General features: G+C 44.0%; 1 protein-coding gene across 1 annotated transcript; it reads left to right on the top strand.

The window, feature by feature from the left end:
• Positions 1-53,191: 53,191 nt before the first annotated feature.
• LOC140208753 (immunoglobulin lambda-1 light chain-like) lies at positions 53,192-63,041 on the top strand. Its single transcript, XM_072277599.1, has 3 exons — positions 53,192-53,295; positions 53,430-53,759; positions 62,487-63,041. Exons 1-3 carry the CDS (start codon positions 53,247-53,249, stop codon positions 62,807-62,809), a joined length of 702 nt encoding a protein of 233 aa, XP_072133700.1. The 5' UTR covers positions 53,192-53,246; the 3' UTR covers positions 62,810-63,041.
• Positions 63,042-72,089: the final 9,048 nt, after the last annotated feature.

Genomic DNA, 72,089 nt, shown 5'->3' with positions numbered 1-72,089 from the left:
AATGAATGATCTAGGCGTTGCAGCATTGGGGCAGTGGTAAAGCGTCGCTTTAGCTCCGAGAATGCTCAGTCTACTTCGTTTGTCCAATGAAGTCCTGCAGAGGTCTTCCAGGTGAGTGCAATTATCGGTGCTGCGATAGAGCTAAAATTTTGCATGAAGCCATGATAAAAGCTCACAAACCCCATAAAGCGTCACAGTTGTTTGACTGTAGATGGTCTGGATCACTCCGTGACCACCTGAACTTCATCCCTTTGAACACTAGACGTGGTAAGTATATACCCCAAAAATGGCACCTGGTCTTTATAGAACTCACACTTCTCTGGCTTGGCGTACAGGTTATTCTCGAGGAGCAGTTTGAGAACGCTCCGGACATGCTGGACGTGTTACCGGTGGGAGCGGGAAAAGATCAGAATGTCGTCCAAATTTACCAAAACGCACCGATTCAACATATCCCTGAGCACATCGTACATGGGCCCGAAAAGCAACGGCGGCGCTGGCCAGTCCAAAGGGCATCACAAGGTAGTCACAGCTGTCAGTGGAGGTGCTGATATCTGCCTTCCACTCAACTCTTTCTCTGATACGAACAAGGTAACAAGCATTGCGCATGCCTATCTTGGAAAAATTGACTCCTCCCGGAGATGTCTGAACGCAGAGGCAAGCAGGGGAAGAGGGTAGGAGTTCTTCATAGTGATATGTTTGGGGGGCATATCAATGCAGGGACGGAGTCTGCCATCTTTCCTGCTCACAAAAAAATTAGCCCAATCCTGCTGGCGAGCTTGACTGACAGATAAACCCCAAGATCAATGCCTCCTTGATGTACTCCTCCATGGACACCGTTTCTGGGAGAGAGAGAAAGAGAAAAGAGCCAGCTCCTCGGAGGACTAGTACCGAGTAAGATTTCAAAGGTTCAGTCACATGACCGGTGTGGAGGCAGGAAGGTGGCCTTCTTTTCATTGAAGAACTCAACAAGGTCAGCGTATTCAGCCTGAAGGCCGGATAGATCCACATCAGTGTTTGACACAAGAGAGGATCCGCGGGCTGGAGCTTGAACTCGACCCATACAGGTACAGAGTCAAGTCAGTCCCCACTCGTGGAGTGCTTTAAGGGACCAATCAATCCGTGGGTTATGTCGGGATAACCAGAGGAGGCCAAGCACCAGCAGCAATTCACGTGAATCTGAGCTGAGGGCAGAGCTTAGGCTGATGACGCCTACCGGCGACTCTTTTGTTTGTATCTTCGGAAACAGCTCCATTTCTATCTTTAATATTTTTTTTCCCTTTTCAGGGTTCTTCGAAGACCTGGAGTTACACACTGTCATTGGTTCTTTGCGGGAATGGGACCCGCTCTCAGGGCCTCACGTCTGGCCGCTTTTAGATCTGCCAAGGACGTGGCCTAGAAGACTAGTGCACCTTAAGGGTGCAGGATTTTCGTGGCTCTGGAGCTACACTCCGGTTGATGCTGTCATCACATAAATGTTGAACCACTCTTACGAGGCACTGAGACACAAGGACACAATGTATACAGTAGTAGAACTGTTAATTAAAGCTGATCTGTCTGATGGAGGTGTAAATAGAGAAGGATAATGATAGCACACAGAGAGTGAAAATCACATAAAAACTGTGAAATATGAGATGCACCAGGTTGGGAAATATTTATGGAAATAGAAAAAAATAGTATCAGTCGATGGCGTCATTCTTGTTATCTGAAATTGTGGAGTTCATTGTTGAGCCTTGGCTGCTGCATCGTGCTCAGCTGCAAGCTGAGATGTTGCTCCTCAAGTTCAGCTAGGTCCTCATTGAAATAGTATAATATGCCAAAGCAGTGAAGTTTGAGTGGGTGTTGGATTGGCAATTAACGGGATAAGAAATTGAAAGTGCAAAGTAACCACTGAGGACTGAATGGAGATGTTCTATAATGCAGACACCCAATTTAATTTTGGTTCTTCTAATATACAGGAGACCACATCATGAACTTCGAATGCAACGTAAAAGTGAATCGATGTTCCAGTGGAAGGGAGTGTTGGGTTCAAAGGTTCTAGTGCATTCCAGTTAACAAAAGGGAAGATTGTTCTTACCGTTAAAGGACAATAATCTTATCCCTAAAATATTGCTGCAGAAGGTACTCAATGGAAATCCGGAATCGAATTATCGTCGGGTACATCATCAACAAAACTTCCTTCACCCACGCATGCAAACTGATAGGCATCTGTGTGCGCGGGTAAGCGAGCCCGGGCTAGGCTGTCTCCTTTGCATTTACACGGGCAGATTTTAGAGGGGATAATCAATATTAATTCTATATTAAGCGGTTTCATTGCTTTCGAAAGTTACAGGCAGGTCAAGAAGGACAAGAGTTGTGATAGGTAGAATATCCCTGTCACTAAACAAGAAGTTGACTTGGATACAATCTCTTCCAGAAGGACAAGAGTTGTGACAGGTAGATTATCCCTGTCACTAAACAAGAAGCTGACTTAGATACAATGTCTTCCCTGGTGAAATCCTGATTTATGTGCGTTGAAACAAAGGATAAGATGGCAAAACGTTTGGAAACTACAGCATATTCAAGAAAGGGGGAAAGGGAAGGGGTAGTTTCCAAGGACAGAATGCCCAGGAGGAGGATTCCATTGAGACAGGTACGACTTGGGGAGAGAATTCAAAGTTCTGAGATGCAACGGGACTTAGGAGTCCTCGTACAGGATACCCTTAAGGTTAACCTTCAGGTTGAGTCGGTGGTGAAGAAGGCGAATGCAATGTTGGCATTTATTTCTAGAGGAATAGCGTATAGTGGAAGGGATATGATGTTGAGGCTCTATAAGGCACTGGTAAGACCTCACTTGGAGTACTGTGGGCAATTTTGGGCTCCTTATTTAAGAAAGGATGTGCTGAATTTGGAGAGGGTACAGAGAAGATTCACTAGAATGATTCCGGGAATGAGAGGGTTAACATATGAGGAACGTTTGTCCGCTCTTGAACTGTATTCCTTCGAGTTTAGAAGAATGAGGGGAGACCTCATAGAAGCATTTCGAAAGTTGAAAGGCATGGACAGAGTTGATGTGGCAAAGTTCTTTCCCATGATGGGGGAGTCTAGTACAAGAGGGCATGACTTAAGGATTGAAGGGCGCCCATTCAGAACAGAGATGCGAAGACATTTTTTTAGCCAGAGTGTGGTGAATCTATGGAATTTGTGGCCACGGGCAGCCGTGGAGGCCAAGTCATTGGGTGTATTTAAGGCAGAGATTGATAGGTATCTGAGTAGCCAGGGCATCAAAGGTTATGGTGAGAAGGCGGGAGAGTGGGACTAAATGGGAGAATGGATCAGGTCATGATAAAATGGCGGAGCAGACTCGATGGGCCGAATGGCCGACCTCTGCTCCTTTGTCTTATGGTCTTATGGATTTCAAAATGCCATGTTACCCTTAGTGTTAATGTTTAATGTCTCGCACCGATCCCGGAGGCGACTATTTTGTACTTAACTGCTGATAAAACACATGCGTTAGCGATCGAGTAAGGTTATAGTTACCAAGTCGAGAGCGGACGGCGGACGGGTGCTCGGCACAGTCTGCTTGCGTTTGACCGGTCTTTATCTCCCCTTCACTAGCTGCTGTCGGGAGAAGGTGCAAGAGTCTTGTGCTCCACGGTGCGAGGATTGAACTGCGAGTCTCGTTGCTGTGGACTCGTTTTAGCAGACTTTGAGAGTAATTTTGCATGTGCTTTTGAATTCTCGTAAATCTTGGGTTAGCAGTTTTTGAGTGAGATCGGGGCGCGTAGCTGCGGACTGGGGTGGACACGGGATCTGCGGCTTGCAGTCGGCTAGCAGGGCGGTGTTGAACTGGGCTCAGCTGAATGCTCCTGGACTCCTGGTGTCATGCTTGATTCTGATTCCGATTCTGATATTCTATGTGTTGTTCGCACGCTTTTTGCCGTTTGCTCAATTTGTTTTTTCCCCCTCCACACGTTGGTTGTTTGCGTACAATCTGAACGGGTTCCACGGTGTTTCTTTGTTTCGTGGCACCTGCGGAAGCACGAATCTCAGACTGTATTCTGTGTACATACTTAGCTAATAAATATACTTTGAATTTTTGATGATGTTCTTCAATTCGAAAATGTTCCAAGTGGTTTAGTAATTTACATGAGATAAGGCGATCACTTGCTCATTTAGATATGTTGAGCGGTACATGGCTCTTTAGCAGTCGTTAGAATGTGCCAGGCCGGGTTATGTCAGTCAGTTGTAACGATATCAGGCAACAGTTTAGGAATGATCTAGGATCATTGATTACATTTAAAATTTGTGCATTCTCCAGCGGGGTATTAAGTATGCTTAAAATAGTTAAGCAGGTATTGGCATTTTAATTTATGTCGACGGGATTTTCAATCGCAAGTTGTCTTTTCCCTGTCGAGAGTAGTAATCGGTCTGCATTGTGGTATTGGAGTCATGGAGTCAAAGAATTATACAGCGCAGAAACAGACCGTTTGGCACAACTCGTACCTTTCTGAGCTAATCCTATTTGCTTGCGTTTGACCCATCTCCTGCCAAACATTTCCCAGCTGTGTAGCTGTCTAAATGTATTTAAAAGCTCTTTATGCGCCCGCCTCTGGGGCTTCCTTTAGCAGCCCGTTCCATAAACTCACCACCTACTATAGCTTGCTGCTCTTTTTCCTCTGATCTGAGACTACAACATCAGCTTTAGACTCTTCTACCCCGAGGAAATGACTGTGACCCTTCACTTTATCTAAACCGCTATGATTATACAGTATATACCTCTGTAAATAATCCGACTGCCTCCTGCTCCACAGAAAACACCCGTTGCTTCTCCAGTTTCTCCTTCTAACTCAAGCATGAAGTCCCTGTAACATCTTTGCGAATCTTTTCTGGGCATGAAACTGAACTCTGGAACTTCTAATAGTCCTTGGAAACCTGGAGGGCCATGGGAGGCCTGGGAAACCTTGATGACCTTGAACGTAAACGAGAGATGCTGGGAGCGTGGACTTCCAACATGTACTCGAGAAGCTCGGAAGATAGCCTTGGGATGAACACAGAGAATAGAAGGCATCCTCGCCTTCTGCTGGCAGATGTCTGAAGTGCTGTCGAACCTCCTCTGGGTCCATTTATGGCGGGGTCCGACTGTCACAATGTGCACAGTCACATGACTGAACCCAGGTGTGGACACTCCCATGTAGAGACAGAAACAAGAGTTTATTCATGCTAATTCAATCACAATATCAGTGGTTTTACTAAGGGACACCACAAGACGAATCATTCTCAACACACAAGCGGCCACAGTAAGCGCTAATTGGGAGCCTGCCTTAAATAATCAGAGTATGTGGAAAACCCATGCCAGTCAAAATAAACTTGACAAGTTTAAACAGAAAGTCCAATGGCTTCGTGACTCCAGACAAGGCAACAATTAATGAATACAACTGCACAGACCCGCAGGGCTCATGACAGACATAGACAATATCTACCCTTCTGCACTCACCGACATTCTTGGTTACCTCTTCAAAAATCTCAATTCAATTCGTGAAATATGATCTCCCACGAACAAAGCAATGCTGCCTTTCCAAAAGCACGTACATATAACTTATCCATTAGAATTTCCTCCAGTAACTTCACTACCACTGATGCAGGTTTACTGCGCTATGGAATTGGCGTAATCTACAGTTTTTTCTCCACAGCCTTTGTTAAATAAAGGCACAAAATTAGCCACCCTCCAGTCTTCCAGTGTCATAAGGGGGCGGCTGGTAGCGGACCCAAATGCAAAACACAGACACAGAAGCATTAGGAACAGGACTAGGCGTGACAAGGAAGCAAGGGAAGTGGGGAAGAAAGGACGCCAGACATGACACAGACCCTGGAGGAGGTAAGTATACAGAACCTGGTCTATGACTTGACTAGGAGAGCGGAACCAGGACACAGAACTTGGGACTAGGAGCCTGGACTTGGACTACGAACCAGAGACTGGACAAGGACCCGAAACCTGGGTCTTGACTTGGTCTCGGACCCGGGATCTAGGCAAAGACATGACGCAGCTTCGGTTCTTCGACGCTTGGGTATGGACTCCGAGCCAGAGACTGGGCAAGGACCCTGAACCTGGGACTTGACTCGGGCTCAGACTCCAGAACTAGGCGAGAACAAGGCATGGCTACAGGACGAGGAGAGGCAACAGGACTGGACGTGAGACTCCTGGACAGGACTAGGGAATCTCAGTACAGGACGAGGGAACCCCAGCACCGGGCTGGGCAAGGTACTCCTGGGCTGGGGAAAACACATGGACAAGACAAGAAAACAAAGCCATGGCTTGGACAGGCCAAGGTTCTTGGATCATGGCTAGGACTGGACAAGACCCGGAAGCCTTGACTAGGTCGAGGGAGAGACAAGAACGCAGAGCCTTGGTCGAGGGAGAGACAGCAACGTGGAACACAGAGCCAGGATCCCTTCTTGGAAACAGGACGTAGGGCCGGGACTCAATATGCGGAATGCAAAATACGAGACAGTTCCCAACACAAGGCAGCGGCAGACGGCCGGCCCTACCTAGTGAAGGCGTGGACACAGACGGTTCCCAACACTAGGTACTGGCAAACGGCTGGACCTAACTAGTGAAGGTGTGGACACAGAGACAGTTCAAAACGACGATAGACAGTTCCTTATCTTGCTCCGGTGATTGAACTAGACAGCGATGCAGGCGAGGGTTAGAGGCGAGGCAAGGCTTCAGACGCGGCAAGGCGAGGCAAGGCTTTAGACGAGGCAAGGCAAGGGAAGTCTTCAGATGAAGCAAGGCTTCATACACAGGTTGCAGGGGCATAGCAATACTTCAGGAGTAAGAGGCAGAGAAGGGATTCAGACAGGGGGTATGGACAGAAACAATCCAGCAACCAGAGACTGAATCCTGAAGCTATTTATGAAGCCAGCACAAGCGAGAATCAGTTGCCTCAACAGAAACTGAGGAAAACCGGAAAACCTGGAATAAGGAGCCTGGACCGGACCATGAACCGGAATGCAGATTTCATGGACCGGACCATGATAACACCCCCCGCTCTATAGGAGCCTTCTGGCGACCCAAAAGGCTTCCCCAGACTATGGACGACACAGGCGGGTGGGGGATGGGGGACATTCAACAGGAGAGGACCCAGGATAGTGAGAGTTAAACGACAGTGTCTGTGCGCTAGGTCCAAGTCTGGCTGGATTGTTCTGTCATAAGGGGGCAGCTGGGAACGGACCCAACTGCAAGACACAGACACTGTAGCACTAGGAACAGGACTAGGCATGTCAAGGAAGCAAGGGAAGTGGGGAAGAAAGGACGCTGGACATGACACAGACCCTGGACACGACAAGGATACAGGGCCTGAGCTAGGACTTGACTAGGATAGCGGAACCAGGACATGGAACTTGGAACTAGGAGCCTGGAGTTGGACTCCGAGCCATAGACTGGACAAGGACCCAAACCTGAGACTTGACTCGGGCTCGGACTCCAGAAATAGGCGAGGGCAAGACGTGGCTACAGGATAAGAAGACTCAACAGGACTGGACGTGAGACTCCTGGACTGGACAAGGGAACCCCAACACAGGCCGATGGAACCCCAGCAACCGGCTGGGCAAGGTACTTCTGGGCTGGACGAGACACATGGAAAAGACAAAAACGAGGGAGAGACAGGAACATGGAACACAGAGACGGAACCCCTCCTTGGAAACAGGACGTAGGGCCAGAACTCATACACAGAACACAGAGCGGGACCCCTTCTTGGGTACAGGACTTAGGGCCGGGACTCATTACATAGAATGCAGAATACGACGAGACGGTTCGCAACACAAGGCAGCGGCAGATGGCTGGACCTACCTAGCGAAGGCGTGGACACAGAGGCAGTTCAAAACAACGATAGACAGTTCCTTATCTTGCTGCGGCGATTGAAGTAGACAGCAGTGCAGCTGAGGGTTACAGGCGAGGCAAGGCGAGGCAAGGCTTCAGATGAGGCAAGGCGAAGCCAGGCTTCAGACGAGGCAAGGCTTCAGACACAGGTTGCAGGGGCATGGCAAGACTTCAGGAAGAAGGGGCAGAGAAGGAATTCAGACAGGGGGTATGGAGAGGAACAATCCAGCAGCCAGAGGCTGAATCCTGAAGCTACTTATGAAGCCAGCACAAGCGAGAATCAGCTGCCTCAACAGAAACTGGGGGAAACCGGAAAATCTGGAATAAGGAACCTGGGCCGGACCGTGAACCAGAATGCGGATTTCACGGACCGGACCATGACATCCAGTTCTTCAGCCGACACTAACGACGATGAAAATACCTCAGCCACGGCTCTCACAATTTCTGCTCTAGCTTCCACAATATTCTTGGATATACAGATACCTGATCAGGAGCCCGGAGGTTTATTTACCTGCACTCATTTTAAGACGTCCAACACCTCTTCTACTGTGATGCGAGCTTTCCACAAGACTTCCCCACTAACTATTTCAATTTGTGAAACCTTCACGTCTTTCTCCACTGTAACTAAAAATAGAAGTATGTTCTTCAACGTTTCCCAATAGTGTTTTTTTTTCCTCCGTCATCTCAATAAGCAGGTGAATATAGTGTACATGAAAGTGCTGTTAGCTAGGTTTAAGAAAGAATATAGATTTTGCGTTTCTTTGAAAAATCGCAGGGATCTTGCAAATACTAACAATGAATTAGTCCCAATCCCCCGGGGCCCAAGGGCGCAAGACACCTCTGTCCCTTCTCAAGACTCTCGCTGGAAATCAGTGGCTCAGTGATTGGAAAGAAGTTGCCAATATGCCAACTTTCTTTCAGGGAGCAATAAATTGCCGGTGTATGGGTCGGATGATATGGCACATTGAAACACTACTTCAATATGTCAGAGAAGATAACGGCGTTAAATATAACCAGGCGTAAAATGAAGCCAAATTATAAGCTGTGCAATGATATAACTCCTTCTCGCAGCCGATAGTTTATTTTGCGGGAAAAGTGTGAGAAAGCATAGGTGCTCTTTACCCCAACCACCTCAACAACCCAAATCAGCTTTCAGCGCTATTGCTTAATGGCAGTGCCTAAACACGCAGGCGAGGTTTACAGCGGTATTCATGGCGGTTTAGGAGTTTGGATGTGGCAGAAAATGCGTTAGGAATTGCTCTCCAGAATTACAGATGTGCTTAATAATATACATAATGAAAGATGGGAAAATCACCAAACACTCAACTAAACTAATGATTCGGCTGCCACTGTTTTGTCAAAGAGCTCGAAGTAGCAAATGTTTAACAGCAGAATTAAACAGATTTAAGGCAAAGCTGTGGTTAACTAATTGGCCGATGCAACGCTATGATGACCTTCATTTACGTTTGCAAATTTCACACATCTTAGCCACTTTAAAAGCATGCTCGCAGGTAGACAGAACATATTGCACTCCGCGGCGAGAACATGCGCCGTCAGAGGATAGTGTTTATATATAGCCGGGCTATTGTGACCTTTATGTCTTTATTGTGTCTTGCTATGACTAATATCCGTTTGATGTTGAAACAACAAAGCAACACCTTACGTGAGAACTACAATAAGTAGACGTATTGTAGCAGAGCTGTTGAAATTTCACCAGCTTTGCTAGACTTGTTATATTCACACCTTTGTAAAGATAGCATCGGTTTTCGTAAATGAGATAACAACTATTCTGCCGATAGGCTGCAAAGAAAATTTTGAGATACATTCTCTGCATTAATCTCCCATCATTTTAAACTACATTCTCTGCCCGTTTAGCATTTCGCCTAAACCTTAAATTGCACTCTATCTTTTCCAGGCTTTCCCTTACCAGCGATCAGATTTAATTGCTAACCTGATGCTTACATTGGACGAGCAGCTCTGCCACCAGCCGATCGGAAGACAGTCGCGGCGGTGGGATCGCTGGCTAGTCGCCGACTCTCTGACCGTCCAGCGGTAGCAGCAAACATAAATTCCTATTTGTACCTTTGGGAACTTAAATCTCCGGTTATATGTTCGGTGTCATTTCTAACATCCAGTTTTATTTATCCGATAAAATCACCGATGCCGAGCTAAAACAGGGAAAGCATACTTGAAATACAAACCTCCAGTATACGATGTATCAAGACGCTAATTGGGAATAAAGTGGGAAAAACTGCTAAATAGGAGGAGGTGGGAAGATTGGGGGCTGGACAAGGAATTGTCGGGTGGTTGAGGCACATAAGGGTGACAGCGGACATTCATTCCCTGAGTAGGGAATGTTTGGGGGGCAGGTTGGAAAGTTGGAAGATGGCTGGGGATTCAAGGGAAGGATGACAACAGCTGGCAATGGAAGGGAAGATTTGGGGACGGGTCAGTAGAGTTGGCATATCGGATTTTGGGGAAGGATTGGTAGATCTGAATACGGAAGATGTCACTCTGGGCAATGGTTCTGGTGACCGTAAATAGGAAGTTTAGTGAGATGAGAGGATGCTGTTAATGAGCGGGAAAGGTGAGAGAAGACAATCCAGGGTTCCTAAAACATACAATAGGAAACGGAACACAAATGCCTCATCCTGAAATATAAAAAGGAGGAAAAGTAAATTTCCCATGATTTTCTTAAACGTTCCTCTTGCATGCATAGCCGAATAATTCCCGGAATAAGGGAAGAATTAACATACTGCTGTCAGTGTACCACGGAGTTACTTTTACCCAGAAGATTAAAATAGTTCGCAAAAGAAAACGCGGTATTTGTCTAATTGTAGTATTTCGTTAAGAGTGAAACTAAACAGGCAGAAAATAAATCTCTGCTAGGATTAATTTCAAATAGATTCAATTCGCTGCCTTTTCAGTAGATGCTGCAGATCTAGGACAGACACCGATGATCTCAGACAGAATTAAACTGGTGGATATTTAAGGAAGAAATGAGTGGAAGAGTAATTTTGAGTTGTATCAAAATAACGCCGACGATAACCCAGCAGCTGAAAGGTTTTATAAGCAGAAAAATGCTTTATTCCCTGCAGAACAGACGTAGAACGCGGAAAGAGTATTGTGGAAGGGAAAGAGATAAGTAGTTTAGCAGGAAGTGTTTCTGTCTCAGCAGCTACCTATTTTCACTAATCCTATCACAATCCCATTTTTATTGTCCTCGCATTCCTATTATCTTTCCACCTCCCCCCCCCCCCGCCCTTTACCTTGGGGAAAATTATAGTGGATATAAAGATCACAAGCCGCTCGTCTTTTGTGTGCGGGAACAAGAGGTTCCCACAGGAACGTCTCGCAAACTCCCCAGAGTCAGATTCAGCGGTCGCGATTGAACCCATTTCTCGGGGGTTTGGAGGAAGTGTCCCTACTTGCTGCGCCTTGGTGCCGCCTATAAAGAAAATAAATAATTAGCTTTGTCAGCGTATCATACAAGTCTTGCTATGACTGTGTAGCGAGAAGCTAATTGGAGGCGTTAGGTCACAGGTATTGTTCTCTATGTAATGTCTGTAATATCCGGTTAGCGCTGTCTGCACGCGAATATCGAGACTGCATCTGAACTTTAATGATTGCTCTCGAATATTACCATTTCCCGGAGCGCCAGTGTGTGACCACCGTGTTGATGTGAAAGTGTAGGTCGAGTATCAGTATCGGGAAAGGAAGGAGTCAGAAAGGGGTGGCGGAGACTTGAATAGGTCTAAAATATCAACAGGGGTGAGCACTGCAACAGTTTCAAAGCGAAGGAGGGGCCACTGCAGGCTGGCTTCATCTGAACCAGGAAGTGCCGGGACATTTCTGTATCGTACTATTGGTTTCAGGAAATAAAGCTAATGTTGATTATAAGTTTGTAAGTGTAGATTTATACGTGTCTGGTGATTGCGGAGAGCATGATAGTGGGACGCTGCCATGTCGATTCCCCGTTTATAAACTTGGTCGGCGGAATCAGAGCAAAATTCGGACTAGCGAACAGAAGGACTCCCTCACAGTTCTGAGGAAGGGTCGCAGGACCGAATCATTGACCGTTTCTCTTGCGGAAGGCATAGTCAGACTTATTGCCACCCACCCCCCACCGCAGACCATTTTCTGCTTTCTTTTAAACTTAGATTTCAGCATTTGGTTCAAGAGTCTGATGGCTGAGGGGTAGTAACTGTCCCTGAACCTGGTGGTATGAGTCTGAGGCTCCTGTATCTTCTTCTGGGTAGCAGCAGCGAGAGGAGAGCATGTCCTGGGTGGTGGGTCGCCCTGATATTGATGGGGATTAACGTTGTGCTATTTGACGCGGATTCCAAGTTAGCGTGAAACTACAAAATACGAATGCCTTCCTGAAACGGGACAGCCGGTAGTCAATAGCGAACTCTTTCCGCATTGATTAGTCTCCGCCTCTCAGGTTTCACAGATGTTTGGTTCAAGACTGAGCGCCATTCGTGTCAGAAACAATTGATCGTTCAATGGCGTAATCACACAGTGGACTGGAAATTCTCCATGCCTGTTCAGTCATGTTACGGCGTTTGCAGTAAAATCTGAAAAATTGGGCATATTCCTTTAATCAAACAGTAGTTTCAGAGTGAGCAACAAAACAGACACCGAGGCTCATCACCTTTCACCAGAACCAAAATTCAGATAAAAGGTGTTACAAGCAAAAGGAGGTGAGAACAGTAAATGGTTCGCAGAGATTTGCTGAGAGCGAACTAATTAAAAAAATGCAAAATGATATGACGATGCACGGCAAGGGAAACAACAACCAAGCTCCGTTTGTAACACAATCTAGCTAACGCGCTACGCGACTTCCACGATTTCTGATTTCATTGCAGATTCCCAGCATTTATTTTGCTTCGGTGCTGAATCACTTGTCGGAAAGCAGTGATCGTGAGTTGCAGTTGCTGGAAGGAGGGCGTCGGAACATCAGCGTGGCGTTCCTCTTTAAGCAGCAACTGGGAGTAAACTACAGACATTTCATCCCCGTGGGCTCTTATTATAGAAATACACTGCGATAGCGGTAGCTCACCAGGAAATATTGAATTAACTTCTGGAATGGCAGGACACGTGGCTACGGATGCAGTTTTCTGATTAAAGGAGTTGTGCTGCCTTTTATAGTACCAGCTGTTGGCCATCTTCTCAGCACAGCGATTCAATTATTGCAAGGTTTAGAGAATGTAGAAAAGGCTGCGCGTAGCCATTGACAGAACTTAGATAAACAAACGGCGAGTGGGGGGTCCCGCATATCCCGTAAAGAAATGTTTTCAGTGTTGTTTTAAGCTGGGGTTCCTATCCCCACCATCAATGCAATGTGGACGAAGTTCTGTACGAAACAGCAAAGAAGGTAGACGTAAACACGAGGAATTCTGCAGATGCTGGAAATTCAAGCAACACACATCAATGTTGCTGGTGAACGCAGCAGGCCAGGTAGCATCTCTAGGAAGAGGTACAGTCGAGGTTTCGGGCCGAGACCCTTCGTCAGGACTAACTCTTCCTTCAGTTAGTCCTGACGAATGGTCTCGACCCGAAACGTCAACTGTACCACTTCCTAGAGATGCTGCCTGGCCTGCTGCGTTCACCAGCAACTTTGAAGAAGGGAGACTGTTGAGGGGGAAGGACCATTTTCCAGTCCTCTGCAGAAAATGATTCCTTTTGTCCTCTGCCAGATTCCTCGCATTCCATTCAGGGCTCCATGCAAAGGATATCGGTTCGCCAGCAGTGGGAATCGGGGGTTACGGTATATACTTTCCTGATCCATTGCTGTAAAGAGGAAGTCATTCGACCCGTACCCGCTTCCCTGTAAGTAGTGTGTGAATGATTCGAATGACGAGAAATGTGAGGTGTGGCCACACGCACCAGTTTCCTGTCCTGTGTGTGTGCGCGTGTATTTCTCAGTTTTTACCTATAGTTTTTTTTTCTCACAAATTCTGCTGTGTTTCACTATTTTCCTGTAATTGTCTCTAAGAAAATGAATTTCAATGTAAAATATAGTGATATATAGCACCTTGATAATATATTTCCGTAGAAATTAACCTATGATCCCTCTTTTTTTACAGATGCATGCACCAACGATTGCTCTGAGCAGGAAATTTTTACACGGTCTGAAAAGTGCCGAGCACTTCTAATGTTTTTTTTTGTAATATATACACTGTGATATTTAGAACAAAACTAGAAACACCACATGCATTTGATTTTATTCATTAATTGGAGGGTATAATGAAATAGAGTACAACAAAAATATCTTTTACATTTCATATACTTTTTCTGGACTGCCTTTAAAACAGCTGTACAGGAACAAAGGCTACATGGGTGGGAACATTTTAGTTATTGTGCAGCCGCGCCCCAAGCAGCTTAGAGGAAACAGTGACATTGCCTGCTAATTTTTCTGATTAGTTATCAATATTTAGGTCAAATTAGTGAGGCTAATTTAACCTAGATCTACCACACACACCAATTCAAATGCTTACATACAGTGCAGATGAAGCCAAATATCTTTAGATTCTCTACCTAGATTCTCTAAAACCAGTTTTAAGGGGAACACATGTATATTTTGTCCAGTTCCCTTCTGTCTCCTCAGGAGCCTCTTTAGTTTTGCTGGATGGCAATTCATTTTGAAATGCTGCCCATGCTTTAATGTTGCAGAAGGACACTGTACCTCACACTCTCTATGATCCTTGCTGTTTGGCATAGCCAGCTCCTGCCTTCACCTCCCTACAAACTGGCACACCTGAACAACCATTACAGTAATGATCAAGGCGAGCAATCCAGCTGACATCCCTTCTCAAAAGTCCTCCTCCCCAAATCCCAATGAGGTCTTGTTGATCAGTGGCATCATAAAACTTTTTTTATTATTGGCATCATAAACTAAGTCCGAATTTCGACTGACTTTTTACAATGCTGATAAACATGTAATCATGAATGCAAGCCGAATTTCACTAAAATCCCCAAAACTGTATATTTCCACATGTATGAACTTAATCATAAATCTTACCTGTCACCATCAATCAGCTTCCGTTACCCATGAGCGGGTGGCAGATGAAGAGTCATCAATTCATGGTAATATGTGCCACTGTCTCCTTGTTGGATATTATTTAATGTTAACTTGCTTCTGAATATGTTTTGCAGCTTGGTAATTTCCACCCAATGGGAAGGCTCCCTTTGGACACGTACATATAAAATATGTAGAAGAAGAGACCAGAGTTTCAAATTCCCAGCATTAGTACAAGAACTGGGTTGCTTCTTGTGCAGAACCCTACACTGAAAAATACTGTAAAACTCCGATGTTCGACACCAACTGTATGAAACGCCTATAGATCAGCATCTAGTTGTTCACCTCCGCCGGACTCACTGTGGTCCCCGTCTTTGTGCTCTTTTTGACTCACTGATTCCCACCTCTCATTCCAGCTGTCCGTTTAAATCCATCTGACACTTTCCCCTACACTCTTTTTAAACTTTCCGTGATATTTTTTCAAATATTGTGGGTCTAAATCTATTCATTCTAACAAATGCCTTCTTCATTTACATTGGATCGTCTCACCCCGGCACTTCAGACCTTGGCCAACCTAAATCAACTTTAAGTAGCCTTCACTATTATGGCTGCACTTAAACAAGACACCTAAATCCCTTTCTTAGCCTAAGACTTTCGTGTATTTAAATAATGTTAATATTTCGATATTCTATCTTTCCATCAGGTAAAGAACAACTCATATTTGTCCACATTATACTCCAATTGCCTCATTTTTGCCTACCAACTTAATACATCAATCTCCTTCCACACCTTGTTTGCATCCTCTCAAATTAGTTTCACAGTTACTTTTGTGTTGACTGACTCGGTCCTCAGCCTTTTTTATATCACGGGCCCCGAACATTAACCAAGGGATTTGTGGACCCCAGGTTGGGAAGCCCTGCTCTAAATGCACAATATCAATCCCTGAGCCAGCACTGATCCCTGCGACATCACATTGGGCATAGGGTGCCAACCTGAAATTACCTTCATTTTCAATCATTACTGCTTATTCCTAGAAGAAACTGGTACATTTTTAGAACAAAGTGTGGCCCGGAGAGGCTGCATCAGATTAGGTACATCTAGAGAATAACGGAAAGTGTACAGGTATTTTTTTTTTTGCATTTTGGAATTAAATTTTAACGCTTGAACAAAACATATTGTTTTCTTTTAATATATGAGGGGTGATTGATAAGTTCATTGCCTAAGGTAGAAAGTCAATTTTGGAAAACCTGGCACAATTATTTTTCCTATACTTAGTCCATACGGATCCCATAAGTTCGTGGACTAAAGTAGAAGGAGATGAGTTACTAACTTCAAACTTTCTGCATTTTCACTCAAAGAGTTGATCTGCATGTGCATGTAACGAGAACTGTAGAACTCATTTCCTTCTACCTTAGGGCCACTAACTTATCAATCGCCCCTGCTATGGACCACTTCTACAAAGAAGGGATCCGTATGCTCCGCGACCACTGGACTAAGTGTGTACATGTAGGAGGGGACTATGGTGAAAAATAAATGTGCTAGGTTATCTAAAAATTGACTCCTTCTACTTTAGACCACAAACTTATCAACCACCCCTCATATGTCGTGTGGTCAGCTGAGAAAATAAGAACAGGAGAAATAATAGCACTCATTCAGCTCCCCATTTTCTCACTGTTATTCAATAAGTTGATGGCTGATACTTTACCACATTGCAATTTGCTGCAGGGACCACATTTCCCTTGATTCACTTAATATGTCACATGGTGTGAGCAGAATTATTTGCAGCTTAATGTGAAAAAGACTGAGGAGCCGGTGGTAGACCTGAGGAGAGCTGAGGTACCCGTAAACCCTGTTTCCATCCAGGGGGTCAGTGTGGACATGGTGGAGGATTACAAATACCTGGGAATACGAATTGACAATAAACTGGACTGGTCAAAGAACACTGAGGCTGTCTACAAGAAGGGTCAGAGCTGTCTCTATTTGCTGAGGAGACTGAGGTCCTTTAACATTTGCCGGATGATGCTGAGGATGTTCTACGAGTCTGTGGTGGCCAGTGCTATCATGTTTGCTGTGTTGTGCTAGGGCAGCAGGCTGAGGGTAACAGACGCCAACAGAATCAACAAACTCATCCGTAAGGCCAGTGATGTTGTGGGGATGGAACTGGATTCTCTCCCAGTGGTGTCTGAAAAGAGGATGCTGTCTAAGTTGCATGCCATCTTGATCAATGTCTCCCATCCACTACATAATTTACTGGGTGGGCACAGGAGTACATTCAGCCAGAGACTCATTCCACCGAGTGTCATAGGAAGTCATTCCTGCCTGTTGCCATCAAACTTTACAACTCCTCCCTTGGAGGGTCAGACACCCTGAGCCAATAGGCTGGTCCTGGACTTATTTCATAATTTACTGGCATAATTTACATAATACTATTTAACTATTATGGTCCTATTACTATTTATTATTTATGGTGCAACTGTAACGAAAACCAATTTCCCCCAGGATCAATAAGGTATGACTATGACTATGACTATATCCCTGATATATAAAAATAACAGCTAATCACCAGCTTGAATGTGCTCAGTAACTGCACCTCCACCACACCTTTAAGCAGGAAATTCTAAAGAGTTTTCATGTGATATTGTGTTCTCATCAAAATTAGATTAGATATCTAACCCCTTGCACATTTATTTTTAAACTTCATATTGGAGAATTAAAGCTAGTGTGGCTTGTCTAATCATATTGTTTACTAATAAGATTTTACCACTTAATAACTCTCTGTACTGCCTGTGGAGCTTTGAAGGTTGACATCCAGTGTAGCCACCATTTTCAACATTTTTAACTAATTCTAACTTCCTTCACCTCCTTGTTCACTCCAAACATAGAACATAGAACAGTACAGAATGGGAACAAGGTCTTCAGACCAAAATGTTGTGCCAAACCAATTATATCAAATGGCCAAATAAACAAGCCCCTTCTGCCGAGGCAATGTCCACAGCTTTCCATTCTCTTCACATTTGTGTTCCTATCTAAAAGGCTCTTAAAAGTCCCAAATGTATTTGCCTGGACCATCGCCGCAGGCAGTGCATTTCAGAAACCCACCACTCTCAGTGTAAATTTTTTGTTCCTCATTTCTCCCTTGATCTTACCCTCTCTCACCTCAAATGCATGCTGTCTGGTGTTAGACTTTTCAACCCTGGAGTAAGAAAGTGCCTGTCTACTCTACCTATACCCCTTATAATCTCAACCTTTGATCAGATCTTCCCTTAGCTTCCACCACTCCAGAGAAATCAACACGATTTTGTGCAGCCTCTCGTTATATTACGTGTCCTTCAATCTAGGCAGCTCCTTGATAAACCTCTTCTGCACCTTCTCCAAGCCGCGACTTTCTTCCTTTAATGGGGCAACAGAACTGTTTGCAATACTCTAGATGCAGTCTAACGAGAGTTTAATAAAGCTGCAAAATAACTTCCTGACTTTTGAACTAACTGCCTCTAATAATGAAGGCAATCATGCCAAATGCCTTCCTAACCATCCAACCAAACTGTATAGCCACTTTCAGGCAACAATTAACTTGGACATCAAGATCCCTCTGATGACCAACACTCTTCAGTGTAATAAATTCTTCGGGCCTGTGCGGAGAGTCGGACAGTGTTGGACTCTGAGATTTCTAGAGCACCTGAATTGGTTAATTCAGCCTTTTCCAACATTTTGTAGCCCAGCACCCCTCTGAGGTTCTTTCATACTTGCCAATGTCCCCCTAAAGTATCTTCATACTTGCCAAAGCCCCTCTTATACACTATATACTTTACAGCACCCCCACAGAGTAAAACCATGTCTACCATATGCTACCATGCGAAAAGCATGAAAGAGAGTTTCATACTTCCCATGCAGGGAAACTGTGAGAACATTCTTCTCCCAATGTTTTGCTTATATATTTTCAATTTGCCATAAAAATGGATATTGCACATTTTGCCTCGATTAATTTGAAATTCTCACCCTCCATTTTCAAATTTAGAACATCCATTTTGTCATATAGATCAACCAGGTATGCCACATCTCCATGTAAAAGTTCAAACTTGTTTCCTATTCTCTTGTCGACTTTGAGCAAAAATTCAACTGCAGTGTCAAAAAGATCAAAGAAATTGTTTGAGCAGCAGCCTTTTGACAGCCAATGCAGGTCAGCGTGAAGAAGCAAGTGTTCAAATTCTTCATTGTTATCTTGGCATACCTGGCAAAATATTCTGCTATTTAATGGCTGAGCATTAAATTTGTTGAGAACAGATAATACTAAGTCACTGGCTGAGGTTTTTAGCTGTGAGATGTTGATGATGAATTACACATTGGATTGCAAACAGACTTGGAATTTCTTTTTTTCATAAAAACCACTGAACCAGCATGCTGACCTGTGGTGCTCCATCTGTAGCACAGGAAATTATGCTCCTAATCAGAATTCATTTTTGAGTTCATCATAGATTATTTTCCATTGATATTTGCTTTTAACTTTTAACAAAAGTGAAACTCTTCATAAACTTTTTCCATACTTGATAAACTGTACAGAGGCCATAAGCATGCCTCATTGTCTCACACAGTTTTATCCCAAATTCTGCATTTTGCAGCGCTGTGCATAGCTGATACTCAATTTCTTCACTCATTTTGTCAACACATCTAACTAGAGAGTTATTACTCAGTGTAATTGACTTTAAAATACTGGCAACCATTTTGGAACGGTGGTGAATGCTTCTGGAACAGCTGCTATTATTAATCTTTCACCAGTTGCATGAGATTTGTAACTCTTTGCTATCATTCTGGAAATGATATAAGAAACAATGAGACCACTATCAAGGTCATTTTTAGCTTTCCTGACAAACAACTTGAGGGTTCAACGCTTTTCAAGTCCTCTCATCTTCTGGAATTGTGTATTTCCATAAGTAGCCTTTTCAAGGTTTCTTTTGCAGAAGTGTTCCTGCAATATTGATGGTTTCATGGATGCATCAGACAGTACAGCTTTACAAATAAGACAACATGGGGAGTTGCTGAACTGACGGGAATGGAATAAAACCATGCTCCTGGTATGTAACACTGTATTGATGCACTGTCTATAGTTTCTGTTTCTTAGCAGGATTAGACTTCTAGGCTTCAGCACCTTCAGACTCATGGAGATCACATGGTATGTATCAATCCATCATTAACTGGGCTAAATTAAAATAAAAAAAATAATGCACACTGGTAATGCCTATCGGATGTTGATGACAGCAGCACGTCACGACAGTAATATACAGTAATATAATCAACGTATCAATTATAGTTGGATATTGATATTGGGCACCTCGAGATTTGTCTGTTTTTACATCCTGCTGTTTGTAGTCATGCCATTGCACAGTCAAGTTTAAGACCACAAGACCATAATACATAGGAGCAGAATTAGGCCATCTGCTCCGCCATTCAGTCATGGCCGATACTTTTTTTCCCTCCTCAACCCCACGCCACGGCCTTCACCCGTAACCTTTGATGCTGTGTCCAATCAAGAACCTATGTAGCTCTTCCTTATTACACCCAACAGCTGCCTGTGGTAATAAATTCCACAAATTTATCATCTTCTGGCTCAAGAAGTGTTTCGGCTTCTCTGTTGTAAATGTACGACACTGTATCCTGATGCTGTGCCCTCTTGCACTGGACTTCCCCAGCATGGGACACATCCTTTCTACATTTACTCTGTCTAAGCCTTTCAACAATCGAGAGGTTTCAATGAAATCCCCGCTCATCCTTCTAAATTCCAGCAAGTACAGACCCAGTGGTATCAACCCTCCCTCCTATGATAACCCTTTCTTTCCCGGAATCATCCTTGTGAATCTGCTCTGAGACTTCTCCAATGCCAGTACATCTCTTATTAGATGAGGGGTCCAAAACTGTTCACCGTACTCAAGGAGAGGCCTCACCAGTGCCTTATAAAGGCTCAACATCACATCCCTGCTCTTGTATTCCAGACAGCTTGAAATGAATGTTAATGCTGCATTTGGCTTCATTACCATTGACTCAACCTGCAAGTTAAACCTTAGGGTGTTCTGCACAAGGATTCCCAAGTACAGTTCCATCTGAAATTTTTCAATTTTCTCCCCTTTTAGGAAATAGTCTGCACATTTACTTCTACTACCAAAGTTCATGACCATGCATTTTCCAACATTGCATTCTATTTGCCACTTCCTTGCCCATTCTCCTAATCTGCCTAAGGTTTTCTGGACCCTACCTGTTTCCTCAGCACTAAATACCCCTCCACCAATCTTCGTATCATCTGCAAACATAGCACCAAAGCCATCTATTCCATCATCTAAATCACTGAAATGCAGCATAAAAAAGTAGCGGTCAGAATACCAACCACTGCCGAACTGGCAGCCAACCAGTAAAGGATCCATTTATTCTCACTCACTGCCTCCATTGCTCTAACCATGCCAGTAACCTGCCTGTAATACCATGGGCTCCTAACTTGGTAAGCAGCCTCATGTGTGGCACCTGTCAAAGGCCTTCTGAAAATCCAAATATACAACTTCAACTATACCCCCTTTATATCTCCTACTTGTAATCTCTCAAGGAATTCCAACAGATTTGTCAGACAAGATTTTCCCTTAAGGAAACCATGCTAACTTTGTCCTATCTTGTCCTGTGTCACCAGGTACTCCAAAACCTCATTCTGAAGACGCATTCACATCTGTCACTCTGCCCAGCATCTTGGGTTGGATGTCTTTTTTAATTGCAATTCTAGGATACATTAGGGAAAGTATCTTTTTCTGCGTGGAGAGGTTTGCAAATGCTGCTGAATATGGCAGTGTAGTCATTCATTTTCCTATATTACCATGAGTCTGGTGTGCTGAAGGACATCCAGAGAAATGGACAGACATAGACACAGAACACTACTGCACAGGAACGGGCCATTCGATCCACAAAGTTGTGCCGATCCAACTAAACACCAAATCAAAAACACCCAATCACTGATCCCTCCTAGCAACACAATGTCCATATCCCTGTAGCTTCGTTACATCCATGTGCCTACATCCACTGCCCTAACCTCAATAATCTTTCTTGTTACCTTGTCATAAAACTCACTCTAGTCGATAATACATGACGTGCTCCACAAAAGGCCAGGCTGACCATCCCTAATTAGGCCATGGGTTTCCAAATGCTCATATATCCTATCCCTAAGAATGTTCTCCAGCCATTTCCCTACACCTTACTTAAGGCTCACCAGTGTATCGTTCCCAAGATTTTCCCATGTTCCCTTCTGAAATCGGGTACAGCACTGGCTATTCGCCAGTCATTTTGCTTGGTAAATACTGAAGCAAAATACTCATTGAGTACCTCATTCACATTCTCAGCATCCAAGCAAATGTTTGGTCTTTATTTGTTTGTGATCACACCTATTTATCCTCTTGCTCTTGATGTATGTATAGAATGCCCTGGGATTCACCTTAATCCCGCTAGCCAAGAACTTCTGATGGCCCCTCCTGGCTTTTTTATTTTCCTTCTTTAGTTCATTTCTGGCTTCCTTAATCTACTCATATGCTTCGTTTGATTTTAACTTTTGAAGCCTTACATACTTTCCCCTTTTCTTCTTGAATAAAATCCTCAACCTTCTGGACATCCAATGTTCCATTATCCTACCCCTATACTCTTCCACAAGGACCATATTTATCCCTATTTATAGTTACCCTGAAAGGTAAGGATTTGTGGTCACTGTTCCCTAACTGCTCTCCCACTGAAAAGTCAGTCACCTGGCCAGGATCGTCAGCCAACTCCAGGCTCAATACGGCCCTCCTCTCTTTGAACCATCCACACATTGGTTCAATAAACCTTCCTCGATACACTTAAAAATTTGTACCCCAAATAAACCCCTTACACTAACAGGGTCCTACTTTATACTTGGGAAGTTGTAATACCCCCTTGCAACAACCCTTTCATATTTACACATTCCCATAATCTGATTACACATCTGTCCTCCATGCCCCGGTTGCTACAGCCTCGGAATACAGGTGTGAATAGGCCAGTGAGTTAAACCAGTTCTTCAGTATGTTTGAGAATTGCACTCTCATTCACACAGCATACCAGTCTATGTGCTAAAGTACCCAATGCTTCCTCAGAACTAACACCTCCAGCCTTCCTCCTCTCCCTCCAGTTCAATATCTGGACGAACAACACAGGTTACCACCGTTTACTTCCCCTCCTTGAGTTGCACCTACAGTCCACACTTCCGCATATCAACTGCTGTCATCCGATCTTCAAATCCCCCAGCCTCCAACTTCCACCAATTTCCCAGTCAGCATAGACTCCACTTCACTACTGCACAGGTCAGAAGGCCTCTGGGGAAACTCAGACACGGCAAAGCATTGCGACCCGAAGGTCCTGGAGGAGGGTGCTGAGGAGATGTTGGGAGTTCTCCAGTGCATTGTCAATCTCAGCCTGGAAATGGTCCCGACTGTATGGAAAAAACCATATCTGATCCCAGTACCCAAGAAGGACCAACTGAATGTCTTGAATGACTACTATTCAGTGGTCCTGACCTCACACATCATGAAGACCCTAGACAGGCTGGTCCTGGCTCACCTCCGACCCCTAGTCAGATCAGCCCTTGATCCCCCGCAGTTTGCATTCCAGGTGCACATTGGGGTCGATGATACTGTCATATACCTGCTAAGCAGAGCCTACTCCCATTTGGATAAGGAGGGCTGCACAGTGAGGATCATGTTTATTTTTTAAATTCCCTAATGCCTTCACCATATAGCCCTCATTGCTGGGGGAGAGAGCTCTGTTCTATGCAGTTTCATTGCACCCTGGATAATGGACTACCTGACTGGCAGACCACAGTATATGCGGCTTCAGAGCTATGTGTCAGACATGGCTATAAGCAGCCCTGAGGCCCCACAGGGGATTGTGTTAGCTCCCTTCCTGTTTACCCTGAATACTTCAGAGTTTATATACAACACTGAGTCATGTCATCTGCAGAAATTCTCTGATGACTCAGAAATAGTTGGGTGTATAAAGGGAGGACGGGAGGATGGATACAGGGCTCTGGTGAATAAGTTTTTCAAATGGTGCAGGCTGAACCATCTGCAGCTCAAATTCAGGGAGACAAAGGAGATTTTAATGGACCTTAGGAAGACTAATCCTGCACTATTCCCTGTACGATTAATGGTGAGAATGTGCATGTGGTGAGGATCTACAAATATCTGGGGGTGAAGCTATCTGTCAGGCTTGAGTGGAGCACCAACACAGAGGCAGTGTACAAGAAGGGCCAGAGTGGCCTCAACTTCCTGGGGAGCCTGAGGTCCTTTGGGGTATGCAGGCCTCTCCTTCACATGTTCTAGCAGTCTGCTGTCACCAGTACAATCGTCTATGTGGTGGTGGGTTGGGAGAATGGAATCAACATAGGTAATGCCAACAGGCTCAATAGACTGATTAGAAAGGCTGGCTCTGTTATAGGAGTTAAACTAGACACACTGGAGGCTGTGGTAGAACAAAGGACTGAACGGAAAATCCTGGCAATTCTGGACAATGTTTCTCATCCTCTGCATGCCACCTTGGGTGAGCAGAGGACCACTTTTGGTAACAAACTAAGACAACTCTGCTGCTCCAAAGAGCACTATGTGAGGTCATTCTTACCTTCGGCCATAAGTCTCTAAAATGGGTCAACCTATAGCCAGGGAAGCGATATCCCACTCATGCTACTCTTTTTGAAATAACAGTATTTCTTATTCTTTCTTACTTTTCTTTTAATAATTGCATATCTGTGCATATGCAATGTTACTCTGACACTGTAATTTCCTTTGCGATGTATCTATCTTTTTTGGAGGGGGTGGCCCCTGTAGTACAATCCCATCAGTATGATTGCACACTTCCTATCTTTGAGTTTTACCTAAAATACACACACACCAAAAGATCCGACGCACCATAGTTGTTATTTCATTTTTGCCTTTCAATACTTTACCTGACATTTACCTTCTAGTCCGATCCTTTCCTTACTGACCCGATGTTTCTGTTCCCAGACCCCTGTAAAACTAGTTTAAACTCTCCTGCATAGCAATAGCAAACGTTCCCGACAGGATATTGGTTTCTGTCCATTTCAGGGGCAACCTGTCCCTCCTGTACAGGTCACCGTTTCCCCAGAAAAGGTTCCAATGATCTAAGAACTTGAAACCATTATCCCCTGCACCATCTCCTCAGCCACTCATTCATCCATGATATCACCCCATTCCTATTTGCCCTAGCCCTTAGCACCAGAGATTACTGCCTTGGAGATCCTTCTCTTCAGCTTTTTTCCTAACTGTCAATACTCATTGCGTAGGACTTCTGTCCCCTTTCTGTCATTGTCATTGGGGCCAATATGCACCACGACATCTGGCTGTTCACCCAACCTCTTGAGAATATCTTGCAGCCGATCTGATACATGCTGGACCCTGGCACACGAAGGGCAACCCGCCACCCTGGTGTCTCATTTCGGCCATGAAATCTCCTTTCTGCCACCCTAACCATCGAGTCCCCTAAAACCACCGCACTGCTTGACTTTACCCTTCGCTGTCGAGCTTCAGAACCAGCCATAGTGCCACCAGCCTGGCTGCTGCTGCCGTGCCCTGATGGGTCATCTCCCCAGCAGTATCCAAAGAGGTATACTTGTTGCTGAGGGGACTGGCCACAGGGGAACCCTGCAATGACTTGCTAATCCCCTTACCTGTGCTGGTGGTCACACACCTACCATTGGAATCCTGTATCTGCATCTGACCATCTCTTCATCTCTTCATCTCATCTATAATACATTTAGCACCCTAAATGATACTGAGTACATTCAACTCCTCGACCCGGTCAACCAACCGCTGAAGTTTAGTGTACTTTCCGCAGATGTAGTCATCAGGGAAATGGTCGGTATCCTCAGAGTCGGACTCCTTTGTACTAAGAAAAAAGCTTATCTCTTCTTAACTATGTCTCTGCCTGTTCATGCTGCAGCCTGTTAAGCCAAAGCTTTTGCATTCTTGTCACTGGGACACTCCAGCAATTGCTGCTCTGCTTGACCCTACCTTCCTTTTATTTGCATCTGAACTTCGGTTTCTGACGCTGACACTTATTGAGCTTGCACAGCCGTAAAAGGCCAGCCTTACCCGAATGTGCTCCTTTGCCACTCTCTCTCTCCCACCTTCAGTAGGGATCTGAGACCAACACTCACACATGAAGTGCTGACAAAAAAAAAACAGATTTATCCCAATCTGCTCTTTTTATATTCGCAGTCAGCCTTTGGCCAGGGTCCATGGCATCTTCAATCGAGTGCTCAGCATTCTTAAGTGAGGGGACATACAGCCAGAGGTCGTGGACAACGTAGGTTACAATTTCACAGGTAGAAAGAGAGATGAGGTTCTGGAAAGGGAGGCCAGGGAGTTACGTGCTAAATTAAATGGTAGGATCCGTGTTGTGATCGCAGGATTCCCACCCATGCCACGTGTCAGTCAGGCCAGAAATAGAAGGATTCTGCAGTTTAACACGTGGCTAAGGAGCTGTTGTTGGATGGAGGGATTCGGATTCATGGATCACTAGGCCGTCTTCCAGGGAACGTGTGACCTGTACAGAAGAGAATGTTTAAATCTGAAGGGGAAGGGGACTAATATCCTGGAGGGAAGGTTTGCTAGTGCTGCACAGTGACATTTAAACTAGAGTTGCAGTGCGATGGGAACCAGTGTTCCACGACAGTTAAGGGAGATTTTGAGGAGACAGATGTTGGTAAGACCTCAGCCAAAGTCAGGAAGGACAAGGTTGAGCATGTTGCGACTAGAGTCCTGAGCTGTGAATATTTCAGTGTAAGAAGTATCGTAGGAATGGCGCACGAGTTCAGGGCATGGATCAACAACTGAAGTTATGATTTTGTAGCCATTAGTGAGATATGGTTGCAGGAGGGGCAGGACTGGCTGCTCAATATTTCCAGGCTCCATTGTTTTAGACGTGACAGAGTGGGAGGGAGTAAAGGATAAGGTGTGGTGTTACCAGTCAGGGAAAATGTCTCGGCGGTGCTCAGGCACAGCTCGTCTAGTTGGTCGTTATGGGTGGAAGCATTGGTAATCATTTTCCAATGTTATATAGATTCAGGATCAGTTCCTGGGGATTGGAGGGTAGCTAATGTAATCCCACTGTTTAAGAAAGGAGGGAGAGAGAAAGCAGGGAATTATGGACCAGTTAGCCTGACATCAGTGGTGGGGAATATGCTGGAGTCAATTATAAAAGATGAAATCATGGCACATTTGGATAGCAGTAACAGGATCGGTCCAAGTCAGCATGGATTGACGAAGGGGAAATCATGCTTGATCAATCTTCTGAAATTTTTTGAAGATGTAACTATGAAAATGGACAATGGAGAGCCAGTTGACGTAGTGTACCTGGACTTTCAGAAAGCCTTTGATAAGGTTCCACATAGGAGATTAGTGGGCAAAATTAGAGCACATAGTATTGGGGGTAGGGTACTGACATGGATAGAAAATTGGTTGGCAGACAGGAAACAAAGAGTAGGGATTAACGGGTCCCTTTCAGAATGGCAGGCGGTGACTAGTGGGGTACTGCAAGTCTCGGTGCTGGCACCGCAGCTATTTCCAATATACGTTAATGATTTCGATGAAGGGATTAAAAGTAACATTAGCAAACTTGCAGATGACACAAAGCTGGCTGGCAGTGTGAAATGTGAGGAGGATGTTATGAGAATGCAGGGTGACTTGGACAGGTTGGGTGAGTGGGCATGGCACATCAGCTTAATGTGGATAAATGTGAGGTTATCCACTTTGCTGGCAAGAACAGGAAGGCAGATTACTATCTGAATGGTGTCAAGTTAGGAAAAAGGAAAGTACAACGAGATCTAGGTGTCCTTGTTCATCAGTCACTGAAAGTTAGCATGCAGGTACAGCAGGCAGTGAAGAAAGCTAATGGCATGCTGGCCTTCATAACAAGGGGAATTGAGTATAGGAGCAAAGAGATCCTTCTGCAGTTGTACAGGGCCCTGGTGAGACCACACCTGGAGAATTGTGTGGGGTTTTGGTCTCCAAATTTGAGGAAGGACATTCTTGTCATTCAGGGAGTGCAGCGTAGGTTCACGAGGTTAATTCCCGGGATGGCAGAGCTGTCATATGTTGAAAGATTGGAGTGACTGGGCTTGTATACACTGGAATTTAGAAGGATGAGAGGGGATCTGATTGAAATATATAAGATTATTAAGGGATTGGACACGCTAGAGGCAGGAAACATGTTCCCAATTTTGGGGGAGTCCAGAACCAGAGGCCACAGTTTAAGAATAAGGGGTAGGCCATTTAGAACCGAGTTGAGGAAAAACATTTTCGCACAGAGAGTTGTGGAGCTACAGAATGCTGTGCCTCACAGGGCAGTGGAGGCCAATTCTCTGGATGCTTTCAAGAAAGAGTTAGATAGAGCTCTTAAAGATAGTGGATTCAAGGGATATGGGGAGAAGACAGGAACGGGGTGCTGATTGTGGATGATCAGCCATGATCACAGTAATTGGTGGTGCTGGCTCGAAGGGCCGAATGACCTACTCCTGCATCTATTGTCTATTGTCTATTGAAGTGAGAAATAAGAAAGGTATGCCCATGTAAATGGGGCGATATTAGGGACTATGAGGAACATATTTGTTGAGAGAACACAGACTTTGCAAGAGCCTGGCCCTGTGGCTCAGAAATGTCGGGAAAGGAAGAGGATGGCAGCAGTGATAGGGGACTCCATAGTTAGGTGGTTAGACAGGTGATTCTGTGGTCACAGAAAAAATCACAGATGGTAGTTTGCCTCCCAGGTGCCAGGGTCCAGGATGTTTCTGATCGCATCTACTACATCCACTATTTCTGATGGGAAGGAGAAAAGCCCCAGGTTGTGGTACCAACGACATAGGCAGGAAAAGGGAAGAGATCCTGAAAGAAGACTACAGGGAGTTAAGAGGGAAGCTGAGAAGTAGGACTACAAAGGTAGTCATCTTGGGATTACTGCCTATGCCATATGACAGTGAGTATAGGAATAGTGTGAGATGGAGGATAAATGAGTGGCTGAGGGATTAGAGCACGGGGCAGGGATTCAGATTTCTGGATCATTGGGACCTCTTTGGGGGCAGGAGTGACCTGTACAAAAAGGACGAGTTGCACTTGAATCTCAGTGGGACCAATATCCTGGCGGGAGGTGTGCTAAGGCTATTGGGGACAGTTTAACCGAGGATTTCTGGTGGGTGGGAACCAAATTGAAGGGACGGAGGAGGAGGCGATTGGCTCACAAATAGGGAAACCTTGGAGACAGTGCGAAAGGGAGGATAGGCAGGTGACAGAGAAGGGACGCACTCAGACGGACGGTTTGAGATGTGTCTATTTTAATGCAAGGAGTATTGTGAACAAAGCGGATGAGCTTAGAGCGTGAATCAGTACTTGGAGCTATATGCTGTGGCTATTACAGAGACTTCGATGCTACAGGGGCTGGAATGGCTACTTCGAGTGCCAGGCTTTAGCTGTTTCAGAAAGGACAGGGAGGGAGGAAAAAGAGGTGGGGGCATAGCATTGTTGATCAGAGATAGCGTCACGGCTGCAGAAAAGGAGGAAGACATGGAGCGATTGTCTACGGCAGAGGTCCCGAACCTCTTTTGCACCGCGGACCGGTTTAATATTGACAATATTCTTGCGGACCGGCCGACCGGGTTGCGGGGGGGTGGCAAGTAGGGTTAAACTCACCTCAACATGTCTTTTACAGTCAGGGTTGCCAGCTTTCTCACTCCAAATAAGGGACAAAAGTGCAGTCAAATCCTGACGAAGGGTCCCGGCCCGAAACGTCGACTGTACCTCTTCCTGTAGATGTTGCCTGGCCTGCTGCATTCACCAGCATTCTTTGTGTGTGTTGACAAGACACTTGTGTTTACCCCGAGTAAGACTACCATGACCATGAAGCCTTGAGCGGACACATGCGTGCGCATGCGTGTCGTGCGCATATGTGACGCGTGCATGCGCGTACGTGCCGATTTCCCCCCCTCAAATCGGGTTTGCCTTAATCTTACCGACTACACTGCACATACATTATTTCTACTTTGTATAGGTTGTGTATTTATCATATCATTCCTGCTTTTATTATATGTTAGAGTTATTTTAGGTTGTATGTGTTATTTGGTATGATTTGGTAGGTTATTTTTTGGGTCTGGGAGCGCACAAAATTTTTCCCATTTAAATTAATGGTAATTGCTTCCTCGCTTTATGCCATTTCGGCACGAAAGGTTTCATAGGAATGTTGTACCTTAGCGGGGGAAATACGGGACAAGAGCAATACCGTATGGGACAAACCAACTTAGCCCAATATACGGGATGTCCCGGCAAATACGGGACAGTTGGCAACCCTATGTTCAAGTTCAACAGTGCGTGAAAGGGAATTAGGAAAAGTGCAGCTGACTCATATGTTTCCTCGCGGCCCGGTAGCACATGCTGCGGACTGGTACCAATCTGGTACCGGTATTCTTCTGAGTAGAGTTAAGACACTGCGAGGACATAACTACCCTGATGGAAGTTACATGCAGACCTCCGAACAGTAGCCGGAATGCAAGGTTCAAATTAGAACCGGAGGTAGCAAAGGCATGTAAAATGAGCAATGTTGCGATAGTCATGGGAAATTTGAATATTCAGGTAGATCGCGAAAATTAATTTGGGGCCAGATCCCAAGGGAAGGAATTTTTAGAATGCGTACGAGATACCAGTAGCAAAACGCAATTCTGGATTGGCTACTGTGTAATGAAGCATATTTGTTTCGGGAGCTTTACCTATATTAACATTTAGGAGGCAGTGATCGTTGGAAATAGACTTCACCATTCGGGAGAGGCAAAATTCGGATCAACGCAACAAAAATTACTAAGACATAGAGGAAGGAAGGTTTTTATAAACTACCAGAAGGCAACCAAAACAGCCGTAAGAAGAGAAAAGATGAAAAGGTGACCGGTTCACGTCACAGATCTCTCAGTGGGTGCGCATCTGGGGGCAGTGACCACCGCTCCCTGGCCTTTAGCATTATCATGGAAAAGGATAGAATCACAGCGGACAGGAAATTTTTTAATTGGGGAAGGGCAAATTATGAGGCTATAAGGCTAGACCTTGGGGGTGTGAATTGGGATGATGTTTTTGCAGGGAATTGTACTATGGACATGTGGTCGATGTTTAGAGATCTCTTGCAGGATTTTATGGATAAATTTGTCCCGGTCAGGAAGATAAAGAATGGTCGGGTGAAGGAACCATGGGTGACAAGTGAGGTGGTAAATCTAGTCAGGTGGAAGAAGGCAGCATACATGAGGTTTCGGAAGCAAGGATCAGATGTGCCTATTGAGGAATAGAGGGTAGCAAGAAAGGAGCTTAAGAAGGGGCTGAGAAGAGCAAGAAGAGGGCATGAGAAGGCCTTGGCGAGTAGGGTAAAGGAAAGCCCCAAGGCATTCTTCAATTACGTGAAGAACAAAAGGATGACAGGAGTGAAGGTAGGACCGATTAGAGATAAAGGTGGGAAGATGGGCCTGGAGGCTGTGGAAGTGAGTGAGGTCCTCAATGAATACTTTTCTTCGGTATTCACCAATGAGAGGGAACTTGGTGACGGTGAGGACAACATGAGTAAGGTTGATGTTCTGGAGCATGTTGATATTAAGGGAGAGGAGGTGTTGGAGTTATTAAAATATATTAGGACGGTTAAGTCCCCGGGGCCTGATGGAATATTCCCAGGCTGCTCTATGAGGCAAGAGAAGAGATTGCTGAGCCTCTGGCTAGGATCTTTATATCCTCGTTTTCTACAGGAATGGTACCGGAAGATTGGAGGGAGGCAAAAGTTGTCCCCTTGCTCAAACAAAGGTAGTAGGGGTAGTCCGGGTAATTATAGACAAGTGAGCCTTACGTCTGTGGTGGGAAAGCTGTTGGAAAAGATTCTTAGAGATAGGATCTCTGGGCATTTAGAGAATCATGGTCTGATCAGGGACAGTCAGTATGGCTTTGTGAAGGGCAGATCGTGCCTAACAAGCCTGATAGAGTTCTTTGAGGAGGTGACCAGGCATATAGATGAGGGTAGTGCAGTGGATGTGATCTATATGGATTTTAGTAAGTCATTTCACAAGGTTCTGCACGGTAGGCTTATTCAGAAAGTCAGAAGACATGGGATCCAGCGAAGTTTGGCCAGGTGGATTCAGAATTGGCTTGCCTGCAGAAGGCAGAGGGCCGTGGTGGAGGGAGTACATTCGGATTGGAGGGTTGTGACTAGTGGTGTCCCACAAGGATCGGTTCTGGGAACTGTACCTTTACGACCTGGATGTGGGGGTAGAGGGGTGGGTTGGCAAGTTTGCAGATGACGCAAAGGTTGGTAATGTTGTAGGTAATGTAGAGGATTGTCGAAGATTGCAGGGAGACACTGATGGGTTGCAGAAGTGGGCTGAGAAGTGGCAGATGGAGTTCAACCCGGAGAAGTGTGAGGTGATACACTTTGGAAGGACAAACTCCAAGGTAGAGTACAAAGTAAATGACAGTCTACTTGGTAGTGTGGAGGAGCAGAAGGATCTGGGGGTACATGTCCACAGATCCCTGAAAGTTGCCTCACAGGTAGATAGGGTAGTTAAGAAAGGTTACGGGGTGTTAGCTTTCATAAGTCGAGGGATAGAGTTTAAGAGCCACGAGGTAATGATGCAGCTCCATAAAACTCTGGTTAGGCCACACTTGGAGTACTTTGTCCAGTTCTGGTCGCCTCACTATAGGAAGGATGTGGAAGCATTGAAAAGGGTACAGAGGAGATTTACCAGGATGCTGCCTCGTTTAGAGAGTATGGATTATGATCTGAAATTAAGGGAGCTAGGGCTTTACTCTTTGGAGAGAAGGAGGATGAGAGGAGACATAATAGAGGTACACAAGATTTTAAGAGGAATAGGTAGAGTGGATAGCCAGCGCCTCTTCCCCAGGGCACCACTGCTCAATACAAGAGGACGTGGCTTTAAGGTAAGGGGTGGAAAGTTCAAGGGGAATATTAGAGGAAGGTTTTTTACTCAGAGAGTGGTTGGTGCGTGGAATGCACTGCCTGAGTCAGTGGTGGAGGCAGATACACTAGTGAAATTTAAGAGACTACTAGACAGGTATATGGAGGAATATAAGGTGGGGGGGTTATATGGGAGGCATGGTTTGAGAGTCAGCACAACAATGTGGGCCGAAGGGCCTGTACTGTACTGTACTATTCTATGTTCTATGTTCTATATGAAGGAAACGTAACCAATTTTACAAAAAACAGCAACAATGTGAAGCTCGAGATTTGGGAAGCCATTAAAAACAAGAGAAAAGAACCAAATAAACAGGAATAGAAACGATGAAATATCACGATAGCCTGGCCAATAAAACAAAAGCGGATAGCAAAAGTTTATTTAAAGATATATAAGGAATTATAAAGAAGCAAGAGTCGACATTGGATCGCTGGAAAATTGCACGACAGGAATAGTAACGAGGAGCAAAGAAACGGCGGATGAACTGAATAAGTATTATATTTTAGTCTTCACTGCCGAATACACTACCAGCATGCCAGAATTTCGACAGACAGCGAGCAGAAGTGCATGTAGTCGTTATTACGATTGGGAGGGTTCTTGGGAATCTGAATGGTTTGAAGGCACACGAGTCAACTGGACCAGATGGACAACACCCCAGGATTATAAAATAAGTAGAGGAAGAGATTTTAGTGACATGACTAGTGATCAGTGAAGAATCTCTAGATTCTAGAATGTTTCTGGAGGGCTGGAAATTTTCAAGCGTCGCCCCACTCTATCATCAGGGAGTAAAGTAAAATACAAGGAATTATAGGCCAGTTGCAAAGAATTCAGTGGTTTGCTAGATGTTAGTGTCTATTATTCAAAATGGGGTGTCTGGGTCTTTTGAAGTCCACGACAAAATAGGCCGGCCAACATTGTTCCCTTCAGGGAAAATCTCGCCTGATAAACTTTTTAGAATTATTTGAGGAAGCAACGGCAGGAGAGGCAATGGATGGTGTCCTGCCGAAGGGTTTTGGCCCGAAACGTCGAAAATACTCATTTCCATAGATGCTGCATGGCCTGCTGAGTTCCTCCAGAATTTTGTGTGTGTTACTGTGGATGTTGTTCACCTGGAGTTTCAGAAGCTCTTTGACAATTTTCGCACATGAGGCTGCTAAACAAGATAAGAGCTCACGGTATCACAGAAAGGACAAAAGCATGCACAGAAGGTTGGATGACTGGCAGAACGCAAATAGGAATAATGCTTTGGCTTTTCTGATTGGCTGCCTGAGACTAGTGATAATCGGCAGGGGTCCATGTATGCTCCAGCAATTTTCACATTATACATAACTGATCTGGAGAACCGAATTGGTAGCTTTCTTGCCAAATTTGCGGGTGATACGAAGATAGCTGGAGTAGCAGGCAGTGTTGAGTAAGTAGGGAGTTTGTGGAACCACAAGGACAGATAAAGATGAGGAAAATGTGTAAAGAAAGGGCAGCTGGAACATAGCCTATGAAAGTCTAAAGTTATGTAGTTTGTTAAAGGAAATAAAGGCGTAGACTACATTCTAAACGGGGAAATTCAGAATTCAGAGACGCAAAGGGATTCGGGAGTCCTAGTGCAGGATTCCCGAAAGGTGACCTGCCGGTTGAGTCAGTAGTAAGACGGCAATGCAATAATAGCATTTATTTCGAGAGGACTGTAATATAGCAATAAGAGCGTAAGGACAGCGCTCTATAAGCTATTGATCAGTCCGCCTGTGAGTTATAGTGAGCAGTATTTAAGAAAGGACGTGCTGACATTGGAGAGGGTCCAGAGGAGGTTCAAGAGAACGATCCCAGAAACGAAAGGGTTAACGTATGAGGAGCGTTCGATAGATTGGGCCTCTGCTTGTTGTAGTTGAAATGAATGAGTGTTGGTAAGGACTATCTCATTGGAAGCTGCCGAATATTGAAAGACCTAGATGGAGTGTAGACGTAAAGAGAATGGTTTCAATAGTGGGAGAACCTTGGACCAGAGGCCACAGTCTCGGAATACAAGGACGTCCCTTTAGAACAGACGGGAGGAGGAATATCTTTCTCCAGAACGTGATAAATCTGTGTGGAGACGGCTGCGGAGTCCAAATCATTTGATAAATTTAAAGCGGAAGTTGATAAGCTCTTGATCAGTCGAAGGTCACAGGGCCACAAAGGTTACGGGGCGAAGGCAAAGAATGGGGTTTAGTGGGATAATAACTCAGCCATGATGGAATAGCGAAGCCGGTCCGAATGGCCTTTGCATCAATGTCACATGATTATATGATCTTATGAACGAAGGAGCAGGAGTCACGAAGTGCCGACTGCTACTATTGTCACCTTCTAACATCAAAGCCACTAAAAATGAATTCATCCGTACCTATACTTTTTTTTTCATTTTCTGTTGCTCGACCCCCGGCGATAACCGTGTTCCGGCCTTTACAGGAAGAAATCGCGAAAAAGAATACCGCCTGGTGCGTTTGGTGACCAGGTTTCCTCCGGAAACTGTGGACATCGAATGGACGGTGAACGGCAGTAAGAGAAGGAATGGCGTTGAGACTAGCCAGGTACAGCAGGAGCCGGACAACACGTTCAGTGCGAGGAGTAACCTGACTCTGTCAGCCTTAGACTGGGACCGTAGCAGGGAATGCTGCCGTGTGGTGAAACACGAGACTCAGTCAACCCCGCTTCAGGCAACGATCACGACATCTGGCTATACTTAATTAAGGATCCTTTTCACTACTCTGTAATTCTTATCACCATGTCTTATTTCCACGGGCTGCTCCGGGGATTTGGATCTAAGCACTCAGTTTGGTTGCTCGCTTTATTGTTGGCATGATTTGTGTTTTTTTTCTCTCTTTCTCTCCGCATTCGGTGTTGGTCTTTATTTTTTTTAATTGTTTTCCTTCGAGACAGACAAAACTCAGGGATGTATAATTTATACCTTTGATAAGAGATGTACCTCGAATCTATTAATCTTTATATTCTAATTTATATCTCTTTTTTCAGAAGAATCTGTCGAATCAGAAGTGTGTGTTTTCACGAGAAGATTGCGAATTCCGGTAAGGTTCGACGTAACTTGATAAATGACCCGGAGTAATAAACTTCCCTTTTGGATTATCCCAACAATTGTTCCCCTTTTCTGGTAGATGGCTCTGTAATAATCGGGATTTTTCAAATTTTATGAACTCAGTAGTGAGATTATTCAGGCATTCTGGAGAAAGGGGATTACTAGATGAAAAAATTCCACGTCTCCTTAGAAAAACGGACACATTCAAAAATGAAGTAACCTGTGCGTTTATTTGTGTGTGGCTATGTGTGCGTGTATTGTTCCCTCTATTTGCGCGTGCGAATGTCTGCGTCTCTCCTGTGTATGTGTTTAGAAGGATAGAGTGGACATTGAATGGGACTGGATAAAACTGTTAATGAAAGCTCATTAAATTATACCGAACTGCGAAATTACTGACATCTGGGAATGCTTCTTCTTTCGGTTCCTGATTTATGGTTCATTGACCCCAGTTGCTGCCATTCTGAGGACCGGGGAACTCACAGAAGCCACCTCTCTGGAGTTAACCTAGAGTGATTGATTGATGATCTGCGGTAAACAGCCACAATTCAGACAGCATGCAAAAACATTTGTTAAATTTTAGCAAACGGATTCTAGGTACTATTTTTAATTGATCTTCAACATACCATCGTCATAATAAATCCGATTCAACAAAAGAAAATATACTTTCAAGCTATACGTGGATAAGTACATAAATACACTCAACAGTATTTTACGTTGCAATAAAATTACACATAATCTTGATATTTTTGTCATTGACAATTACCTTATAAAAGTTTTCAGTCTCAGTCCATAGTGACATCGTAGTTTAATACTGTATTAGTGCACTTGGTTCCTGAAGTTGTCATCGCCGGGAGTGATAGTGGGGATAAGCGCCCACTACCTATAATGTGCTCCAAATGGCGTGCGTCTCTAACAGCCTCTGACAACCAAGTCCGACTCTTGGCCCTGATGTGTGGCTTAGCTACCTGGCCTGGCGGAGCTGTTTCTAAAGACAAGAGAAGAGGCAAAGGCGGGCCACTGGCGCCTCAAAACCAGTCGCTTCAGGCAGGTGGGGCTCGTCAGCCTTGGACGGCAGCCCGCACAGGAGAAGGAAAACTCTGATTTTAAACCTCCACTGCCTTGCGGCCATACCCACTCATGGGAGAGGCTTAGGGAGTAAACCCCGAGGAAGAAATTCGGAACCGGGGTCCCTAAGGCAGTTTGATGTTGTTTACAACTTCACTTTGGCAGCCTCTGCGCCGACACTGGTGCCAAGCTGTATCGGCGCTTGCCCTTCCCTTGGATACGTCAGTAACGCGGAGAGGGTGATCCCGCTGCATGAGCCACAGCCGGTGTTTCAAATCTTCCCGCCCAGGCTTGCGCCCTGGAGAGGACACAGTCCAGCAGAGGCGCAAACCCAAGACCCCCTGGGATCGACGGCTGCCCATTGCTAGTGCACTGCATCTTCCTCTCGTTTCGTTTCTCCTTAAGAAGGAGCCTGTGGAAGTAATAGAAATATTTAAACAGAACACCAAGAAATGCAAGCAAAGAAATAACTTACTAAAAGCCATTCAGTTGAAATGTTAGGCTCTATTTTCCCCTGACAGCTACAGATGCTATGTGACTTGCTGAGTATTTCCTGGATTCGCGGATTTTGTTCCAGATTTAGAACAGGAATACGGAGGAATTTTTTTAGCCAGAGTGTAAAGAGCCCGTGGAATTCATTCGCTCAGTTGGCTGTGGAGGACTAGGCTTTAGGCATGTTTAAATCGGAAATAGTTTATTATTGGTAAGGGTCTCAAGGGTTAAAGGGAAGACGCAGGAGAATGAGGTTGAGAGGGATAATAAATCAGCTATTATGAAATGGTCGATCAGACACGATGGGCCGAATGGCTTGATTCGATCCTATATCTTATAGTCTTGTTGTCTTATCTTGCGACATGAAATTCTCACAATTGTCTCCAATTCGGATGAAATTGCTGCTTTACTTAAAAAGAAGACGAGCACAAAGTAATTCCAATTCATGGGATTTAAAGCATGCGACTCTTTGGAAATACTAACAAACGAACATTTGTTTTTGATACGAAGGCATAGCCGTGGTGCTGCTTTATGGAGATAGGATGTGCAGGCTACAAGTTTATAAATTGTAGCGTACGACAATGGGGAGTGTGGTTTATAGAGGTAAGTTACACCAGGAGTGGCTTTGATAATGTGAATCCGAATTGTCATTTCCTTCCAGTGGGGAAGAAAGAACAAGACGCTATAGAGCCGAGAGAATTAATAGGAGCCAGAGGGGAAGCTTTTCACGCAGATGGTCGTTAGTATATGGACAATCACCCAGAGAAGTGTTTGGGGCAGATACATTAACAACATTTGGAAGAAACTTGGGCGGTACATGGATAGGAAAGGCTCAGAGCTATTTGAGACAAATACAGACAATTAGGACGATCTTAGATAGGAATCTTGTCGGTACAGACCAGATGGGCCGAAGGGCTGTATTTCGTGCTATATGAATCTATGACTCATGGCTTTTCTGAAGCTGAATTTTTTGAACATCATCAGGTCGATTGTTCAGTGCAGTATATTGAGCGAGAGGAGTCTGCTCTCACAAATCCTTTTGCTGTTTAATAATTGCTGCATTGTTACTTATTATGTAATATGTTGTTTTGCCACATATTTGCTTTTTCGTGATTCAGAATATCGATCATTTCTTCTTGCAAGCTCTCTTCCTGTTGTTCTTCCTTGTAAAGAAGTTGGTTAGTTACCCAGTCCGGAATTTCCAAATCGTTCAGATCCTTGAATCAATTCCGAAAATATTTCTTCGGTAACTTCAGGTGTACCCAGATCTCCTGCAAATTACTGTCTGTGAAAGAGATTGCCATACTTTCCATGCAGGAAAACAGTGAGAACATTCCTCTCCCAATGTTTTGCTAATAATACACTCCTATTCCTTATAGAAACATAGGAACATAGAAACCTACAGCACAATACAGGCCCTTTGGCCCACAGAGTTATGCCAAACATGTCCCTACCTTAGAAATTACTAGACTTAGCTATAACCCTCTATTTTACTAAGCTCCATGTAGCTATCTAAAAGTCATAGGACACTCTAAGGTGCTACGCTAGTTGACTTTGTAGTTAAGAATGCATACGGTGCATTGCCCTTCATCAAACTTGGGATTGAGTTTAAGAGCCGAGAGGTAATATTGCAGCTATATAGGACCTTGGTCAGACCCCACTTGGTGTACTGTGCTCAATTTTGGTTGCCTCACTACTGGAAGGGCGTGGAAACCATAGAAAGGGTGCAGAGAAAGCCTGGCTGAGCAGTCATCCCAACCTGTTTGGGAAATTGTAAGAGAACTGAGAAAGCAGGGGACGGGAGGAGGGCGAGAGAATATAAGGAAGAGACTGTGAGTTTTCCGAAGACAGCCCTCACCCCCTCCAGAAGAGCCATAAGGTTTGGCTAACTTTAAAAGTGTTGATACGATAAATGGAAGCAAAAAAAAAAGCACAGTGCTGTACCTATTTCAAGAAATATTTATTATAATGGGGATTTTATATTACTCATTTTTTATTCATTCATTCACTCCTTTTTCCCCACCTGAATGAGAATATATATATGGTAGCAATACACAGGGACATCTTTTCTGTGTAATGGACATAGACTTGTTCACTTACATTTATGGGTTCTATAATGGAGTTCCCCAACTCACAGGGAGGAGGGGCTATTCCCCACGGATAGACGTTCCCTCTAGCTCAACCCAGGGTCATCTACTAGAGACCTCAGCCTTGGAATCAGACCTTCGTTGCCTTTTTTTATTATTCGCATTTCTTGTTTCTAATTTGTTCAGGGAGTAGATCGATTAAGTCTTATTCTGCTAATTTCAATGATATATTGACAGATAAATGGAATCTGTGGAATTTGTTGCCATGGGCAGCAGTGGAGGCCAAGTCATTGGGTGTATTTAAGGCAGAGATTGATAAGTATCTGAGTAGCCAGGGCATCAAAGGTTATGGTGAGAAGGCGGGGGAGTGGGACAAAATAGGAAAATGGATCAGCTCATGCTAAAATGGCGGAGCAGACTCGATGGGCCGAATAGCCTACTCCTGCTCCTTTGTCTTATGTTCTTATGGTCTAAATACAAACGGCAAAGGACAAAGTAAAATTCATTTCTTTTAATGTCAGTGGGCTGTTAAATGCAATCAAACACAGTAAAATTCTATCAAAAATGTAAAAAAGGAAGCCCATGTAATATATTTACAGGAAACTCACTTAATTGATAACGAGCATGGGAAATGAAATAGAATGGGCTTCACTAATTTGTTCTTCTCCTCATATAAATCAGGACATAGGAGAGGAGTTGTTATTCTTATCTCAAGCATGCTAAATTTTGAAAAGGTATTCGAAATGGGAGATAAGGATGGCAGATTATTTCTGGTAAGGGGGAAAATAGATGGAAATTCAGTTACTCTATTGAATATATATGCACCCAGAGGAAGTGATATTAGATTGTTCAGAAAATTACTAATATTATGGTAACAGAAACAGAAGGTCTCCTGATATGTGGAGGTGACTTAAATTTACAATTACAATGATAATGTTCTATGGGATACTCTGAAGGCTGTCTTAAGAGGGAAAATTATAGGGATATCTTCATATAAGAAAAAATAAGGAATAAAGCGTTTGAGGAATTACAAAGCAAGCTGAAAGAACTAGAAAAAACACAAATTGAATTGGGCACAGGATACATTAGAGGAAATTTTAAAAAAAAGGAATGAAATTAATAGTTTTGCTATGCAAGAAATCAGGAAAAGTTTAAAGTTTCTGAAACAGAGATATTATGAAAGTAGATCCAAGTCTATGAAAATACTGGCATGGAAACTGAAGAAAATGATCGCAAAAAATAGAATTCATAGAGTTAGGGATCCGAGAACTAAAATGATTAAAAAAAATAAGCTAAGTGAAATTGAAGAAGCTTTTGAAGTGTTTTACCAAACTCTATATTCCAGAGTTACAGGAGGAAGCATGACCCAAATTGACACTTCCCCAAATCCTCTAGAGTTACCCACTTTAAGCGAAGAACAAAATAGAATGATGACTGCGGACATAACTGAAGTTGATCTAAAAGCTGCAATTAGTAGGCCTAAATTAAGCAAGTCACCAGGTTCAGATGGTTATATGGCAGAGTGGTACAAAGAATTTAAAAATGAGTTAATTCCTGTCTTACTCCCCACACTGAAAAAAGGCATAAATGCCACACAGCTGGAAGGAAGTGATAATCTCAGCTATACCGAAAGAAGGCAAGGATAAAATGGAATGTGAGTCATTTAGACCAATATACTTTCTTAATGTAGATTATAGGTTATTTAACTCCATAATGGCCAAACGATTAGTAGAGTTTCTACCCACACTGATATATAAGGATCAGGCAGGTTTTATACAACAATGCCAAACACAAGACAATATACGAAGGACACTTCACATTATGGATCATATAGGGAAAAAATCGATGCAATAATGATAAGCGTGGACACTGAAAAGGCATTTGATTGGGTTAATTGGAATTTTCTTCACAGAATTCTACATGGATTTGGTTTCCATGACACAATTATTAACACTATACAGGCACAACATGACAACCCGAGAGCTGGAATTAAAATCAATGGTTATTAATCAAGTGGTTTTACCCTAGAAAGGGGCATGAGACAGGGTTGTGCATGCTCACCACTACTCTTCGCATTATATCTGGAACCATTAGCTCACTACATCAGACAAAATGAAGATATCAGGGGAATTGCTATTAAAGGGACAGAGCATAAATTGGCCTGTTATGTGGATGACATTTTGATCTATGTAGGGCAACCAACATACTCTTTACCTAAGTTGATGCAATCCTTTGAGCAATATGGTCAATTATCAGGATACAAGATCAACACAGATAAAACCCAATTACTTTCATATAACTATAGCCCACCAAGAGAAATTGGAAGTAGATATCTCTGGGCATAGCAAACAGAGTCTTTCAAATGTTTGAACATCACTATGCCAAAAGATTTGGCAAAATTATCAGAATGAAATTATCAGCCTATATATAAAAAATTAAGGAAGATATGACAAGATGAAACCTAATTCCTTTTTTTAGTCTCAGTTCAAGGGTTGAATCTATTAAAATAAATCTATTGCCCAGACTATTATATTTCTTTCTGACCCTACCATTAGAGATTAATCAGAATCAATTCAATGAATGGAACAAGATCGCTATCAAGATATATATGGCAAGTTAAAAGGCCTAGAGTTCGTCTCAAAACTTGCAATTAGCCAAGGAAAGGCGGGGGGGGGAATGGGTCCTACCTTCTCTTAGAGATTATTATTTTGCAGCACAATTGACAGCTGTGATATGTTGGTGCAACCCATCATATGACGCTCAATGGAAAAACGTTGAGGAGAGGATACTTCCCATCCCCATATAGGCAATTTTGGCTGGTAACAACTTACAAAGGTACATAAATTCTACTGATAATCCATGGGTGAAATGGTCTCCTAAAATATGGAAAACTATTATAAAAGAATATAAACTAGAGGGAGATACTGCAATTCTTAAATGGTGTGCATATGACTTGGATTTTACGCCGAATAAACGGGATGCCAAATTTAAGGACTGGGCAGCTAAAGGAATAACTGTTCTTTGCAATATAATGAAAGAAGGAACACTGTTCAGTTTTGAAACGCTCAAAGAGAAACACTTATTAGAAAAACAAGACTTTTATCGGTATCTACAGATGCGACAGTATGTTAATAGGAGGATTAAAATGTAACCAAGGCAAGTACATGTTTGATAGAGCTATGTAGAAAAGCATATAATTCAGATAACGGTAGTAGAATGATTTCAAGCCTGTATGAGATTTTGTCAAATCTTAAAACACATTCGACTTCATACATTGAAACAAAATGGGAGAAGGAAGGAGGGATAATTATATCTGAGGAAGAATGGACATTAATATGGAGGTATCAATGGAAGTGTACCAGTTCACAGAAATGAAGGAAGTTTGGATGGAAAAACTTGATAAGGTATTTTATTACACACTCTCAGAAATCCCATTATGATAGTAACCTCCGTGTTTGCTGGAGAAATTGTGGAAGTCAAAATGCAAACCATTATCATATTTTCTGGGATTGCCCCGTTATCAAAGACTGTTGGAGTGAGATACATAATGCCCTACTAGACATTTTTAAATGTGACATACTCTTAGAAAGTAAGACCATATATTTTGGGTATGTACCTCAAGAATGGTTGAAAAGAGATAAATATTTAATGAATATACTGCTGGTAGCTGGTAAAAAGACTCTTACCAGGAAATGGTTATCACAGGGGAGCCCAGCTTTAAACGCATGGATGGAAATTATAATGGACATTTACAAAATGAAGAAGATAACATCATTCTTCTAGGGTGCATCACAACCTGGTATGGAAATTGTCCTGTCCAAGACCGAAATAAGCTGCAGAAGATGGTGATCACGGCACAGCACATCACAGAAACCAATCTTCCGTCCGTGGACTCACTTTACACCGCACGCTTTAGGAAAAGTGCTGCCAGGATAACTAAGGACACGACCCACCCAGCCAACACACTTTTCGTCCCTCTTCCCTCCGGGAGAACGTTTAGGCGCTTGAAGACTCGTACGGCCAGATTTGGGAACAGCTACTTTCCAACTGTGATAAGCCTGCTGAACGGATCCTGACCCGGATCTGGGCCGTACCTTCTAAATATCCGGATCTACCTCTCGGTTTTTTTGCATTACCTTACTTCCCATTTTTCTATTCTCTATTTATTATTTATAATTTAAATTTTAATATTTAATAATTTTGACTATTTTTAATATTTAATATTTGTAATCCAGGGAGTGTGAAGCGCAGATTCAAATATCGCAGTGAAGATTGTACGTTCTAGTACTAATTGTTTGCCGACAATAAAGTATAAAGTATAAAGTATCTGTTAATCATAAGTTGGAACAATTTGATTCATACCAAGAAAAATGGTTCAACTACTTAACACCTCATAGGCCTGATTTTATTCTCAGAAATCAATGAATATGTTGTAAAAATAAAAGATCACTCCCTACTTGTACATAGCTTACTCCTTTTGCTTGTTCTGTATTTGCTCTTTTTGCTATAGGTGTATACCTCAGATAACTATTTTGTGGAGATTTGTGGCAAATATGATTATATGATATATATGTACAATATCTGAAATACATTTATGGAAATGTTTGTTTGATGATGAACTTTAATAAAAAATAAACTACAAAAAACAGAAAGGGTGCAGAGGAGATTTACAAGGATGTTGCCTGGATTGGGGAGCATTCCTTATGAGAATAGGTTGAGTGAACTCGGCCTTTTTCTCCTTGGAGCGACGGAGGATGAGAGCTGACCTGACAGAGGTGTACAAGATAATGAGAGGCATTGATCGTGTGGATAGTCAGAGGCTTTTTCTCCAGGGCTGAAATGGCTAGCACGAGAGGGCATAGTTTTAAGGTATTTGGAAGTAGGTACGGAGGAGATGTCAGGGGTAGGTTTTTTACGCAGAGAGTGGTGAGTGCGTGGAATGGGCTGCCAGCGGCGCTGGTGGAGGTGGAAACGATAGGGTCTTTTGAGAGACTCCTGGATGACTACATGAAGCTTAGAAAAATAGAGGGCTAAGGGTAAAGCCTAGGTAGTTCTAAGGTAGGGACATGTTAGGCATAGCTTTGTTGGCTGAAGGGACTGTATTGTGCTGTAGGTTTACTATGTTTCTAACTCTTGGCAAGCTTGGCAGTTGGAGTTTCGGTGTTGACAGTCTGTAGGCTTCTGGTGAAATTCACCACAACAGTAGCATCGGTAACCCGGAGTATAATTCAATGGTACAGGCGATCAGGGTGGCAGTGATTGTCAGGAACGCTATGAAGAAGGAGGTCACCTTCAAGCGGGGGATGCCGCTGGCGCATCTGTTCCCGGCGACGGTAATGTCCAGTGACATTGTGAGACAAGCCGGGGGGAAACTATTGAAAAAAGGGGAAAGTTGACCGCTGAGAGTCACTCAACGTCGAGGACTCCTCGGTTCCGGCGGGTTGGAACAGAAGGTTGGTAGAGAAGATGTTCAAGCTAGAAGATGTCTTTTGCACTGACGAGTTTTATGTGGGTTGTTTAAAGAGCACTCGTCACACTATTAGGGTGACCGAATACACCCCGTTTAGAGAGTCGTCGTGGAGGCCGGCCCTTGCAGATGTTCGGCAGCATTTGCGTAATTTAAAAGAAGCTGGGATCATCACCGAGTGCCGAAACCCCTATGCGTCCGCAATAGTAGTGGCCGGAAAGAAGAATAAGAAGGTACGGACGTGTGTGGACTATAGGACCCTGACCGGTATATGGTCGCGAGGATTGAAGACCGCGCTGGCCTGCCTGAGTGTTGCGAAGTGGTTTAGTGTGCTAGACTTGAGGAGTGGATATTACCCGATCCCCATGAGTGAGACCAACGAAGTGAAGACGGTATTTATATGTCCCCTGGGATTTTCCCAGTTCGAAAGAATTCCCCGGGGCATATTGGGATCCGCTGCAACCTTCCAGCGGGTCATGGAGAAGACGGTAGGGGATATGAACTTGCTTGAGGTATTGGTGTGTCTAGATGACCTTATAGTGTTTGGATCCACCTTGGAAGAACATGAAGCGAGGCTGCTGAAGGTGCTGGGCCGCTTGAAATCTGAAGGGATAAAACCTTCCCTGGACAAGTGCCAGTTCTGCCAAACGTCTGTTAGCTATGTTGGGCACATAGTCTCATAGACGGAGTAGTTACAAATCCGGCTAAGCTAGAGGCAGTGATGACTTGGCCAAGACCCCAGACTGTGAGCGCTGTGCACTCGTTCCTCGGGTTCTTTGGTTACTATCAAGAGGTTCGTTAATGGCTACGCGAAAGTCACCCGTTGAATCAGCTTCTGTGCGATTACCCTCCCTTGGGGAAGAAAGGTTGGGGGGGGGGGGGGAGGATGACAGGAGTGTTGATAGTATCTTAGCCCGTTCAAGCTCTTTGGACCGAGGTGGGATGCAAAATGTGAGAAGGCCTTTCAGTCGCTGAAAGAGCAGTTGACCCAGGCGCTGGTTCTAGCTTTTGCAGACCCCTGATTGCCGTATGTACTGCACACGGATACCAGCCGAGAGGGCTTAGCTGGCGTCCTGTATCAGGATCGGAGTCCCGTTGCATTTGTCAGCCGGAGTCTGTTGCCCTCCGAGAAAAACTATCCCATGCACATTGGAATATCCGGCATTGAAATGGGCTGTGGTGGATAAGCTGAGTGACAACTGCTACGGGACTAAGTTTGAGCTGAGGACGGACAACAGCCCCCTAACTTACCTCCTGACCTCGGCGAAAATGGATGCCACAGGCCATCTGTAGTTGGCAGCGTTGTCTGCCTATGATTTCAGCCTGAGGTACCGGCCAGGAAGCAGCAATATTGATGTTGATGCTTTGTCCAGACGGGTGCATGAGGGACTGGTCAGGGACGAGGAATGGGAGAACATTCCTGCCTCGGGAGTGAAGGTCATATGTCAGTTTGACATCACCGTGAAGGCAGAAGGAAAGGAGAGGCAAGATTTAGCGGTGGATCAATTGGGAGCTTCACATAAAGCGATTCTCCAAGCTTACTGTAACCTGGCTGCTCCGAAGACACATCAACTGCCGGAATTGAGCTCTGGGGAACTGGCAGCTGCTCAGCGAGACGAGACACGCATCGGTACCATTTGGTCAGCGGTCGAAAAGAGAGACATTGCTCAGGCAGAGAAGACAAACCATGCGATGGTGCCCCCATTACTGAGAGAATGGCCTCGGCTGGAGTTGCGGAACCAGATCCCGGACTGGGTCTCGTCACCACCGGGCCAACCTCGGCCTTGCCAGTTGGTTCTGCCGGCGAAGTATTGGAGGGTTCCGTTCGCGTCACTTCATGATGATTCTGGACATTTGGGGGTCGAAAAGACCTTTGGGTTGCTCAGAGACCGGTTTTACTGGCCCCGAATGAAGATGGAAGTTGAAGAATACTGCAAGTCGTGTGTTCGATGCATAAAACGGAAAGCTGCCTACGCTGGCAGCTCCCTTGTCCCACTTGCAGAGTGTGGAGCCCCTGGACCTGGTGTGTATGGATTTCCTGCTAATTGAGCCCGATGCCAGCAACACGGCGAAGCTCTTAGTCTTCATGGACCACTACATTAGACATGCTCAGGCTTTTCCTACCAAAGACCAGAGGGCGTCTACGGTGGCAAAGTGTAATGGGTGAAGTATTTCATTTATTATGACCTTCCCAGGCAGATATATAGTGATCAGGGACGGGATTTCGAGAGCAGACTCATCCAAGTGTTACTGGGCATGCTTGGAATCGAGAAGTCGAGGACCACGCCCTATCATCGGAAGGGTGATCCCTAGCCCGAGAGGTTTAATCGACCTTGCTAGATGTGCTCGGAACCTTGGAGATCAGCAAGAAGAGCAGGTGGAGTCAACATATTGGACTCCTGGTCCACAGCTCCAACTGTGCCTGAAATGAAGCTACCGGGTACTCGCTCATGTTTTTGCGCAAGGCGAAGTTGCTCATTAACCTTTGTTTTTGGACTGACGAGGGCTACTTCCCACTGAAGATTTAACTACTTCCCACTGAAGATTTAACTGAAGTATCTGTCTGACATGAGAAAAGAGCTAAAAAGGGCTTATGAATTAGCTGGGGTCGCGACGGCCAAGCAGAATCAAGGAAATAAGAGGAGGTATGATCAAAAGGTGAGGTTCTCCCAGCTCCTGCCAGGAAACCGGGACTTCATAAGGAATTTGGGACTACCTGGGAACGTAAGTTGGCGGACTGCTGGGCGCCTAAGTCCTGAATGGTGGAGAGTCAAATGCCAATACTAGTTTTCCCGGTGAAATCAGAGGATGGGAATGGGCCTGTCAATATTCTCCATCGGAACCACCTGCTGCCCCTGGGACAAGAGGTGCAGGTAGACCCAGAGCCCGACTTGGAACTTATACCTGGTAAGAAGATGCTGCAGAAACGCGGAACAACTGCAGGGCCCACAGCAGGAGAGGTTAGACCGGCCCCCACCCCTGAGAGGAATACTGATTCGGAGGATGAGAACCTGGATGTGTGGTATATGTTACCTTTGGCTATCTCCCCATTGTCTGAGGAAGAGACTTCCAGCCCTTCTTCCGCTCAGTCAGTCAGGTGAAATGTGGGGGGGGGGGGGTGAGGGGAAGGTGTGGCTACCTGTGGACAGCCGAGTTGCCTCGCCAGGTAGACCAGAAGTATCCCCAGTAGTGTCTGAACCTGAAGAGTTACATGAAGGGATGGGGAGGTCGCACAGAATTAGGATATCACCGGATAGGCTGGCGTATGTGGCACCAGGGCTGTCTTCTCTAAGTGACGGAGAGTGACTCATATTTAAAAATTGAAACAATAAACGAACCGAAAGTTATTAATGCCCGACATCTGATCCCTCTCTCTCTCTCTCTCTCTCTCTCTCTGTCTCTCTCTCTCTCTCTCCATCTTCCTGTCATTTTGTTTCTCCTTAAGAGTCGATGGAAGCAACTGAAATCTTTAAGCAGAACACGAAAAAATGCAAACAAAGTATACTTACGAAAAGCCATTCAGTTGAAATGTTCGGCTCTATATTCCCCTGACAGCTATAGATGCTAAGTGACTTGTTGAGTATTCCCTCCATCGCCGGATAGTCACCAAGTTACCCGTTTCCTGAAATCTAGGGATAATTTTAGTTGCTAACTGCTACAATTAAGGCAAAACTCGGAGACGTTATTCGTGCACAGTGTAGCCGAATAGGTCCTCTTCTTGACTCGCGGTCACCCGGAAACTCTGAACACGTCCGCGCGCGCAGAGTTAGTAGTTCAAACGTTAATTGATGGATGGACAAGCCCGCGGAATCCACCAATCACGTGATGATGCATGACAGACCGATAAACTGTCACATGTGGATAGGACGTCTTTGCACCCGAACGTTTCTAGGCGAAACAAGTTTCATCATATTCCACCGGTCTTCTGGTCAGTTCTGATTGGCACAATCCGGATGCCGCAGAATCGGGCTCTGGGATTTGCCTGTGGTTAGAGAGGACAGGAAGGTACTGGTCAAGGCCCTAGCAATCTGGTATCTTTCCTCCTTCCATAACCTGTGGCAAATCCCACCCGTCAGCATGCGCAAAATACCACTTTTCTTCTGGTTCCGTAATTTGGTAACTGTATCTATGTGAATTATTTAGTTAATTTGTCATTTTAATTAATTAGTCTTCCATTCTTCCCACTTTTAGCAATACTGAACTGGTCCCTAATCTTGATTGTAAAAATATCGTCATATTTTATCCTTTTGTTCTTGATGCGAAGTCAGCAGTTCAATACTTCTGAGTTGCAAAAGCTGTTCTATCCTTCCGTTCTGTAAATTAAAACCTCGGGTGGCCATTGTAATAAAGCAACGTCAACCCACCGTTTAACTGGATGCTCAGTTGATTTTCTAAAGACCCATTCGCGTCAGTTACCCGCCCCAGTACCCCGAGTCGGACGTCTTTTTACTGCGATTCCGGGAAACATTTGGGAACATTTCTTTTTCTGCGCAGAGAGGATTGCAAATGCCTCCAAATACGACAGTGTAGACATTCATTCATGTTCTGTTACTTTGAGACTGGTGTGCGAAAAGACGAGATAAATAGTGTAATGGATAGATATAGATATGGACATAGAACACTACAGCATAATGCTGTGCCGAACCAGCTAAAAAGTAAATCATAAACACCCAAATACTGATCCATTCTACTAACGCAATGTCCATATCCCTCCATCTTCATAGCATCCCTGTGCCTATCCAAACGGCTCTTCAAACCCTCTAATGCATTTGCATCTTCCACCATATCAGGCAGAGCATTCCATACATCCACAACTCTCTGAGTAAAGAAAAATACCCCTCACAACCCAATTGAACTTATACCCCCTCAACTTCAATGCATGCTTTCTGGTATTGGACAATTTAATCCTGGGAGACAGATACGGACTGTCTATACTGTCTATCCCTCTCATAAACTAATAAATCTCTAGCATATCTCCCTTCAGCCACCGCTATTCCAGAGGAAACAAAGCAATTTATTCATCCTTACATGATGCCCTTGCCCTCTAAACTTCTTCAGCACCCTCGCCAAAGCCTCAACATTCTTCCTACAGTGTGACAACCAGAACGGTATGCAATGCGTACTCAAGATGTGACCTAACCAGAGTTTTATAAAATTGCAACATAACCCCTTGACTTTTGAACTCAATACCTCGGCTATTAGAAACAAACATTCCATAAGCCTTTCAACCACCCTATCGACCTATGTAACCACTTTCAAAGAGCTATGAATTTGGATCCCACTGCTAAGCATCTTGCCCTTAATAGTGTACAGTTTCCTAGCGTTTCCACAACCGAAGTGTAACACCGCACATTTATTTGGGTTAAATCCCACCTGCCATTTCTCTACCCATATTGGCAAATGATCTATAGTACAGTGTATCTTTGCCAGTCTTCTACACCATCCACAACTCCACCAATCTTAATATCATCCGCAAACTTACTAACATGGCCACCTACATCTGCATCTATGTCATTCATGTACATCACAAACGGCAGAGGTCCCACGACAAATCCCCGCGAAGCACCAGTAATTACAGCCGTCCATCTTGATTATATCCCTTCAACCACTATCCGTTGTGCAAGTCAGTTCTGAATCCAAACAGCCAATTCATCACGGACCCCATGCATCTTAAATATTAGTCTCCCAGGACAGACTTTGTCAAACGCCTTACTAAAATCTATGCAACCAACATCTACTGCCCTAACCTCATCAATCTCTCTCGTCACCTTGTCAAAAACACCCCCAAGTTGATAATACAGGACCTGCTCCACACAGAGCCACGTTAGCTCTCCCTAAGAGGGTCGTGAGTTTCCAAGTGCTCACATTCCCTATTCCTAATGATTTTCTCCACCAATTTCCCTACAGCTGACGTGAGAATCACTGGTCTATAGTTCCCCAGGATTTTCCCTTGTTCCCTTCGTAAATAGATGTACAACTTTAGCTACACCCCAGTCCCCCGGGACCTCGCCTCTGTCTAGAGAGGACAGGACGGTACTGGTCAATGCCCCCTCAATCACGGATTTTGCCTCTTTCAATAATCTGGGGTAAATCCCACCAGACACTGGGGATTTACCCACGTTAATACACTTTAGGATGCCCAACACTTCCTCCCCCTTGAACTCGGAACGCCCTAACGCATTTATGCACTCAGCACTAATTTCCTTGCCCTCCATATTGTTTTCCTTGGTAAATGCTGAAGGAAAATACACTTTAAGTAATAATAATAAACATGCTCCGTGGCTTAGGCATTTAGTCATTTTTGCGCTCGTGGTTTTTGCAGTATTCATAGAACTAGAGAATTTAGGAATCATTCATGAGCCACCTGGACGTCCCGTAGCCCGGCCAGTCGCGATTATTTTTCTCCGATTGGAATGCTCTGATTAGTGATCCCACCACCAACGCCGACAGCTAACTAGCAGGGCAAAGAAGAATCCGAATAGAGATCAGACCAGAGGCCCCGTTTCCGGAGGGCTATGCCGGATTTCCAGTTGCCAATGTTATTTTCAACTCTCTGCAACAGTCAATTGAGATATTTGAAGCAAGCGATTCAATTTGAATCTAAACAGACAAATAATAGTAATAATAAAAGAAAACATTAAAGTGGGAAAATAATTTTAAAATAAAACAAGCTGAATACGCAAACCCATGCCTCGGTTTTCCTTTTAATATTAAACTGGTGGAAAATAAATGGGACGCTTTGTAATTACGCCGTTGCGTTGAACGGCAGCGGAGTGGACTGTAGGATGTGTTGATGCTTTGTAATTACGCCGCTGCGTTGAACGGCAACGGAGTGGACTGTAGGGTGTACTGACAGCTGAGCTTCAGCATTTCTTCCTGTCCCCGAGCTCGCACAGAAATCCCGATCACCCAAGGTTCGTCAGTGTAGTTCTGCTTCTTCGTTTGACTATTCTATGAATCTATAAATTTGGAGGGGGGATTCATATATCTTGGAAGCAGAATGAACATAAATTTCAGTACAACTGACATTATTTGCCATTTCATCACAAAGTAGTACAGTTTGGATCATCTTCAATATTGATATATCTGGATCAGCACCAAGGTGATATAGCATGGCGACTGTTAAGAGTTATGCCTTCTTCGTGCAAAATCAGGCTGTAAGTTCAATTCCTTCCCACTCTATCTCATCCTTGTTCATCCTTGGCAACGTCAACTTGCGAAACTTGAGTGTTCCCTAGAGCAGAACATTTTTTTGATCTAAGTGCACAAGATCGCGACGGTTATACTGTAAATAGGAAGAATACGTTGGAACCCGGTCCCATCAGATGATAGGACAAGGACCCGTGAACAAAATATAATTAAAGAGTGAAATCACAACGAGAACGTAGATGGTAGCAAGTTTTCTCGAAATGTTTTTACTGCAGAGCAGCGACCCGTGATAATCTGGAACACGAGGAGAGGTTTCAGAAACAGACTCAACCAGACATTCAGAAATGAGTTGGACATCATTTGTGGATAAGCGATCGATTGGGAAAGAGCGGGGTGGGTTTAGATGGGTTGTCGCTACAGGCGTTAAAATGCTTGTTCCTTCACTTTGGCCCGTCATCACTCCCTGAGGCAACTAACTGAAGTTGAGCTACACGGTCGAATTGATATTGGAGGTGGTTTGAGGGTTGGGAGAACACGCTTCACCCACCCTCTTATATCCTCTCCCTTGTTGTCTTTCATATATTCTTTGTTTTGTGTCATGGAATCCAAAGGAATTGAAACTTCTGTCCGTTTTATTCCTTGTCCAAGTCTGAGAATCGTCGATCATGTTATTCACTTTCCAACCTTTCAAAGTTTTTTTAAAGTTTGGAATTGTATTTCTTAGCAACTACCTGATCGCTTTGGTGCTCGAGTTTCCCCCAGTTCCACCAAGCCTATGCTCTATTTCAGTCTTTTCACCTCTTTGTTTTCCAATATAAAAGCGTGCCTACTGTGCAGACTTGCATGTGTTGTCACAAAATGAGAAGCCAGCGCTACGTCAGCATGTATTTGCATAATTAATGACCGAAACCATATATAACAAAGTTCGGACTGTTTTAAATGCTTTTCAGAACGAGACGCAGTAGCTTCCTATTCGGAAACATTCTGAGTCAGCTCTTCAGCCAAAATCTCCAGAATGAGATCGTGGATTGGAGTTCTCGCTGCACTGGTCCTTTGTCTTCATAGTAAGTACAGTACTGTGTAACATTGGTGTTCTACGTTGTTTCCCAATCGTACATGTGTTCTGTGAATACGAATAGCAATTGGTTTTCCCAGTTGCACCGAGTTCGATTAAATAAAAGGACTTTATTTACACCAGGTACAGATGCTGTTGCTACGTTGATGCAGGTGAAATCTGTCTCGGCCGCACCGGGGGAAACCGTCAAGATCAACTGCATCATGTCTGGAGACAGCATCGATAATTGGTTCACCAGCTGGTATTGGAAGAAGCCCGGCAGTATTCCACGGCTGATCTGGTCTGAGAAAAACGGCAGACCCTCGGGAATTTCAGATCGATTTCAAGGTTCTGTAAAAATATCGGAACGCGGTATGTTTTTAACTATCGCGAACGTAAAATCCGAAGACGCTGCTGATTACTATTGTTATGCTGCACGCACCTTTGGTAAAGGAACGAAGCTCAATGTGATTAGTAAGTAATTTATTGGCAATCTAAATTAATCGTTTCAGCGACGCGTTTACCGTTCCTTTCATTGCAGTTTTGTCAGGAATTTTTCACAGCGGATTTCGTGGATCAGATCTGCCCGCGTTGCTCTACTTAAAAATAAGTTCCCCACAGTGGATAACACACGTCAGGTCTCACACAAAATGCTGGAGGAACTCAGTAGGCCAGGCAGCATCTATAGAAAAGAGTAAACAGTCGCGGTTTGGGGCCGAGATCCTTCATCGGGACCTCATCATGAGTCCTAATGAAGAGTCTTGGCCGAAACGTCGGCTGTTTACCCTGTTCTTACCCTCAGTGGCGCGTGGCACAGGCAGCGATCCAAAGATTACTAACCTGGAGGTCCTGTTTTTCATTTCAAATTCAAGTCGGTGACAATTTGTGTTGGATAAAACATCGACCCGGCGACTTGTGTCTTTTTAAAATGTGGTTCTGATTAACAGTGCTTTCGTTGAAATCCGCGACTTCCATTTTATTTATTAATGGCTTTCCTCTTCCACTGGCCATTCGCGAAAGGCAAATATGATACATCTTTGGAACCAGAATACAAATACAAATTATGGAAAATCGCAGCAGTAGTCAAGGACGGGGAGAAAAGGCTAACATTCTTCCTCTCTGAATAGGAGCTGCCCGGGAATTTGAGTTCGTGCAGTTTTTTCCACCTTTTTGAAACATTATGTAGCAATTACTCCGATTGATCTTAACATGGTGGGGTTACATGTTCGTAGGAATATACTTTCTATAGAGGTTTTCGTAATTTAACCCGCGGAAACTCTTGGGAGCCACGAGAAAGTTACTTTAACATGATTACGACTTTTCAGACTTCTGATGCCAAGTCCTGATATCCAGCGATGGGAATGTTGCCACTGAGACCATAATCATATGCAATTATTCCATTATATTACGTCTAGTTACTAATTTCTTTTAGTTCGAAACTTTAATGCCTTCTTTTCTGAAGTACGACAATATTTGCAACTTGCAAAGGGCTGAAAAGACAATGTTTTATTTTCAGTTGAATTTGGCTGCACGTTTTTTTTCTCCCGAAGCCACGTTCCCTTATGAAAGTTTTAAAATTTTCATTGCAGTGTTTATAACATTTACACATTAATGCTAAGGGTTCGCAAACACCCTCGCATTTTTTAGTCTTTTCTTGCTTCAATCGAGATTTACGTTCGGATGCGTAATAGCGCAGGCTGATAAATTCGGCAGTAACTGAAGAATGAATACACTGAGTCTTCGCTTCCTGCAGCTCCAAATAATGAGAGATGATACAACATTCTTAGGAGGCCTCACGGTGTAGATGCGAGGAATGTGAGATGTCTCTTGATTGAATGTCTCGAACCAGGGGATGACATTCTGGACATAACAAGTCTGTTATTCAGGACTGGAAATTATATTCAACCAGCGGGTAGAGGGAAACTTTGCCAAGGGGGATTGTGGCCAGTAGCAGGAGATATTCCGGAGAGTTTCTTTTTAGCATTAGGAGAATCCAGGTTTATGAGGGACGGTGTGGGAAAGTGAGGCTTAATGAGGAGGTGAGTTGTGATATAGAAATATCGAAAACCTACAGCACAATACAGGCCCTTCGGGCCACAGAATTGTGCCGAACATGTCCCAACCTTAGAAATTACTAGGCTTACCGATAGCCCTCTATTTTACCAAGCTCCATGTACCTATCTAAAAGTCTCTTAAAAGACCCTATCGTATCCGCCTCCACCGTCGTTGTCGGCAGCCTATTCCACGCACTCACCACTCTCTGAGTACCCCTGACATCCCCTCTGTACCTACTCCCCAGCACCTTAAAATTGTGTCCTCTTGTGGCAACCATTTCAACCCTGGGAAATAGCCTCTGACTATCCATACGATCAATGCCTCTCATCATCTTTAACACATCTATCAGGTCACCTCTCATCCTCCGTCGCTCCAAGGAGAAAAGAACGACGAGTTCACTCAACCTATTCATATAATGTGTGCTCCCTAATCCAGGAAACATCCTTGTAAATCTCCTCTGCACTCTTTCTATGGCATCCACATCCTTCCTGTAGTGAGGCAACCAGAACTGAGCACAGTACTCGGAGTGAGGTCTGACCAGGGTCCTATATAGCTGCAACATTATGTCTCAACTCCTACATTCAATACCACGATTGCTGAAGACCAATACACCATACGCCTTCTTAACCACAGAGTCAACCTGCGCAGCTTCTTTGCGCGTCCTATGGCCTCGATCCCCCAAGATCCTTCGATCCTCCACACTGCCAAGATTCTTACCATTAATACTATATTCTGCCATCATATTTGACCTACCAAAATGAACCACTTCACACTTATCTGGGTTGAACTCCATCTGCCACTTCTCAGCCCTGTTTTGCATCCAATCAACATCCCGCTGTAAATTCTGACAGCCCTCCACACTATCCACAACACCTCCAACCTTTGTGCCATCAGCAAACTTACTAAACTATCCCTCATCTTCCTCATCCAGGGCATTTATAAAAATCACGAAGAGTAAGGGTCCCAGAACAGATCCCTGAGACACTCCACTGGTGACCGACCTCCGTGCAGAATATGGCCCGTCTACAACCACTCTTTGCCTTCTGTGGGCAAGCCAGTTCTGGATCCACAAAGCAATATCCCCTTGGATCCCATGCCTCCTTAGTTTCGCAATTAGCCTTGCATGGTGTACCTTATCAATGGTTCAATGATTAGTGTGGGAGAAATGTGTCTGAGTTCGTGGTACATTAGCAACAGTACCAGGGAAGGAAAGGACTGATTTGATTGGACGGGTTCCACATAAAACATACTGAGACGAAGGTCATGGTGAATCACATCAGGGCCGTGGATAGACTTTTAACCTAAATGTTGTGGGATGAGTTCAACAGCTTGGAGAAGCATGGATAAATTGAAAGGGAAGGAGAGTGAGGGGATGTTAATGAAGTTTCCAGAACAATGAATACGATAAAACGTTTAGAATTTAACTTCAAGCAATATGGGGACAAAATTGAAAAGAAAGTTCTTGGATATAGAACTGAGGGTGTTATATTTGAATGTACACAGTAAACTGAATACAGTGGATGGTCTCCTGGCCTAGTTGGAAATTGGTATTATGAATGTGGCATCACCGAGTCTTGGCTCAAAAAAATCATATTTGGATAGACGAGATGGGCTGCTTTGTTGAGAAAATAGGAAATCAGATCCTTAGAGGAAGTGACAGTGGATCAGAAAATGTAGAATCCTTGCTAGTAGAGTTTAGAAAACACAAGGGCAAAACCACCGTAATCCGAGTTAATTAAAGGCCTCCAAACAGTGGCAAAGATGGGGGGGACATTGATAACTGGATATAATAAACAGGCATGTAAAAGTGTAGTTTCACAATAATCATGGGGAATGTGATATTCAAGTAGATTGGGGAAATCATTTTGATGCTAGATCCCAAGGGAATTAATTTGTAGAATGCCTGCAAGGTACCAATAGGGAAAAGGCAATTCTGCATTGGCTACTGTGTACTGAAGCGGATTTCTTTAGAAAGTTTTACCTAAAGTAACCTTTAGGAGGCAGTGGTCGTTGTATAATGGACGGCCACGCAGTTTGAGTGGGAGAAGCGAAATTCGGATGTATCGTTTTTTCAATGTAGTAAATGTACCTACAGAGGCATAAGAAAAGAGCTGACCGACGTTGATTGGAAATGGATACTCGTAGAGATAATGGGCAAGCAGTAATGGATGCAGTTCTGGGAATAATTCGGAAGACTCAAGATCTGTTCATCCCAAAGAAGAACAATAAAGGGAGGATACCACATTCGTGGTTGAAGTCAAAGACAGCATAAAAGCAAAAGAGAGGGAATATACCACAACATAAATTAGTAGGAGGATGGAGGGTTGGGACGCTTTTATAAATCAGAAGGCAACTAAAAAGCCATCTGGAGAAAACAAATGAAATATGAAATAAGTTAGCCAAATATTAAAAGCAGCAAAAATGTGAAGTAGGGATTTAGGAAGCTGTTAAAAAGCAAGAGAAGAGAAGTAAGTAGATAGGAATAAAAAGGATGAAAAAGAAGATTATATGTCCAATAATAAAAGAGGATGGCAAAGGCTTATTTAAAGATATATATATATATATATGAGAGGCACGAGTGCTGGAAAATCGCACAAGAGGGATGTGAGTAGGAGACAAAGAAACGGTGGATGAAGTGAATATGTATTTTCCTTTAGTATTTGCTATGGAAGATGCCAGAAATTCGACAGTCCGTGCACAGAACTGAATGTAGTCGCTATTACAATTGAGAAGGCTCTTGGGAATCTGAATGGTCTGAAAGTACATGAGTCAGGTCAACCAGATGGACTACTCCACAGGATTCTGAAATAAACAGAGTAAGAGATTGTGGAGGCATTCGCAGTGATCAACCAGGAATCCCTTGATTCTGGAAGCCTGGGCAACTGCAAATGTCACTCCATTTTGTAAGACGGAAGGAAGACAAAAGGCAGGCATTATAGGCCAGATCCCCTGAATTAAATGGTTTGCAAGATGTTAGAATCCAATATTAAAGATGAGGCGTCTTGATACATTGATGTACAAGACAAAATAGACCGAAGTAAACATTCTTTCCTTCCGGGAAAAACTCGCCTGACAAATCTTTTGGAATTATTTCAGGAATCAACGGGCAGGATAGGCAAAGGTTTACTTGGACTTTCAGAAGGTCTTTGACAACTTTCCGCACATGAAGCTGCTAAGGAAGATAACAGCCAACTGTACAAGGGGTGATTGATAAGTTCGTGGCCCAAGGTAGAAGCAGTCCATTTTAGAAAACCTAGCACATTTATTTTTCAACGTCGGCCCCTCCTACATGTACACACTTAGTCCAACAGTCGTGGAGCATACGGATCCCTTCTTTGTAGAGGTGGTCCACAGCAGGGGTGATTAACACGTTCGTAGCCTAAGGCAGAAGGAGATGTGTTATTAACTTCAAACTTCCTGCATTATCACGCAAAGTGTTGAACTGCACGTGCACGTAACGAGAGCGGTATAACTCATCTCCGTCTACCTTAGGCCACGAACTTATCAATCACCCCTGCTGTGGACCACTTCTGCAACGAAGGGATCCGTATGTTCGACGACCCCTGCACTAAGTGTGTACATGTCGGAGGGGGCCACGTTGAAAAATAAATGTGCCCAGTTTTCTAAAATTGACTCCTAATACCTAAGGCCACGAACCTACCAATCACCCCTCGTATTACGCAATGAAAGTAGCATAGACAGAAGATTGGCTGAATGGCAGAAGGCAAAGGGTTGGAATAACGGATTCACTTTTATACCTGGCTGCCTGAGACTAGTGATAATTGGCAGGGGGCCGTAAGTGGTCCAGTAGTTTTCACGTTATATGTTAATAAAGTGGAGGACGAAATTGATGGCTTCCTTGCCAGATTTGCGGATGATGCGAAAGATAGTTGGAGGGGCAGACAGTGTTGAGTAAGTAGGGAGGTTGAGGAACCACTTGGACAGATGAGGAAAATGGGTAAAGAAGGGGCAAATGCAACAGAGCCTATGGAGGTGGATGATCATGTACCCTGTTTGAAGCGTTTGATAGTTTGGGTATGTGATTGTTGTAGTTGAAATGAATGAGTGGCGGTAAGGAGAATCTCATTGATACCTGCCGAATATTGAAAGACCTTGAAGGAGTAGAAGTAAAAAAAACCCTTTTCAGCAACGGAAGAATCTTCAACCCGACGGCACAGTCTCGAAATCGAAGGATGTCCCTTTGGAACAGACAAGAGGAGGAATTTCATTAACCACAATGTGGTAAATCTGTGAAATTTATTGCTACAGACGGCTGTGGAGGCCAGGCCATTTGGTACCTTGAAATCAGAGGTTGCTAGTCTCTTAATTAAGGTCACAGCTACAGAAAAGGTGGGTAATGTGGCAGGATCCTCTTTTGAGTAAGTATGGGTGGAAGTCAGGAACAGTAAGGGAGCAGTTACTCTATTGGGGTTATTCTATAGGCCCCCTGGTAGCAGCAGAGATACAGAGGAGCAGATTGGGAGGCAGATTTTGGAAAGGTGCAAAAATAACAGGGTTGTTATCATGGGTGACTTTAACTTCCCTAATATTGATTGGCACCTGATCAGTTCCAAGGGTTTAGATGGGGCAGAGTTTGTCAAGTGTGTCCAGGATGAATTCCTGTCACAGTATGTGGACAGGCCGACGAGGGGAATGCCATACTAGATCTAGTACTAGGTAATGAACCGGGTCAGGTCACAGATCTCTCAGTGGGTCAGCATCTGGGGGACAGTGACCACCGCTCCCTGGCCTTTAGCATTATCATGGAAAAGGATAGAATCAGAGAGGACAGGAAAATTTTTAATTGGAGAAGGGCAAATTATGAGGCTATCAGGCTAGAACTTGCGGGTGTGAATTGGGATGATGTTTTTGCAGGGAAATGTACAATGGACATGTGGTCGATGTTTAGAGATCTCTTGCAGGATGTTAGGGATAAATTTGTCCCGGTGAGGAAGATAAAGAATGGTAGGATGAAGGAATCATGGGTGACAAGTGAGGTGGAATATCTAGTCAGGTGGAAGAAGGCAGCATACATGAGGTTTAGGAAGCAAGGATCACATGGGTCTATTGAGAAATATAGGGAAGCAAGGAAGGAGCTTAAGAAGGGGCTCAGAAGAGCAAGAAGGGGGCATGAGAAGGCCTTGGCGAGTAGGGTAAAGGAAAACCCCAAGGCATTCTTCAATTATCTGAACAGCAAAAGCATGACAAGAGTGGATGTAAGACCGATCGGAGATAAAAGTGGGAAGATGTGCCTGGAGGCTGTGGAAGTGAGTGAGGTCCTCAATGAATACTTCTCTTCGGTATTCACCAATGAGAGGGAACTTGATGACGGTGAGGACAATATGAGGTTGATGTTCTGGAGCATGTTGATATTAAGGGAGAGGAGGTGTTGAAGTTACTAAAGTAGATTAGGACGGATAAGTCCCCGGGGCCTGACGGAATATTTCCCAGGCTGCTCCACGAGGCTAGAGAAGAGATTGGTGAGCCTCTGGCTAGGATCATTATGCTCTTGTTGGGAATGGTATCGGAGGATTGGAGGGAGGCGAATGTTGTCTCCTTGTTCAAAAAAAGTAGTGGGGATAGTCCGGGTAATGATAGACCAGCGAGTCTTACGTCTGTGGTGGGAAAGCTGTTGGAAAAGATTCTTAGAGATAGGATCTCTGGGCATTTAGAGAATCATGGTCTGATCGGGGACAGTCAGCATGGCTTTGTGAAGGGCAGATCGTGTCTAACAAGCTTGATAGAATTCTTTGAGGAGGTGAGCAGGCATATAGATGAAGGTAGTGCGGTGGATGTGATCTATATGGATTTTAGTAAGGCATTTTACAAGAATCCACACGGTAGACTTATTCAGAAAGTCAGATGGCATGGAATCCAGGGATGTTTGGCCAGGTGGATTCAGATTGGAGGATTGTGACTAGTGCTGTCCCACAAGAATCTGTTCTGGGACCTCTACTTTTCGTGATTTTTATTAACGACCTGGATGTGGGGGTAGAAGTGTGGGTTGGCAAGTTTGCAGACGACACAAAGGTTGGTGGTGTTGTAGATAGTGTAGAGGATTGTCAGGGATTGCAGAGAGGCATTGATAGGATGCAGAAGTGGGCTGAGAAGTGGCAGATGGAGTTCAACCCGGAGAAGTGTGAGGTGGTACACTTTCGAAGGACAAACTCCAAAGCAGAGTACAAAGTAAATGGCAGGATACCTGGTAGTGTGGAGGAGCAGAGGGATCTGGGGTTACATGTCCACAGATCCCTGAAAGTTGCCTCACAGGTGGATAGGGTAGTTAAGAAAGCTTATGGGGTGTTAGCTTTCATAAGTCGAGGGATAGAGTTTAAGAGTCGCGATGTAATGATGCAGCTCTATAAAACTCTGATTACACCACACTTGGAGCACTGTGTCCCATTCTGGTCACCTCACTATAGGAAGGATGTGGAAGCATTGGAAAGGGTACAGATGAGTTTTACCAGGATGCTGCCCGGTTTAAAGAGTATGCATTATGATCAGAGATTAAGGGAGCTAGGGCTTTACTCTTTGGAGAGAAGGAGGATGAGAGGAGGCATGTTAGAGGTGTACAAGATAATAAGAGGAATTGATAGAGTGGATAGCCAGCGCCTCTTCCCCAGGGCACCACTGCTCAATACAAGAGGACATGGCTTTAAGTTAGGGGGTGGGAAGTTCAAGGGTGATATTAGAGGAAGGTTTTTTACTCAGGGAGTGGTTGGTGCGTGGAATGCACTGCCTGAGTCAGTGGTGGAGGCAGATACACTAGTGAAGTTTAAGAGACTACTAGACAGGTACATGGAGGAATTTAAGGTGGGGGCTAATATGGGAGGTAAGGTTTGAGAGTTGGCACAACATTGTGGGCCGAATGGCCTGTACCGTGCTGTACTATTCTATGTTCTATGTTCTTTTAAAGGTTACCGAGTGAAGGCAAAGATTGGGGTCGAGTGGCAAAATAAATCAGCCACCGTGGAATAAAGAAGCAGATCCACATGACGTACTTCCGCACCGATATCTCATGACCATATGACGTTACCAATGTCGGAGCAGGAGCGGGAGCACGAAGTGCTGACTGCTACCAGTTGTAATGCTTCTAAATTCAAAGCCATTAAAAATGAATTCATGCACATTTCCTTCTATTTTCAGTTCCTCGACCTCCGGTTGTGTCCGTGTTCCGGCCTTCAGAGGAAGAAATCGCGAAAAAGAGCACCGTCACCCTGGTGTGTTTGGTGAGCGGCTTTCATCCAGAAACTGTGGACATCGAGTGGACGGTGGACGGCAGTACGAGAAGGAATGGTGTCGAGACTGGCCGGGTACAGCAGGAACCGGATAACACATTCAGTGCGAACAGCTACCTGACTCTGCCAGCCTCAGACTGGAGCTCACAAGAGCAATTCTCGTGTGTGGTGAAACACGAGACTCGTGCAACCCCGCTTCAGGCAACGATCGCGAGATCTGGTTATACTTAATCAAGGATCCTTCTCACTATTCTATTATTCTGTTTCTCTGCGCATTGCGTGTTGGTCTTGATCTTTTATTGTTCTTTTCGGGTTTCTTGCTATGACAAAATTCAAGGGTGTATAATTTATACCTTTGATAACAAATGTACTCTCAATCCATTAATCTTTATTTTCCAATCTATATCTTTTTTTGGGAAGAATCTGTCGAATCAGAAGAGTTGAGTATTTTCACGAGGATATTGCGAACTCCAATATGAATTAAAGTTCGATGAAACTTGATAAACGAACCTGAATAATAAACTGTCGTTTGGATTAACTCACAAACTGTTGGTTTTTTTTTCCTGGCAGATGGCTCTGTCCCAATGAGTCGCGCTTTTCCAAATTTGATGAGCTCGTGGAATTGTGAGATTATTATGGAACTCTGGAGAAAGGGGGTAACTAAATTAGAAAATTCCACTTGTCCTTAGCAAGGCGGACTCATTTATAAATGCAGTAACCTGTTCGTTTCTTTGAGTGTGGCCATGTGTGCGTGTGTGTTTCCCTCTATCTGTGCGCGCGAGGGTCTGCGTCCTTCTGTGTATGTGTTGGGATAGATGGAATGGACATTGAATGGAGCTGGATAAAACTATTAATGAAAACTGAAATTTTGGAAGGAAATACAAATCTGCATTTTCTGGAAATTATAATCAGAATCCGAAGAAACTACAGCCACTCAGCAGGCCAGAGAGCCCCGGAGAAGGGGATCGCCGTAAAGACTGTTAACTCAGACAAAGGTGCAATCGAGTGATTTGAAGTTTGAGGACAAGTGGCACTCTGAACTGACATGCCTGAATAGTTACACGCCCGGTAGGTACGGAAAAACATACCTGTGCCCGACATATTCACATGATCAGTGCATTCGCATTGTTTATTTTTCTTTGAAATAAAACCAATAATTTTTACATTTTATACAGAACTGTCTTTGATGCATTTGGTTCAATAGAACTGTAAAACGTCGTCGCGTTTTCAGATCAATAGGTGTTGGCGTGTGGCCAAGTGGTTAAGACATTCGTCTAGTGATCTGAGGGTCACCAGCTCGAGCCTTGGCTGCGGCAGCGTGTTGTGTCCTTGAGCAAGGCACTTAACCACACATTGCTCTGCGATGAGGCGACAGCGGTGCCAAGCTATATGGGTCCTAATGCCCTTACCTTGGACAAAATCGGTGGCGTGGAGGGGGGAGACTTGCAGCATGGGCAACTGCTGGTCTTCCATACAACCTTGCCCAGGCCTGCGCCCTGGAAACCTTCCAAGGCGCAAATCCATGGTCTTACGAGACTAACAGATGCCCTATAAAAAAGGTAAGAAGAATACGACAGAAGAAGTAGACGTTTTATCTATTCAAGTCCTTTCTATCTTGCAAAATCGTGCATTTCTCTGATATGACTCTATCGCCCCTCAGATTTACAAAACAAAACTATCAAAATTTTGGAATAAAAGAAAGTGTATTATTATGTTGAACATTTAAAAAGTAAAACAATAAACATGCCGAAAGACATTTCTTGCATCAAAAGTCTTAGAGCATTACCTAGCATTAATGTCCGATATCAGATGGATGTAGCTCTCTCTCACTCTCATATTTAAATTCACAATAAATAATACCGAACTGGCAGCTGGAAATGTGCAGAAAAGAAACAAGATTTCGAAATCGCTGACATCTGGGAATGCTTCTTCTTTCGGTTCCCGATTTACGATTCATTGGCCTCTAGTTGCTGCCATTCTGAGGAGTGGGAGACTTACGGAAACCATGCGGTTTGGAATTAACCTAAAGTGATTGATTGATAAATAGCCACCTTTGGAGAGCATGCAAACATTTTTGTTATATTTTAGGAAATGGAATCCACTTCCTAGATTTTAATTTGATATTCAAAGTACCATCTTCATAATGAGCCTGATTCAACACAGAAACACAATAGCTGCTCCATATAGTTGTAATTCTGGAAAAATAACTAGAAATGCTTGAATATATTCACATCCAGCTGCTCAGTTCAGAGTTCAAAACAGTGTAAATTTATTATCAAGGGATATATGTGTCACCAGAGACATATTTTCTCGTGGCCAATCTCAATGAATAAAATACACATAATAGAACCAATGAAAGACCATACCCAAATGAAATGCAAAAAAAGCAACAAGTGATACAAATATAAAAAGAAAGAGAAAAAGAAGAAATAATAAATTAATGGATACATCAATAAATAAATATATGGATAAATAAATATATTGGTGAAATAAATAAACAAATAACTAAAATGAATTGATTGAATAAATTGGTAGATATATATATATATATATACATACATATACATATATTGATAGATAGATAAAATGAAGACTCCTTGAAAGTGAGTCCAGTTCAGTGTTGGGGCGACTGAAGTTCACTGAGCTTATCCCGTCTGGTTCAGTAACTTAATGGTTGAGTGGTACCTGCTCTCTTGATCATGGTGATGTCAGTACAGTGAATTCTGTACTTTCTTCCTGGTGGCATCAGCGAGCAGATAGCGTGGCCTGGATACTGATGCACCGTGATGATGGATGCTGCTTTCCATCGACAGCGCTACCTGCAGGTGTGCTCGATATTGGAGAGGGCTTTACACGTGATGGACTAGTCCGTATCCACTACATGTTGTAGGTGTTTCTATACAAAGGCATTTGTGTTTCCACACCAGGCTGTGGTGCAATCAATCAATACACTCTCCATCCGACATCTAAAGAAGTTTGTCAAAGTTTTAAATGACATGCTGAATCTTAGCAACTTCTAAACAAGTAGAGGCGCTGCTGTGCTTTCTTCGTAATGCAATTTACGTGCTGCATCCAGGGCAGATCCTCTGAAATTACAACACCGAGGGATTTAAAGTGGATGACCCTCTCCACCTGTGATCCCCGATGAGAACTGGCTCATGGATCTCAAGTTTCCTCCTCCTGAAGTCAATAATCATCTCCTTGGTCTTACTGACATTGAGTGAGAGGCTGTCTTTGTGGCACCATCCAGCAGATTTTCAATCTCCCTCGTATGTGCTGAATCGTCGCCACCCTTGATTCGGCCAACGACAGTGGTGTCGTCGACAAGTTTAAATACGGCATTGGATCTGTACTTAGTCTCACAGTCATAAGTGTAAAGAGAGTAGAGCAGTGGTCTAACACACAACCTTATGGCGCACCTGTGCTGAAGGAAATTGTGCAGGAAACGTTGTCAATCCGAACTGTCTGGAGTCTGTAAGTGAGGAAATCGAGGAACCAGTGTACAAGGATGTATTTGCGACTAGGGCCTAAAGCTTATTGATTAGTATTGAGGGCATGACAGTATCGGATGCCGGGCGGTCCTCAGTGAAGAGCATCCTGATGTATGCATCTTCGCTGTTCAGGTGTTCTAGGATTGAGAACAGAGCCGATGAAGTGGTATCGGCTAGTGACCTGTTGTGACGGTAGGCAAACTGAAGTGGGTCCAAGTCACGTCTCGAGGAGGAGTTGATTAGTTTCATCACCAATACTCCAGCCAGATAACCAGCACGGGTTTTAGTACTTGGACAGTTACCCTGTCTGGGCCGGATGCTTTCCGTGGGTTCACCCTCCTGAAAGATGCTCTCATGTCAGCCTCAGAGACTGAAAACACGGGGTCATCAAGGGCTATGGGCGTTCGTGAAGGTGCCTCTACGTTTTGATCATCAAAGCGAGTATCAAATGCATTGAGCTCACGTTGGAGCAAAACCTTCTTGTCACCTATATCACCCAGTTAGCATCTGCGAAGAGAAAGAGTGTTCTGGTGAAAGGTTATGGGACAGTAACTGTGTATACCTGATCTTTTTATCAGTATTCGCCAGAAATACTGATTCTCCACGGTGGTCAGATTGGTACTGTTGGAAGGGAAGTCGAACAAGCTGCAGACAATACACATGGCATTGTGATATTACAATTTCAATATGATACTTTACTTCAAAGTATATTGATTGTGACTGGTAGATCTGTAACGATCATGCTCGTATTCCACGTAACGCAGTCCAAAATACACAGAAGACATGTATCGTTCTTTTCTAAAACTGGATTCCACGTGCGTCCAATGGCGGTGCCTAGTTTCGCTGTTATTCTGTAACAAGCTGCAGGAAGTCTACTTCTCTGATCATTTGACTGTCAGGGCAAACATAAGATTGGAAATTCTGATTGGTCAGCGGAAGGACAGAGGTAGATGATAACCGGCAAGTAGTTTTAACTTCTGCGTTTCATCTGTGGTCCAAGGCATAATTGGGTCTGACAGAAATTCTGATTGTTCCTCGAATCATTTCCTTCCAATTGTACATCCGTATTCGTCAGCATCTGGTGCAACCGAACATAAATAGAGAAAATATTTGACATGCAATATCAAGCATGTGTCTTGGTCAGTTTTGTAATTCTACCTAAAGGAGGACTTCTCTGCATGTATGTGCAAACCTCCCGGTCGGTCTAATTGGTCTCGCTCGTCTTTTATTTGTCCATAATAATGTATCGTAGTGTTTATTTGAGGAGTGCGAAGTTTATCCACTACAAGTTGATTTGGGTTCTTACACTATTCTGCAGCAATTTCATTAAGCTTGTTAGACTGTTGGGCATTGTCATGAGGCAAGAACGTTATTTTCGGTCTGGAATCCCATTCATTTTCAGTTGCCTTTAATTTAAAGGTATGATGATTTACTTCCTGTATCATCTACCTTTGGCCAGTAGGTGGCAGTCCTGTTTCATGCATATTTCGTACCGGACTCCAACTAGCAAGAACGAAATCGCTGATTCTGTGCAGTGTTTCCCTAGTTCAAAACCACCTGTCCTACAAAGCAGTTGTCCTGCATTTTCCCCAAAGAGGTCTACTCCCCACCTCACCGCTTGTATTACTCGTTCCACTGAACCTAACTTCGGAATGGATCTAGACGCTCTGACTGGACGCCCTGTGTATCACCATGTGGTCAAAAACTGAACCAAATGACCTGGCTAAAACAAACCCACTCACGGAGAATCTCTGGAAGACTGGTACAGTCCATACCCTCTAAAGTGAGCTTTGCACCCAGTGAGAATTTTAAATATTTCGCTATTTTAGACACGCATTGGCATTTATATATTATTAAGAAAGATCGACAGGATTTAAAAACAAAAAATATTAAAGAGCTTTACAGTTTGATCCAACGAAACTCTTAACTTGTTAAAATATTATAGCAAACGGAAGCATGTTAAAATACCAGTCAGGTCATTCTGAACCATTTCTGCCCCGCTGCTGCATAATTCTCATTTAAATGAAAAGGCTCGCTGGCCTTGCGTGGTGGGATCAGAGATCAGACTGCTTTGTAATTTCTGGGGAATCGCGGAGTAAATACGGACCACAGTTGGGTGCGGCTAGGGGAGCAGCCGTTCAGTGCTTGGATTGCTGCATTCCCGCAGAACTGCAGACACATTCTGGCACAGGCAGCATCAGGAAAAGAATCACGAAAGTGAAGAACAGGCAGAGACTGCACAGAAGTTCACTGTAATCGATCTAAGGGAAATTCCTTGCAATTCAGAAAATGCAATGTACCAATATATTAGTCGTTTGGTTGTCATGACACCGGGTACTACTTCATCCAAGCCCTAGACTTGGTGAACTGTCAATAACACCAGCAGCTAAAGTTTCAGAATAATAAAAACTTGAAATCACGTGGAATATTTTCTGTTTTAGGATGCGTAAATGAACAGCGATTTTTTAAGGGAATTCCGGCGATACTCTGAAGAATTGTCTCCAAAGTTACTCTAGTGTTTCTATGAACATAAAGCAGGACACATGGAAAGCAACTGACGTAACAGTTTCAGATAACATTTTCCGTGCAATCTCGATTAAACACACACCTTCTCAATTATCTCCAGTCACAAGGATACCGAAAAGCAGACAGTCCAGAAGATTGAAACGTAGAATTGTAAAAACGGAAGCTTTTCAAGACCTTTCCGTCTTAGTCTTAGAGTCATAGAGCACGAGAGCATAGAAAAAAGGCCGAGCTTCTCAAGATGCGATCCAAGTCGCTTCTCAGGTAGGGGCTGACATGTTTCATCACCAACCTCTCAAAGCACTTCATCAGATTCCTCAGAATTGAGGGACGTCCATTTATAAAAGAAATGAGAAAAAATAATTCTTGAGACAGAAACTGGAGCATCTGTGGAATTGATACCAACAGATATCAATATAGCAGGACAGTTTATTGGGCATATTAAGGGCAGTGGGTGATAGGTTCTTTGTTAGGGTTGTATAGGTTAATAGGGGTGAGAGCGATAATTAATCAGCCATGATGGTTTGACGGAGAAGTCTCAGTGGATGGAATAGCCGAATTATGCTCCAGTGTTGTTTGGTCTTATGGTCTTTTCACAGTGGATGTAAGTGCTACCAGACTATAGTCATTGAGGCACATTACTACGTTCTTCTTCGGCGGCAGCATAACTGAAGCCTGCTTGAAGCAAGTGGGTACGTCAGACTGCCAAAGCGAGAGATTAAGGATATCAGTGAACACTCCAGTCAATTGATCATCACAGATCTTTTGTATTCTTCATTAATCTGTGAAGCCCTCGGCATTCTGCTTCAATTTGTTTGCTAGAACAAGCTCATGCCTTCTTTTAGCCTTCCTGGTTCCTTTATTAAGTGCTCCCTTACATCTCTTATTCTCCTCAGGCACCTTAATTGTTCCTTGCTGTTAAAAACTGCTGTACGCCCCCTTCTTCTTTTCAAACAGAGTCTCAATATCTCTCGAAACCAAGGTTTCCTAAGCCTGTTAGCGCTGCGTTTAATTCTGAGAGAAACGTGCAAGCTCTGTACTTTCAAATTTGTACTTTCGAATGCCTCCCACTTACCAAAAACGCCTTTGCCAGAAAACAACATGTCTCGAGCCACACTTGCCAGATCCTCTCTGATACCATCAAAATTCTCTTTTCTTCCCGGTGGGTCGACCTATCCTTCTGCATAATTATCTCGAAACTAATAAAATTATGATCACTAGATCCAAAGTGTTCCCCGAGGCACACTTCGGTCACCTGTCCTGCCTTTTTTCCCTAATTGTAGTCCAGTATCACCGGCTCTCTCTCGTTGGGTTCTCTATATATTGATCGAGGAACGTTTTCTGAACACTTGTAACAAACTCTGTACCACCCAGCTGTTTTACAGCACGGGAGACCAGGTCGATATGCGAGAATTAAAACACCTGCTATCATAACCTTATGTTACTTGGAACTGTCCGTGAATTCTCTACAACATTTGCTCCTCTAAATCCCACTGACTATTGAATGGTCTGTAATATAATCCCATTAACGCGCTCGTCCCTTTATTTCTCTGTTCCACCCATATAGCCTCACTACATTAGCTCTGAACTCTGTCATTCAGCACTGCCATTTTCCCGGGCTGGTAATCATTGTAGTGTGATCATGTTTCATCGGCTAATACAGTATCCGATTTCCACTCTATCCACACCCTCTGCTTGGGTTTGCATATGAGGAACTATCTCTGCAATATATTCAGCGACTTGTCTTCACAAGACTTCTGTGGAAAATTTCCGAGGTTCACTTCTGTCTGAGCGAAAACATTTCACTGCGTCTTAGAAATAAATGCCCCTTGTCGTATTATGAGACTGTGTTCTCTTTGCAAGAATCCTCAGCCATGGGGAACATCTTTCCTGCACCTAGCCTGGCTGGAACTCTGAAAACCTTGTGCAGTGCACTGCGGTAATATTATTGAGATTTACTCTCATTGTTCTAGATGTTACTATGCAGACGATGCAGCAGGTGCAATCTACACGACAGCCACGCTATCGGAGGAATTCTTTGAACCCTCTCTACGGCAGGTATATTCGGCCAGTTCCATGTCATTGCTAAATTTAGAAATATTGCATCAGTCTCTTCATCTAACTCACTGAAATACATTGTAAATAAGCACGGCCCAAGCACTGATTCATACAACTAGTCTGTCTGCTGTTTATTGCTAGTCTAAGATTCCTTTTAGGAAATATTTATTGACTACAAGCTAATATATTGTCCCTAGTTTAAATGTATTTTGCACATTCACATTGTCACTGTCACAGAAGTGACCTTTTCCTCCAACTTGCCCAACCCCCAACTTCTCAACCAGCCATGGAACCTTCCTCACTGTTGCTTTGTCACTCTCTATGCTCGGTCTCTGTGCCCTTGGCTCGAAGTGCTAATACTGCCCTGCTCCAACCTCATATCCTCAAGCAAGTAAGGATTTCAACAATGTTCAAAAGAGAAGCCCGATGTAGGCACTAACATTTCACTGAAGCAGAAATCTAAGATAATTATTCTAAGGGTATACTGCGCCGATAGCACACCGGAATTTTTCTTCTTTAAATCTCCAATTGCTACTTTCGCTTAAAAGTTTATTTATCTGCCCGACTCTTGCCAAGGTATGAGTCACTCCTGCCAAGGTAACTGGAGAATTTGGGCTTGTCTCGTACACATCTATAGTGACTCCAGTGTTTCTCCTGTTTTACAATAGTATTTACTCTGCTTTCTATTACTTATCTGCTCACTTCATTGTGCTCCTCTCTGTATTTCACTGAAGGGCTCATGCTATGTAAATATATGTAAATGTCCCGCCCACAATTTGGCATTTTGATAACACGTGGATAGAAATTTGTATGAAGAATCAATATTTTGTGACGTAACGATATTTCAGACTACTTAAAGGGAGGCTTGGAAGGAGCCCAGAGCCGAACTTGTGAGGCAAAGCATCCCTTCATCTCCTTCACCGTGGCTGAATGGATTCCGGGTTTTGTCGCTCTGGTGTTCTGTTTCCACAGTAAGTACAATGCATAATCCATAATATCGCTACATTTCCTATTCTGTTGATGGTTGACGCTATGGTTAATTTGTTTTTCATCAGGTACAGTCGCTGAGATTGTTTTGACTCAGTCCCCGTCTGTCTCAACTTCTCCGGGTCAATCTACAAAGATTACTTGTACCATGTCAGGAGGAAGCATTGGCAGCTACTATGCGAACTGGTACTGGCAAAAACCCAGCGGCACTCCTGTACTCGTGTGGAGTGAAGACAATGGCAGAGGTTCCGGAATACCAGATCGATTTACTGGTACCGTAGACTCATCTAGCAACCAGATGCACTTAACCATCGGAAACTTGCAATCGGGGGATGTCGCCGATTATTACTGTGGTATATGGGCCAATAATAGATTGAACTTCGGGAAAGGAACCAAACTGAATTTGGGCAGTAAGTACATTTTCAACATTCCAGCTTTTTCCCCTTTCAATT

Source organism: Mobula birostris, chromosome 2 (assembly GCF_030028105.1).
Source record: "Mobula birostris isolate sMobBir1 chromosome 2, sMobBir1.hap1, whole genome shotgun sequence".
NCBI classification, from domain to species: Eukaryota; Metazoa; Chordata; class Chondrichthyes; order Myliobatiformes; family Myliobatidae; genus Mobula; species Mobula birostris.
The sequence above is the reverse complement of the archived record's forward strand: the minus strand, read 5'-3'. Positions and strand labels throughout refer to the sequence as shown.

Coding starts and splice junctions, on each gene's coding strand:
- LOC140208753 (XM_072277599.1), top strand. CDS start 53,247: ATGAGATCGTGGATTGGAGTTCTCGCTGCACTGGTCCTTTGTCTTCAT. Junction 53,296..53,429: donor ACTGGTCCTTTGTCTTCATA/GTAAGTACAGTA, acceptor TATTTACACCAG/GTACAGATGCTGTTGCTACG. Junction 53,760..62,486: donor AACGAAGCTCAATGTGATTA/GTAAGTAATTTA, acceptor TTCTATTTTCAG/TTCCTCGACCTCCGGTTGTG.